General features: G+C 42.2%; 1 protein-coding gene across 1 annotated transcript; it reads right to left on the bottom strand.

Moving 5' to 3' along the window:
- Nucleotides 1-9,809: 9,809 nt before the first annotated feature.
- dclk3 (doublecortin-like kinase 3) lies at nucleotides 9,810-23,545 on the bottom strand. The gene is made up of 5 exons (XM_007904093.2): nucleotides 23,479-23,545; nucleotides 16,790-18,657; nucleotides 12,568-12,700; nucleotides 11,806-11,973; nucleotides 9,810-10,668 (listed from the first exon to the last, which is right to left on the bottom strand). The coding sequence occupies exons 1-5, from the start codon at nucleotides 23,543-23,545 to the stop codon at nucleotides 10,472-10,474; spliced, it is 2,433 nt and encodes an 810-aa protein (XP_007902284.2). The 3' UTR covers nucleotides 9,810-10,471.
- Nucleotides 23,546-60,948: the final 37,403 nt, after the last annotated feature.

Raw genomic sequence — 60,948 nt, 5'->3', positions numbered from 1 at the left:
GGAAAACTAATGCAGATTGATGTTTGAATAGGTTTCAGGAAAAGTGTCATGTGCCATTTACATCATTTTTGTCAGCAGAAAATTAAGGATTCAATTGAGTTGATGATTGCACTGAATTGAGTTGTAATAATTTAAACGCGCAGACTTATTAAGGAATTACTATGGAAATAATTTGTTTTTCAATCCATACACAGGCTGAGTGCAACATGGCAGGTGGAGAGTACTTAAATTTGAAATGCGGCACTCAAAGTAATTGCTGTGCTTTTGTAAATAAAAATAAAGATTATTTCTAGGCACAAACAGACAAATAGTTCCACTCATCAGGTGCTGACACAATTGTTGATCTTGTAAGCCTATAAGGCACCAATGTATTTAATGTTACCTTAATGAAGGCTGCACAGAGAACATTAATGACTTAAATGGAATGGCAAGACATTGGGGTCGAGAAGTTGAACAGGAAAGCCACAGAAAAAGTTCCTTCGGGATATAACATGCATCTTAGGCAAATAATTCAATGGAATCTCACATTAACCTACGGACATCTTCTCTGACCTGAGATCATCTATTATAATGGCACATAAGATGCTAAATGGGATTTACATAGAGTTACATAAACTGGTCAAGCACGGAAACAGGCCATTCAGACCAATTAGTTTGTGTTGATGTTTACACTCCACACAAGCCCCCTGCTCTCCTATTCCCCTCTCTTATATCTCTTTTTTTAAGTTTTCTCTTAATATGTTGATGCTTTAATACTTTAATACTTAATACGTTGATGCTTTTTAATTCAGCCACAGCTTCCAATGAACACATTCTCACCACTCTCTACATGAAGAAGTTCCTCCTAAACTCCCTATTTGATCTATGCTTAGGTACCATATATTTATACCCCATTGTATTCCCTTCTCCATCATGTATCAAAAGATAAAGATGGAGCCAGAGAAAGTTACCCTAGTTAGGTCAAGGCATCAGGACAAGAGGGCAAGGTTCACGGTAGTGAAGAGCAGTTCAAGAACAGAGATCAGGAAGTATTTCTTTACACAGAAGGTAACCAAGAAGGATAATTAAAAAAATCCTGGCATTTGATATATACCACTTTATCACATCTTTGAGACGTCTCAAAGCATTTACAGAATATACTGTAAAGTGAACTGACTATATATTTTGTGGCGAAACGTGGCAGCCAATTGCACACCGCTGCCTCGCAAGCGAGAGGAACTGGGTTCGATTCCCAGGCAGGGTGAAAAGTTGGGCAAGTTTCCTTAGTCCACATGATTCTGTTTACCTAGCAGTAAGTAGGAACCCGGTTGTTAATCGATTGGCGGATCCCTTCCAAACAAAAAAAAATTGGTCACCTACAACTGTTTGTTGGACACTGCTGTGCGCAATTCGCTGCCGCATTTCGCACACAAAATATAAAGTCAATTCACTTCATAGAATATTCTGTGAAATGCTTTGAGACGTCTCAAATACGTAATAAGGCACTATATCAAATGCAAGGATATTATTATTATAAATATCTGAAACATACAGACAGGGAAGACCCGAGGTTTGATCGGTGTTCTGATCTGAGTTAGCTGATCTCAGTTAGTGCACTTCCCTGGACTGGGGAGGGATTAATAATCAGACAAGCTTCTCATTCCTGATTGTCACTCAATCTGGATTGCCCCTGCTGGAAGATCCATCTGTGTGAATGTGGAGTGAGGAACAGATGTGGCAGTGATGCCCCCATGTGGTTGAATAGCCTGACACAACTCACCATCGAAGGTCACGCATGAATAATGGTCACCAGTGTATAATATGGTATGCAGCAGACAACCAACGCCCATGAAAATGTATACCCAGTAGAAGGAGAAAGATTGAAAACACCTTCAGTGAAAATTATCACATTGATTTAGAATCGTACACCACTTCATTTATTATTTCCACTCCCTGATGCTTTATTTGTGAGGTAACAAGTTTTGTGGAAATTTGATGACATTTTGATGAAAAAGTCAAGAAACTCTCTACACAACAAACAAGGGTTATGGAAAGGATTGTGAGAAGTCAGTCAAAAAACCTAGCATGAATATCACACAGAGAATTGATTCAAGTCAAATAACCTGCTCACAATTCAGAAGCCCTGCCTGTTGCTGATGAACAATGCAGAGGCGTTCATAAGAGAAATGATCAATGTGATAATGTTAGAGATGTTACGGTGGGGCAATCTTACTTTCTAATGTGTGCTATCCGGGTGCAAGTGTAAATGTGAGAAAAAAATCTGTGTTAATTATATACGGACCTGAAATATTCCAAGTTTTGTTAAGCTTTTTATTCAAGGATCAGAATCTATAAGACACCAGTGAGACAAAATAAGTGGCAAGACTTGAGAGCTAAATAGGTAGATTGAAGTCAAGTACAATAATTGATGGTTACTGGTCTTAATGTGCATTCAGTTAATAATAGCGTTTCTGTACATCAGGGGGAAACATATAAATGGTCACAGGAAGAATCTTAGTCTGTGAGCAGGAGTCAAAATAGCTCAGTGTTTGTTGCTTAGTTATTTTAATCGGGTGTGGATTGCTGGCAGTGTATTAGTAATCAGAAGATAAAGTGGGACACATTTTATAAATTCATGCTTGGTACAGAATTTCAATAGCGTAATGAACAGATGGAAGAAGTAACGCCAGATTTTACAGTGTAATGAGGTAGCCTTGTGCTAAACTGCAGCAAGGCCTGGATCACTGGGAAGCGGACAATATGATTCCTTCTTAACAAGATGTTCGAAACTTAAATGCTAAAATAACTCCTATGGTACTTTGCTTAAGTGGCCATTATTTCAGTTTTCTACTAGAGTATTAAAGGAAAAAATTAGAAAATTGCTGGCTTCCTTTTCTCATACATTCTTTCTACCAGCATCTATAATAATAATTCTTGTATTTGATATAGCACCGTATCACTTTGTTGAGACGTCTCAAAGCACTTCACAGAATATACTGTAAAGTAAATTGACTGGATATTTTGTGGGCGAAACGGGGCAGCCAATTGCATACAGCAGTGTCCCACAAATAGTCATGGATTGAGTGACCAAATAATAATTTTTAAAAACAAATAAATAAATAATATGGTATTATTATTATTAGCATCTGGCACATATACCAATCTCTCAGCTGGAGAGTGTCACCAAACAGCACGTTCCATCTAATGCACTGGAAACTATATTTTATAAAAGGTCTCATGAATCTGACTGAGGATTCTAGCATATTTGCAAGCACTGATTCAAATGCAACAACAATGATAATATTGTGGAGTCGTGTAGTGGTTACAGCACTTGCCTCCCAAGCTAGAAGACCCGGGTTCAATTCACAGGCAGGGTAAAACCTCTGTTTACCTAGCAGTAAATCGGAACCCAGTTAGTCGATTGGCAGTTTGCTTTCTGGGGTTAATAATCCTTCAAAAAAAAATTGGTCACTCAATCCATGACTATTTTTGGGACACTGCTTTGCTCAATTGGCTGCCTTATTTTGCCCACAAAATACACAGTCAATCCACTTTACAACATATTGTGTTATAAGGTATTTAAGGGTTAATCGAAATAGAGTAAATATTTGGGTCATGGAATTTTTAAAATGTTGGTTAAGTGTTTTCTATTCATGGCTTTTTGTTACATTTTGTGAGTTAATGCATCACCAACCGGCTCCTCCACTCACCCTCTCACGCCTCGCCCATTCTCTCCTCCAACACCAACTGCGAGAAAATGCTGGACTTCCTTGAAACCAAAGTTGAGGGGATCCGCTCAGCTGCCTCTGCCCTTCCATCTACCACCCCCTCCCCATCTCCACCTCACATCCCGGTCCCTACCCATCCCTCTCTCCACACCTTTGAACCTGTCTCCCCCTCCTCTCGCATTGCCACCATAAACCGACCACCACCATAATACCGACCACCTGATCCCTCGACCCCATCCCTACCCCTCTCCTTACCTCCAGGCTCCACCTCCTTGCCCCCCTACTCAGAGATATCATAAGCCTCTCCCTGTCCACTGGCACCATTCCCACATCTTCAAAAACAGCCATCATCACTCCTATCCTTAAAAAACCCTCCCTGGACACATCCCTGCTCTCAAATTACTGCCCCATCTGCAACATAAAGCCCTGGAATGGCTCTTTGCTTCCCAACTTCGCTCCTTCCTCTCCCGCCACTCCTTTCATGAACCCCTCCACTTGTGTCCCTGTGCCGCCCACAGCACAGAAACAGCTTTGATCAAAGTGATAAATGGCATTTTGTCCATCTGCGACCAGGGCTCCCTCTGCTTCCTCGTCTTCCTTGACCTATCTGCTGCCTTCAATGGCGTTCACCACTCTATCCCCCTCCACCTCCTCTCCTCTCACCTCAACCTTCACCTTGAATGGTTCAGATTGTACCTCTCACACCGTCTCCATTTCATCTCTACTAAAGGTTTCACTTCTAACCCCTGCACAGTCTTGTGTGGCATTCCTCAGGGCTCTGTCCTTGGCCCTCTCCTCTTCAATATCTATATGCTCCCTCTTAGTGACATCATCCGCAGACATGGGATCAACTTCCACATGTATGCGGATGACACCCAACTCTACCTCTCTGCCTCCACCCTCGACTCCAGGACCACTGCTGTCCTGACAGACTGCCTGTCAGACATCAAGTCCTGGATGAGAGATAACTTTCTACAGTTGAAAATCAACAAGACCAACGCACTCCTGATTGGCTCCCGTCAATACCTCCCCCACCAACACCTTCGGTTTATGGCTTTTTGGTGATGAGATTGTTGAACTCGTTCCCTGAAGCAATGGTTAATCAGAGAGTGTAGATGCATTGAAGAGGAAGCTAGACCTTCACATGAGGGAGAGGGAAATAGAAGAATACGGGAGTGAGTAAGAAATGGTTTGGGACGAATGGCCTGGTTCTATGCTGTACATTCTTTGATTATTGTACTACCCTGGGTTTATGGGTTTCACAAAATGAATGCACAAAGTGCAATTCACAATGAGTAGCACATAGCAGACGAGAGCGGGGAGTCTAAAATACCCACTGCTCACAGCTGAAGCATCTATGATGTTATTAAATTCAGTTAATTTCATTCTGAAACTTTCATTAAATACGTATCCTTCAAATAAATTTGCCACGGGATGCTTTTGAGACCTAGTTTAAATTAAATTGTTACATTTGAATAAAGGTTCTGCGGGTATGACTTTCTACAATTTAATTTTTGAGCATTTTTGAGCTCTTTTTCACTGAATTTAAAGAAATAAATGTAATTTATTGCAGAGAATTTATTTGTGTTTCAAAGCTAATGTAGATAGTTTCAGTGAGCTACAAGAACTATATATTTACTTGAGAAATTCTGCGTTGTCATTTCAGTGAATACAGTTGTTTATTTCTAACACTTTACTGAATTAATTTGATTTCTCAGTCACATTCCCTGAGACATCAGGCTGCCTGTCACAGAGAGGATCGACTTCAAGATCCTCACCCTTGTCTTCAAATCCTTCCACTCTTCTGCACCCCCCTACCTCTCTGACCTCTTCTCTCTTCAAAACAGTACCCGTTGTCTTCGTTTCACTGGGTCTTGCCTCCTCCTCGTCCCCCCAGATCCATTACTGTGAAGCGCTCTTAGAAGCCGTCCGGCATGGAGGGCGCTATATAAATCCAAGTTGTTGTTGTTGTTGTTGTATTGGTTTACACTTTAATAACATGCAGGTGGGATGCACATATGGAACTCTCAGTCTGGTTTGGGTTCTGTTAAGCATGGGTTAACATACTTAGTGGGTTTCCACATCTGCATCCATGTGTATTAGACACCCACCAGACAACAAAAGGAAATCAAGCACTATTCACTCAAAATAACAATTGTTTCATTACTCAATAATAATAATATTGCATAATCCCAATATAAACAAAGAAAAAAAATTACTGAGAAGTGGATTTGTGGGTGAATGCAGCAGCCAGTTTGTGTACAGCAATGTCACGCAAACAGCCATGAAGTGAATGACCAGTTTTTTATTTGAGGGATTGTTGGCCAAGACACTGGGAGAAACTCTCTTCCCTTTTTGAATAGTGACATAGGATCTTTAGACCGACAGATAGGACCTGGTTTAATATGTCTCATGTGAAGGACGGCACCTCTGACAATGCAACACACCCTCAGCGCTGCATTGGAGTGTCAGCTTAGTCTACGTGAGTCCAAGTCCCGACATGGAGCTTGAACTCACAATCTTTTGACTCAGAGGCGAGAGTTAGCCAGGCTGTACACCAATCTGAATCAGTAGTATCCCACAAACACCAATAATTTACAATACCTTACATATTTACATATATATAGTGCCTTTCATGTCAGGAGAAGGACTTCCCAAGGTGCTGAACAATCAAGGGTTTGCACCTGAGCTGGTGCTAGGGCCTGAGTGGGTGGGGGGAAGTGGGGTAGATAAGGGAAAGAGGCCAAAAATGCAGTCAAAGAAGAAGGTCTTGAGATGGACCTTGAAGGAGGTGAGGGAACGGTGGAGGTGAAGGGACTCCAGGATGGAGTTCAGCAAGTGGGTAGACAGCCATTGGTATGAAGAGTGGGGATGGGCATGAAGAAGGCTGATGCGTAATGAGCAAAGGGAGTGGCCGGGTTGGTAGGGTTTGAGGAGGTGCAGAGGTAGATGTAAGACTATGAAAGGATTTAAAAGTGAAGACAAGATTTTCAACTCAATCCTCTGGGGGATCGGGAGCACTGTAGCCGAGCGAGGATGGGCTTGATGGGCGTAGGAGAGGAAACAAGGTGCAGAGTTCTGGATAATCTGAATTTTGTGAAGGAAAGAGGTGGGTAATCCAGCCAACAGAGAGTTTGTGTAATCCAGCTTGGATGTGATGATTATGTGTGTGGATAAGGACTCAGTGGCCTTAGTGGAAATGTAGTGGCGGAGCCAGTCAATGGGGAAAAATTAGGCGGGTCAGAGCACAAACATGGGTTGTAAAGGACAGTTGAGAGTCAAACTAGTCACCAAGTTTCTACACTGGCTCCACAAATGTGGCATCCATTTAGATTGATGCCTAAGGTGAGAAGGCGCTGATGGGAACCAAGCAGGAGGATCTCTGTCTTTTTGACACTCAACTGGAGAAAGTTAACTCTCATGCAGGACTTGCCTGACGGGCAATCAGTCAGGACAGCAGTGGTCCTGGAATCAAGGATGGAGGTACAGAGATAAAGTTGGGTATCATCTGAATACATGTGGAAGTTAATCCAATGTCAGCAGATGATGTCACCAAGAGGGAGTATGTAGATATTGAGGAGGAGACGATAGAGCCCTGAGGACATTGGGGAGGGGGGCAGGAAGAGAAGCTGTTCAAAGGCACCAAGTGGAGATGTTGGGATAGGTAAGAATGAAACCAGGAAAGGACAGAACCATTGAAGGTGGAGCTGAAAGTGGAGAAGGATAGAGTGGTCAGTAGTATCAAAGGTGGCAGAGAGATCAAGTAGGACAATAAGGCAGAGAGAGCCCTGGTCACAGATAGAGAGAATGTCATTGATCACTTTCACCGGGGCAATCTTGGTGCTATGATCCAGTATCTATTAATGCAGTGATTTATTGTTTTCTTTTGGGAGCTTTGGATACAGGAGAAATATTGGCCAAGAAACTAGAGAATACACCTGTTCTTCTTTGAAATAATGAGAATGGGATATTTATTATCCCAATGTACCCCATCTCATTATAAATTCAAACAGATGCCATTTAAAATGTGCGTTTTGAGAGACAACAGCAGCAAAAAAGCATTACAGGTAAATTGGATTGCGTGATTTATCTATATTCTTGTTTTATTTAGAATGTCAAACGTCAGGCAACTAGAAATTTGAATTGTGATATCTATGGCAAATTCAGCATACCTTTGGCAAATTATCTATGGCAAATTATAACCTTTGCTCCCCTACTGCAAGTCTGAAGGTTGTTTTACAATCTTCTATAACAAGGTGAAAGCTGCTTCATAGTAAAACATGAAAGGTTTTGGTGTTCATTCTGTATTTATAATAACCCATGCTAGATATCAGAACTATGCATTTTGAAACTACATGACCTTTGAGCAAATCTGTCTTCTTTAACTTGTGTTGTAACAGTCTTGACTTACCAGTTACCATTCTTAATGTAACAACAGATAGTGAAGGAGGCATTTTATCTATGATAGCAGTTAACAAAACTCATGCCTAGATGTTTGTGGGTTTGTTCTTGATTTCATCCATGCGCTGATAACTACCTGCTTGTCAAGCAACTGTGAGAGCTACAAAATTGAATGTTAATTTTTGTACCAGGAGAGATTACCCACCTCCCCCTTCGGTAACAACAACAACTCGTATTATGCATTCATATATATTGTCCTTGGTCATCTCTAATGTTGTTGTAACAATCTCTGAGTCATTCTCTCTGAGTCATTCTTAATATAACAGATAGTGAAGAAGGCTTCTTAGATATCATTTGCCCATTAAAGATAGAGCAATAAAGTGGGAGCAAAATGGAAGGATAGCGGCAAGAAATTACAGAGGTTAGGGGCTGAAGGCACAGCCACAGCCCTGAGACACGGAGCCAGTGGAGATTGGTGAGGTTTGGGTGGATGGGTGTGTGGAATTTGATATGGGTGAGGATCTCGCTAGCGGAGTTTTGGATGAGCTGGATCTTGTGTATGGTGGAACTGGGGAGACCAGCGAGGAGTGTGTTTGAGAAGTTACCTCAAGGCGGTATGTGACAAAGCTGTGGATGAACCATCAGCAGGATTTGGTAGTTTAGCGTCAGTGGCGGGCAATGCAGTGGAGGAAAGCAGTACCCAATATGAAATAGGAACAATAGCTGGTGATCAAACCACACGCCAAGATTTCAGTGATTCCAGACTCACAGGCTCAGTGAGTTTGAGAGAGTAGCTGGGGGAGGTTGAGGAGGTCGCAAATGTAAATTTATATTGTATTATATCTTCAGGAATGTCAACAGTAATTGTGACGAACTCTGGGCTGGGCTCTGCTCAAGCATTACTAGTATTGATTGTGTAGTCTGTCCAATGGGACCTGTATTATCTTACAGAAGAGAAAAATGATTTGTTTCATTACTACTCCAATGTGTGAGAATTAATTATGATAGCAGAGCTTAGCAACAAAGCGCTGTTGTGTAGTGAAGGTGGCACAGACAGAGCAACCGGTTAAACATTTCAAGAGAAGAGCAGAACATTTCGAGAGGCTTCATCAAATCAGTTCAGTGACATTCAAATTAATAATGACTGCAAACAGCAATTAAATCTTTCCTGCTTATTCCATTTTATTTTATTCTGCTTCTGAAAAGACAGGTGAATTAGGTTCAACAATTCAACAAGTCTGATCACCGTCAGAGCTTTAAAATTAAACACTGAAGATACTGCTGAATACGTGCCCGACTGTATGCAGCAATCACACTCTGCCTCAGTTATAACAAACTGTAGGAGCTTCCATGTTAGTTTGCATTACAAATAAACAGCCCATGTGTATTTCAGAGTACCTTGTGTAGTCAGGCAAACCGCAACATCAAACAAACTCCAGCACACAAGAACAACAACATACATATTTACAAACTTCGACCAAGTTGCCTTTTGTCAGTATAGTTATATAAAAGTAGAAAAGTATATTTATGTATAAAAATGCAGAGCACTGCAGACATTAAGGACATGTTAGAGGGTCCAAATGTGATTTTCCATTGTAAGCACATGGTGTCAAAGTGGCTAAAGAGGAGAGGAAAGAGATATTTGATTTAAAGATCTGATATCAGAAGCTTCTGACTGTCCAGCGCCTTGGGAAATCCTCCCGACGTGAAAGGCGTTATACAAATGTAATTTTGTTGTGTCGTTGTTCTTATGGATGTTAGCAAGGTTAGAGAGTTACAATTTAAAAAAAATATAAATCATACAATTACTACAAACAATCATATCAAATATTACTTAGACACACACTTAACTGCTTCTAATGTTTCTTTCGCATTGGAGATATTCTATACTGGCAAATCTTGAATGGTTGGTTGCCACATATGTGTGCAGTTAGTGGTTCTAAATTGTCACTTTCTTCCTAATGTCTTTGTTTCCTTCATCTGTTTCCACTCACCCTCTTCCACTTTATAAAGATGTTGCAAATGAACCTTTAACACAACTATCTGTTAAAATGCTTAAATAGGCCTGTTGTGTACTTCCAGGATTTGCTGTTTTTAAACCTATCTATAAGAAGCAGGTCAGTTCACAGTTTCATGATTAAGGGCCAGTCAATGCTGAAACCTCTGGAATTGCCTTCCTCTACCACTCTGTCTCGCCCTCTCTCTTTCTGTCTCAGATCCTGCCTCATTGAACACACCTATAGTCATCTCCCCTTTTCTCCCTTCTCCCCTCTCCCTTGCTTACATCTCACTCTGTACTTATAAAACTCTCTAAGATGTTACCCTACATGAACGGCATTATAGCAATCAAGTTCTTGTTAAAATCATACTGCTGAATCCCTCATTTCCTGGCAATGATGACTCTTGAAATGTGCCTCTAAGTTTGTTGTCATTTCTCCCTTTAGGGTAGGGGTGTTCATCTTGCCCCCCAATTGGATCCAATGGTGCTGGAGTACGTGCTGGGCTGTGTAACGTTTTTTCGGATCCACCACCAGAAGTTTGCTGATGAGTCCCTTGACGCCTGAGGAAACCAAATCCAGAAACAAAGTCATTCAACTCATACCGCCTACTGGCTAACCACAAGCACAAGACCTTTAGCAGCTGAGGATTACTTCAAAATCATTTCCTATGACAGTGGGGGTCATGGCTTCTTAATATCTCAACCTGCCTATAACATGGGCGTGATAGCCAGTTTCACTGGCTCAGTTAGTAGCACTTGCACCTCTGAGTTAGAAGATTATTGGTTCAAGCCCCACGTTATGATTTTGAACTCATATAGTCTAGGCTGTTACTCCATGGCAGTGATGATGGGAGTGTGTGCTGCATTGTCTGGAGATGCCAACATTTGGATGAAATGTTAAACCAAGGTGCTGTCTGCCTATTCAGATGGGCATTAAAGATCCCATGGCACTGCTCAAAAAGAAAAGGGAGTTTCTCCTGGTGTCCAAGCCACCAATCCCCCAGATAAAATTGTTCATCCTTTTCATGGTTGTTTATAGGACATTGCTGTGGGTAAATTGGCTGCCGTGTTCATCTATAAATACACATCAGCACACTTTCCAGTATATCCTGTGAAGCATGTTGATATGTCTTGTTTCAGTGAAAGATGTTATGTCAAATAAAAGTATTCTTATTCTTATTACTAGAAACAATCCAGCACAATAACAAAGTGCATTATAAACCCTGGCAGACACTGACAATTGGCAGCCACTTAGCTAAGTGTCTACCTCACACACATGAAAATTCATTCTTTCTGCCAATTGGAGAGGAGGAAGGAAAGTTAAAACTGTCACTCAATTTTTGGACTGCAAAATAGTCTTATCAATGAGCCTGCCATATGGTTTTGGAGTTCTTAAGGTTGTAACCAGTTGAATTAGTGTAACAGCAATTCAATCCTGTTTGAGCAACGCCTTCAAAAGAAAACTGAACAAATTAGGCAGTGGAAGCCAATTCAAATAAAATCCAGCTGCAAACAGCAGGAGAGATACGAATCTTAAATATGGTATTTAAGATTTCAGGGGCCAAACATATTGAGGTTCCATATAGAGTAACTAGGTTCTGTCACCTTGTGGCAAGGCCAATATCAGCCAGTTTAATTGTCCTGTTTCCATTCGTTCTGCTGGTTACACAACCTAAATAATAGAGAAATAATACTTGCCATCAGAGATGTTGTCCCAATATGGAGAAAGGAATTCATATTCTCCAAGCTGGATGATTTCAAATAACTCCTCCTGATCTCGCTCCAGACTGCGAAACGGAGGAAAGCCACACAATAGGATATACAAGATCACTCCTGTGGCCCACATGTCCACCTCTAACCCGTAACCTAGCAAAAGAATAAAATCAGTGAAATGAATGATGTTTGTCTTCCAATAGATAAAAGTTGAGCTACTGCACAACAAGCAAATATTAACCACAGTTGAGAATTACAGCAGCAACGCATTGACCTGAAAATGACAGCAACACTATTCAGCATAAATTTGTAGCTCAAGGATATTGTTAAACTATATTCTTGGCCCAATAGCTCAATTCTGCAGCCTGACTCAATTGGCAGCACTTGCGGTTCTGAGTCAGAAGGATATGGGTTCAAAGTCTCAGGTCAAGACCTTTTGATCATAGTCCAGACTGGCACTCCAATGCAATGCTGGGGAAGCACTGCAATTTTGGAGGTGCCATTCTCCAGATTATAACTTTAAAGAGAGGACCTGCCCGCCTATTCAGATGGATGTTAAAGATCGCATGGAGCAATTTTAAAAGAGAAGGAAATTTCTCCCAGTGTCCTGCTCAAGAATCACCCAAAGTTGGTCATTGACTTCATGGCTGTTCGTGGGGAATTTCTGTATGCAAGTTAGCTGCCATGTTCACCTACAATTATATATGTGGATGCAACCATGGATCCATTTGACATTGCTCTAGGTACCTGTCTCAGATAGGATTTCAGGAGCCACATATGTCGGGGTTCCACATACAGTAAATATCGGTTCTGTCACCTTCACGGCAAGACCAAAGTCCGCCAGTTTCAGTGCTGTGTTTCCATCTGCATCGCACTGAACCTGTCAAGAACAACAACTTTCATTTATATAGTGTCCTTCACACCAGGTACCATTTCAGAGACCTGTCAAAAAGATAATACCACAAAAACATGAAAATCACAACAGCTTTCAGTTACACATTTACTTCTCATAAAAAAAACCATGAATAAGTTAAGAAAACAACAACAACAACAACAACTACAACTTACACTTATACAGCACCCTCCACGCAGGGTAGTGTCTCAGAGTGCTTAACAGTGGCGGAGCCTGACTCCGAGCCGGGGTGGTGGGAGAGGTGGCCGTAAGCACAGTCGAAGAGGAAAATTTTCAGGAAGGACTTGAAAAGGGGGAGAGAGGGGGCAAGGCAGAGGGACTGAGGGAGAGCATTACAGAGTTTCAGGGTGTAGTGGCTGAAAGCGGGACCTCCGATGGTGGGGCGGAGGGTGCAAGGGACAAGCAGGAGGCGAGTGCCAGTCGAGCGGAGGCACCAGGTAGTGGATTGGAGAATGAGGAGGTAGGGAGGTGCCAGGGCGTGAAGGGATTTGAGCACAAGTGTGAGGATCTATTTGGCCCTTGAACAAGACCAACTTGCACTTATATAGCACCCTCCACACAGGGTAGCGCCTCAGAGCGCTTCCCCTCCATAGCCCTCATCATTTATAATGATTTATAATTATATAATTATAATCATTTATAATTATAGTTGGGCTTTTCCAACTCCTCCCTCCACAGGCTACAGATCATCAAGAACTATGCAGCCTGTGTCCTCTCCCGCACTAGGCTCTGTGACCCTATCACCCCCATCCTTGCCCAACTCCACGGGCTTCCCATCACACAGAGGATACAGTTCAAGATCCTGGTCCTTACCTACAAAGCTCTCCACAGTCTTGCTCCCCCTACCTCTCCAACCTCCTAAACCCCTACCACCCTGATCACGCCCTCCACTCAGCGGGCTCTGTCCTGCTTCACGACCCCGCCTTGCTCGCCCCACTATGGCGGGCAGGCCTTCCGCCATTCTGCACCCACCCACTAGAACTCGATCCCGCAGTCCCTCCATCTCGTCCCCTCCCTTGCCACCTTCAAGACCCATCTCAAGATCCTACTTTTCGGCCGTGCCTTCGATCTCCCTGTTTCCCCCCCTGCCCCACCCTGACCTCCAGCTCAGTCTGTAGTCTATAACTCTGTCTGTCCAGCACCTTGGGACGTCCTCCCAACATGAAAGGCGCTATATAAATGTAATGTTGTTGTTGTTATAAGTTATCACTTTTATCTTTGACTGAGCGCAAAATTATAGTCCACAACTATTGTGAGGCGCATGTGCAAAAGCTCACAGTGGTGTGGATAAGCTTATGTGATTAAAGGTGGGAGATGCAGTTTGACTCAGAGAAATGTAAAGTTATAAAATTCATCAGAAGAATGAGCAATGTGGACCATGTACTGAAAGGAAATATACTTTTAATAACAATCGTTACTTTTAATACAGTGCCTTTCACATTGAGAGGATATCGCAAAATGCTTTAAAGGATTTAGTATAAAGTGTAGTAACTGGGTATTTTGTAGGCGAAAATCAGATATTGGAACAGAAGAATAAACTAGAAGTTCGGTCAGTTTGATCTGAAATTTGTTTGTGGAAACAATGATAGTTCAAATTCTTATTGTCCTCAGTTTATATATCTTCATAATAAATATACCATAGCAAAGCACTCCACATATCCACACATGCTATAAACTCAACAAATTCAAAAATATAACTATCATTTCTCAAACATGAAATCATCATCTTATCCATGATTTCTTTCAGTCATTTATACTGTTAGTACGTATGAGTATTTTTAATTAAAATTATTTTTTTCAATCCACTTCTTTCACCTCATTTTCTGATTCTTCAGGTTCATTCTGATATGGTTAATTCCTTGCAATATAACAATAATAATCCTTGCATTTGATATAGCGCTTTTTCACATCTTCTCGACATCTCAAAGCGCTTCACAGAATAGACTGTAAAGTGAATTGACCGTATATTTGTGGGCAAACGCGGCAGCCAATTGTGCACAGCAGTGTCCCACAAACCGTCGTGGATTGAAAATGACCAATGTATTATTGTTTTGTTTTTTGGAGGCATTATTATTAGGCGTGTGGAGTAAAGAAACTTGCCCAAGGTTTCAACCTGCCTGGAATTGAACCCAGGTGTCTCGCTTGCAAGGCGAGTGCTCTAACCACTGAGCTACAGGACTCCACTCCTTATATTTCCTTCTTTTACAAAAATCTGGCAGAAAATTGATATTTGCAAATCATTTTGAAACGTGTTGCAAATCCCAATATTTAGACTGCATAATAATATTGATGCATTTGATGTAGAGTCTTTCACTTTGGGAGAATATCTCAAATTGTTTTGCCAATGAACCGAAAGGTTGTGGGTTGAAGTCCCACGTCGGGACTTTGAATTCACAGTCTAGGTTAATTCTCCAGTACAGTGTTGTGTAGTGCCGCACTGTTGGAGGTGCTGTCCTTCAAATGAGGAATTAAATCAAGGTTCCATCTTCCCTGTTCAGGTAGACATTAAAGATTCCTTGTCAGTTTTCGAAAAAAACGTGAGAGTTTCTCCCAGTGTCCTGCCAACACTCCCCCAGATAAAATTTGTCATTCACTTCAGGGTTGTGTATGGGACATTGTTGTGTGCAAATTGGATGTCATGTTCGCTTACAAAATACAGTTACTACACTTTACAGTAAATCTCATGAGGTGCTTTGAGATGTCCTCCCAACATGAAAGGCACTATACCAAATACAAGGATTATCATTATTGTTACTTATTATTCCAATTTAAGAACAAATCTTATCTTCACAAAATAAGCTTGTAAACGATAGCTCTGTAATTTTACTTACTTCTGGTTTGGCCTTCCTCATTTTTTTGAATCTTGTTCATCTTCCACATACCAATGGATTGGCCCAGTTACCCACTGTGGGGAAATCACAGTGACAAAGTCCCTTTAAGACTTTAACATGATAGGCTTTGTAATTTACTATGTGAAAGAACCCAATGTTCTTTTAACTCCCATGACTTTTTGCTTCACTAAACAATATTCTATGAGATTCTGTGCTATTCTACACCATCACCCCATAGGAGCAATAATGAAGTATAGCAGCAGTGGAGGTCAAAGAACACAGAATGTAAACAAGAATGGATGGTGCCAGAGGAGCCAAATAAATCCGTGCATTCAAAGTTCTGGTAATTCACATGGTGTTAGCCTTAAGGCTGATAACCTAAAATTTAAGATGACATAGAATCTGGAAAATTCTTGAATTCAGACTCACTTTGGAAAAGAGTTTTTGTTATGTAATAAATGCAACTGTATAAAAGCAGCTTCCAAACTGAACTTTAACATTTTCCAAAATTCATCATGAGACGACAATTGTCTTCAAGCTAAGAGCATGGCAAATTTTAGGCTTCAGATGATTAACAATCCATTCAATATTTGCTCTTCATAATTTTCAAATCATCTGAACTCTTCATTCATTTCAAATATACGGTTAATTCTAATCAATTTTGCTAAAAATTTCCAAGCAATCCAAGCAATCAGAAAAATCAGCAGGAATCGAAGGCAATTGCCTGCTATGTAGAAGATAACTGTATTCAAAGAGTGAGGAAGACCAAATCTAACTAATGTAGGCAATGTAAATTTCTGCCTCATTTATTAACCCTTTAAGTATCAATGGACACTATCGCAGTAGTTCCCCGAAATTCTTCACTTTCCAACTCATTGGTATGTGAAAGATAAATGAATAAGGAAGAATGCCACATTGATAATGATAATAAAAATAATAACAATAATAATATTCAATTTCGATATATTCATGGGTCAGTGGATATTTGTCATTACAGTTCGTCTAGACCCGGGTGGTCCAACTGGGCTGCATCCAGCCGCGGGCCAATTTCATCTGGCCCACCTGTTCCCTCCATAACCCGTAAATAGTATGTTATGATTCTGGAATAGAATCACTGCTTATGTGGTCCCCAGATGTTTATCAAATAGGGCATCTGGCCCTCAGCAGCCAAAAGATTGGACCACCCTGTCCAAAAAACTAAAAGTTTAATTGACATGCTACTTACCAAAAGATTTTCTGGTTTCATATCTCTGTGTACGATGTTCTTACTGTGGATATATGCCAAGGCCTTGCAAAGATTGGTTATCATGAAGGCGGCACATTGTTCTGTAAACTTAACATTTTCTGTAATTGCGTCAAATAGGTCCCCTCCATGAACATACTCCATAATGATGTATATCTCAGTATCACTTTCAAACTCTTCAATAAACCTCACAATATTAGGATGTGAAATGCTCTTTACAATTGCAATCTCATTTTTAATCATATCTTCTTTTCCTTTTATCTTTGCTTTATCTATGATTTTCACTGCGTACCACTCTTCTGTATTCCTAAGCCTGCATTCCTTTACTAAAGCAAAGTTGCCATCCCCAATAGTACTGCCAATCTCATAATAACTCTCGATTTCTCTCTGAGGTATGGTTTGTTGTGGTTTTGATGTGAGCATATGTGTTTCCCTTGACTGAGTATCATTGTCTTTTCTGATTATAATTTTTTCTACAGCAAAAGTACTCGGAGGTTGGCTTTGAGCTTCTTTGCATCCCATATCTTTCCACCTTTGGTCTTCTTTATTCCTTAGCTTTTGTTGTCCACAATATTGTTTTCTTTCATCCTTTTGATTCTCCTGTTTTGCATTTTTATAGTTTTCATCTTCTTCATTCAGTAAGCCTTCTGGATGATTATATATTTCTTCCTCTTCATCATTATCTACCTGTTCATGGTATCGCAGTTTCCCATTTTGCCACCTTTCAGATTCCACTTTCACCAACCTGCTCCTGTCTTTCAGTTGCTTCTTTTCCTCTTTTATATTATTTAGCGGCTGTGCTCGCTCAGCATCCAACTTCTTCCCTCTGCTTTTCCTTGTGTATTCTCTTTCTTTCTCTTCAACCTCATAAAGCAAGTTTTGATCACTTCCCTTTTCCCTTTTCTCTTTTTCCCCTTCAAGTTCTGGGACCCAAAATCTCTTGATTTCATCTTTTGTTCTTCTGCACTCACTTCTGCATGTTCCTGTGTCATTCTTGATCTCTCGTTTCATCTCTTCTTGCTTTTGCTTCACCTCTCTTTTATTGATCTTACACTTTTCAATCTCTCTGTCAGCATTAAAGCTTGGGTTTTTTTTCTGTATCCTCTCTTTCTCTTTTTGTTTCTCGGACAGTTCTCTTTTCTCTCTCTCGCTTCTCTCTTGTTCCCATTTCCGAGCCTTTTCTCTTTCTTGTTTTCTGACTGTGGCTCTGACTTTCTCTATGTTTTTAGCTATTTGTCTTGCAGATTTAACACTGCCAATAGGTTTGGAAAGCTCAGGCTCATCTGCCTTTGATCCCTTCTTATCACTGCATTTGTTATAAGGTTTCTGAGACTGAAACCATTGTTGTTGAATCAGGCTCTGGGCACATGGACTGTCAGGATAAAGTTCTTCTAAAACGTCCTGTACATCTACCATAGTCAACTTCTCTCTCCCTGCAGCAATGAACATATCATCTCCTCTGAAGAAGTCAGAAACACTTCTTATTTCTTTCCCTTTCAAAGTGTACAGCGTTTTCACTGATTGACTTTTCCAGCAGGGATGACCCAAAGCTTCTGATATATCAGCAATAAGCTGTTCAAAGGTCTGCATACAGCGTCTATTCAAGAGAATTGTTATCTTCTTGTATGGTTGCCTGCCTGCCTTTACCACTGTCACTACCTTGGGTTTTGCAGGATTAATCTCTGAATGGATAGTGTGATTGTTGTGGACTGAAGTACTGTGACTAGTTGGTGCTAACAAAGATTTTCCACAAGTGCCACGTCCTCCTGGTGGATACGTGGCTCGTAAACTGTTTTCCTGAGACTCGCTGTTTAAGTCATTCAACAGGCCATCGAATGAGGCTTGTTTTTCTGTAGAAAGAGTAAAACAATTTAATCTGTTAAACAGTATTACACTGACTATTTAAGGAATTCACGAGATCAGTTTGGATAAAATAGATCCTTTCATCCCTCCAAAATATAGGCCCAGCCATCCTCTGATCCCAACATTTAACTGAGTTTTAAATGAGTCCACCACACTCCTGGAAACCTGTTTCATATCTTTGAGGTCCTGGGAAAGAAATACTTAGTTAGAGATTGTGCCAGGAGGAATACGATTTTGGGAAGAAAGAAAGATCCAATGATCATAAGAATATTGATAAAACAGAGTGAGAGTGGAGAGTGCCATTAAATGGCAAGAAAATGTACTGCCTACATATCTTTCATCTTTACTGTAGTGATTTGCACTCATGTCGGACACTGAAGCATCTGGCAATGGATCCTCGTTCAAGTCCTGCTACATCTTGTCTTGTCTTATTGATCAACTATTACCCTTTCTACTTGACATGGTTTCTTATTGCTATTCCTCTGAAATCCTATGCTAATGGATATGTCCATTCTAACGTGAAAGGCACTGAAAAATAATCCTTCCATTAAGAAAGCAACTTTAACAACAAATTACATTTGTATAGCACCTTTCACATCAGGAGAACTTTCCCAAGGCGCTGGACAGTCAGGGATACACACACAAGCTGGTGATTGGGATCAGGAGGGGTGGAGGGCGGGGAGGGTAGGGGTGTCTGAAGGCACAGTCGGAGAAGAGAGTTTTGAGACGGGTCTCCATTGAAGGAGGCAAGGGAGGGGGCGAGGTGGAGGGACTACAGGATGGAGTTCCAGAGTGTGGGGGGCAGAGAGGCTGAAGGCCTGCCCGTCAATGGTGGAGCGGCAAAGGTGGGGGACGTGAAGCAGGTCAGAGCCTGCTGAGGGGTGGGAGCAGACAGATTAGGAGGTCACAGAGATAGGGGGGAGCAAGCCCGTGGAGGGCTTTGAAGGTGAGGACCAGGATCTTGAACTGTATCCTCTGCGTGACGGGAAGCCAGTGGAGTTGGGTGAGGATGGGGGTGATAGGGTCGCGAAGCCTGGTGCAGGAGAGAACATGGGCTGCAGAGTTCTGGATGATCTGCTGCCTGTGGAGGGAGGAGTTAGGGAGGGCGACAAGTAGGGAGTTTGCGCAGTTGAGCCTGGATGTGATGAATGCGTGGATGAAGCAGCCCACAGAACTTTGCAGTTTTTAAAGAAATAATAATTTGTTCAATCCATGATTGTTTCTGGGACACTGCTGTGCGCAACTGGCTCCCAATTGGTTTTGCCCTACAAAATATGCAGTCATTTCACTTCACAATATATTCTGTGAAGCACTTTGAGACATCTTGAAGACATGATAAAGCACTATATCAAATGCATTATTATTATTATAATAGTGCCAAAATAATGTCACACAACCGACTCAGTCTTTCCTTTGAATCTTCCAGAGTTGAATAAAAATCTCTAAATATATTTTTCTAAACTCGTCTCCTACCACCCAGTACAAACAGCAGAAATCAACCTTCAAACCTTAAGACTCCCAACGTATCCCTTCAGAAAGAATTAATGAACTGCATCTCAGATGCACTAATTTGCAATGCAGAACAGTGAACAATGAGATACATGGAGGGAAAAATAAAGTCAGTAGTAATTCTCCAGTTTCGTCCAATAAATGCAATAAATAAAACACTTATGACTGAGATGTCTGCAATGATTATTGCTTTTAAAAGAATTACTTTCATCCATCAGAAAAGATAAAGTAATGTAGCAAAATAATAATAATCCTTGCATTTGATGTAGTGACTTATCACATCGTTGAGATGCCTCAAAGGGGTTGACACGATATACTGTAAAGTGGATTGACTGTATTTCGTAGGCGAATGCAGGAACAAATTTGCACACAGGAATGTCCCGCAAACAGCCATGGAGTGAGTGACCAATTTTATTTGGGGGATTATTGGTTAGGTCACCGGGAGAAACTCCCTCCTCTTTTTGAATATGTATCAACAAGTGAAGAATGCTCAGAATCAACACAACACACACTGAATACAGTGACTACTTTATCCTTCAAAGCATTGACATTCGCAACTACACAGGGAAAGGCTGCAGCAAGTCCTGTATCCACACGGTAACTCAGCCTTTGCAATGACGGTTCATGAAACATTCTTTTCACAATCGGTGTTTAAGCAAAGCAAGTCTGGAGACAAATTAAAAATTATTTTAGAAGCTAGACTGTTCACCTCAACTATCTGGGCCCTTCAAAATACTGCAGGTTTCTGTGTACTGTAAACTTTGCTGTTAAAAATTGACTTGTTCGGATTCTCCTAACTATTAGCTGTTAGCAGGCAACGAGTTGCAACTCTTGCAGGGCAACATGAGTAAGAAAGATAATCTTACTGATGTTATTGTGGGGGAAGATATTTTTTTTTTTAAAAATTGCCTGGGGAGGAGGATAGTTTCATTCTTTGAAATTACATACTTCACAATTTCAATCTTAGGATAGGATGATCTTAAGAAGAAAAAAATACACAGATTCTACAGTGAAGCTCTTTGAGATGTTCTTTCAACGTGAAAGGCCCTACATCAAATGCAAAGATTATTATTATTGTAGTTCTGTAAGTGAGTTATTTTTAAAGACAAGCGCTGAATAAGTCCAGCTTGTTTTCCACATGAAGGCCTTGTGGAGGCATTTTTTAAGAGATTACTATCTTACTACCTATTGTATTTGCTTCCTGTTGAACTATTTGCCACCTCAGCTGGATCCACCTTCTTTTGTGTCATTCCTCATCAGTGTGAACATGGGATTTTCTTCTACTGTAATTAGCAGCTACAGCTGAAAGCTCAGTGCATCTCTCACTTCATATGCAACCAGTTCACAAAATGTTAGAGCACACAATTTCACATTTCACAATTTCACATACCACATCTGTTCCTCACCCTTGTATTCAAGTCCCTGCACTCCTCTGCACCTCTCTACCTCTCTGACCTCCTCTCTCCTCAAAACAGTACCCGTTGCCTTCATTCCTCCGGGTCTGGCCTCCTCCTCGTCCCCCGAGTCCTCCGCTCCCCCCTCGGCAGCCGTGCCTTCAGCCACTATGCCCCGAGGCTCTGGAACTGCCTTCCTCACTCCCTTCGTCTTGCTCCCTCCCTTCCTACTTTCAGGTCTCTGCTGAAGACCTTTCTTTTCGACCGCACCTTTCGTCACCTTCCTCCCCCTCCCCCTGGCTCTGCTACTGTGAAGCACTCTGAGACGCCGTCCGGCGTGGAGGGCACTATATAAATCCAAATTGTTGTTGTTGTTGTTGATGATGACAGACCAGCCAGCCTGCCTCATTGGCAAGACTTGGAGAGACAGAACAGGTTAGGGATTCTTCCCATTTGGCTGCTGTTAATATTGCAAGTCAAAACACTAATAGATAGTTTGTTTACCCAGCAGTTAGTAGGAATCTGTAGTCAATTGGCAAATTGCTTTTCTGGGGGTAATAATTCCTTCACAAAAAAAATTGGTTACTTCAATCCACGAATGTTTGTGGGACACTACTATGTGCAATTGGCTGCCATGTTTCGCCCACAAATTATACAGTCAATTCACTTTACAGTATATTCTGTGAAGCGCTTTGAGATAAGTCGCTATATCAAATGCAAGGATTATTATTATTAGAGTGTCTTCCTAACTGGTCAAGCAGTGGGAAGCCTTGTCAGACAGTATTTTCGATAGCAAGCTATGCAGTTTTAGTTAATTAAACTCCAGTATTTTCAACACACATTCTGGGAGTCCCAAAGTCATGGATATCGTCAACCTATGCCTAATACTCTCCGGATTAGATAAGCAGGGTGTGTCCCTCCAGGGAGAGAGTGCACATTGCAGTCGAGACACCGGGAAATGTCCATGGGTAAGTGGCATAAATATGTGGAGCTCTCAGTCTGATTTGGATATACTTAAGCAGAGTGAAGGGTTTCTGCATAACCCAATGATCAAAAAATTAAGGTCTTGATAATGTAACTTTTATTGGAATTGTGTCATTAGCAAATCTAGCTCAGACACAAGTCATGTACACGGTACAAAAGTAAGTTAGTAAGTACCTTTACTAACATGGTCACATTATTCTTTGTATCAACAATTATAACTTTTCAGTACTTTCTAAATGTTTGCCTGATGATCTTTAAATGTATTTATCCTAACTTTTGTGCCATATCTATCAACCTTAAAACTTTGATCGAATGGGTTAAAGCATCTGCTTTCTACTGATGGCTGGAGACTAATAGAAAAATGGTTGGTTAAAAGGCTCTCTGAGCACTCATGTGAAATAGAAGAGATCAGCCTGGCTGTTCCGGCATATATAGTAACAACTCAGATCTGGTTAATTCAATACAGTTAACATAAGCCGGGAGTAGAATCCTTTTTCTCTGCATAAATGACACTACAGTGTATCAGCCTGTATTTGTTTTAACTTCAATTAAAACTTCTGTGTGAAGTACACAATACAAACACATTGTATTTTTCAAGTGCATTGTGACATTTCACTAAATACCAGATAAATGACACTAAAATAAATATTATAGTCCATTTTGACACTATTTTTGCCTCTAAAAAACAGCTCAAAAACATTACATTACACATTATTAAATTAAGCTAACATCAACTAATACAGTCATTCAGAAAGTACTGTTTTACATATTACTTTTACAGATTCATCAATAATACTTACAGGAGGTACTACGATGAATGCTTTGTACAGTATTAATAAGAATTAATATCAAAATAGTAAAGTAATCCCTTAGTAAGCAAAATGTAGACAATGATTTGAATTGAACTGCTATATAACTCACCAAAGCATTTCCAGAGATAGTGTGAGGTGGTGCTAGCAGGATATATGCCATCATGCACTACTGGCATTGGACAATGGTTATGAATCGCTGGTTTAATACTACTTCTAACTATTTACTGTCAGCCTTTCGCCACTGAAATGTTCTGTGATCTCCCCCACCGTTCACAACTGAAACCTCTTCAGAGTTAGCAAGACACTGAAGTCCACAGAGAGGAAAAACCCCACAAAGAGCACTCTTTGTTCCACTGTTGGAAGGTGGCTAAGGAAGCTGGAGGCGGAGTCTGGTATCCTGCTGGAATAAATTCAGAAAGTGCCAGGCAACAGAATTGCTGGCTTGGAACAATGCAGTACAAATCAGTCGACCACATTTATTTGCAAAGAGTTTAAAAGAGGGTTCAAAAGTAACCCGGCAACAGTAACAGCCTGGACACTTGCGACAACTGGGGATTTGACTTTTTGTCTGAAACAACACGTAGCAGCTTGTGAACGTGTTGGGAACGGGGAGAGGGTTTGCCGAGTGTAGAAATGGGAACTGGAGTAAATCCTGTTTTGAGATGTCAGAATCAGAACGTTTATACTTATGGGGAGAATTACAACACTCCCAAAAGGGGGGGAGATAAAAATAATAATAATATTATTAATAATCCTTGCATTTGATATAGCGCCGTATCACATCCTTGAGATGTCTCAAAGCACTTTGCAGAATATATTGTAAAGTGAATTGATTGTGTATTTTGTGGGCAAACCACGGCAGCCAATTGCGCACAGCAGTGCCCCACAAACAGTCGTGGATTGAGTGACACAATTTTTTTTGTAATTTACTTGGAACTCATTTAGTCACATTTAATCAAAACATATCCAATGTGGTTCAATCATTTGAGCACCACACCAAACAACAGAAGTGCTAGGTTCAAATCCCCTTTATTTAGCCCTTCACTCTTTCAAGTTTGATATAAAAAAAGTAATATGCTAACAGATAGGGTGGACAGCTGACATGCTTTGTTGCTACATGAAAACATTTTAATTATTTAAATAATATAAATATAATAATCCTTGCTCTTGACATAGTGCTATTCACATCTTCTAGACGTCTCAAAGCACTTCACAGAATATGCTGTAAAGTGAATTGACTGAACACTTGGAGCAAAACACGGCAGCCAATTGCGCACAGCAGTGTCCTACAAACAATCGTGGATTGAAGTGACCAATTTATTATTGTTTTTGTTGAGAGATTATTATTAGGCGTGCAGAGTGAGGAACCTTGCCCAAGGTTTTGCTCTGCCGGGAATCAAACCCAGGTCTCTCGTTTGCGAGGCGAGTGCTCTAACCACTGAGCTACAGGACTCCACTAAATGTTTTGTAAAAAAAATTCCTTTACTTATAGTAAATTAATGGGTTCACTCAGAAAAATATATATTTAACAATATAGGCTAAAAGTTTTACACAAAGCAAATCCTATAGCTGTCAGATTTGTTTCAAGCAAAGCTGCTGGAACTCCATCCTGGATACCCACCCCTCTCCACCCCAACCCACTCACCCACTCCCTTTCCACTTTCAAAGCCTGCCTTAAAACGTACCCATCTGACCATGATTTTGGTGAACTTTCCCCTCCCCATGCTCTTCAGCTCCCAGATACCAGCTTGGATGCCCAACCAGCAGTGTAAAGCACTTTGAGACATCTTCCTTTTTGACTTCCTTAAGCCTGATTGAGGTCAGGCTTTTTCAACACTGACGGTAACTTAGATTGAAAAATTACGGTAAATTGAATTGGTAAATGCCCCATCTTGCAGGTACCATCAAAGCTGTTGAGGCATTTACAACTCAATTTACCAATATCTAAATTACAATCAGTATTGAAAAAGGCTGATCCCTGTATTATAGCAATATTAAAAAAAATTGCATTTAATACAGTGCATTACCATGGGTCGAGACGTCTCAAAACTCTTCACAGGATATACTATAAAGCTGTGTATCTTGTGGGCAAACTTGGCAGCCATTTTGCACACAGCAATGTCCCACAAGCAGTTATAATAATCCTTGCATTTGGTATAGCGTCTTTTACATTGGAAGGATGTCCCAAACGGCTTCACAGGCTATACTGTGTGTTTTGTGGACAAACACCCAGACAATTATAAACAACAATGTCCCAAACACAGCCATGAAATGAATGAATAATTTAGTATGGGGACTGTTGGTCAGGAGACCGGGATAAAGTCCCTTCTCTTTTTGAATAGTATTCAGGTAGTCAGGTAGTCCAGGCTACCATCTCACCTGAAGGCGGCATCTCGAACAATGCAGCACACCCCAGAATTGCATTGGGGTGGCAGCTTAGACTACATGAATTCAATTCCCCAATGTGGGGCTTGATCCCACAACCTTCTGACTCAGGAGGCGAGAGTGCTACCAACTGAGCCATGCAGACACACAAATCATCATGAATCAACTTTATTGCATATTGTCAAGTCAAGCAAGCAAGAACTCTCCTCAGTAGGTACAATGGCTGGGTGGGTACCACAGTAGGGTAGATTTTACATGTTTTTGAGAAGGAATGTATTTGTTGAGCAGAGTAGCCCTTTCTTCCTTTGTAATTTAAAAAGTAGCTTAATGCTGTGATATAAGGGGACAGTAGGGTGGCTATTCTGAAAAGATGAGATGAGATGGGCCGAAGGGCTTTCTTCATCCAAACCAATCTTATGTTCTTAACGTCCAAAAAACTACCGGTCTGTAAGCATCTTGTCTTAACATCCAGGGTTCAGCAGACCGGCCCCCAACATATTCCCAGTTTTCCCTTCATTTTTCTATAAGATTGGTTATAGTGAGGACAAAACGTATAATGTAGTGGTCAGCACGTTCACCTCGCAAGCGAGCAGACCCAGGATTGATTCCCAGACAGGGCAAAACCTTAGGCAAGTTTCCTTACTCCACATGTCTCTGTTTTTCTAGCAGTAAATAGGAACCTGGTTGTTTAAATCAATTGGCGGATCATTTTCCAGGGGTAATAATCCCTAAAAAAAGGTTGGGTCACTCAATACATGATTGTTTGTGGGATATTGCTGTGTGCAATTGGCTGCCATGTTTCACCCACAAATACACAGTCAATTCACTTTACAATATATTCTGTGAAGCACTGTGAGAGCTATCAATGTTGTGATAAGGGGCTAAATGAAAAGCAAGAATTATTATTAAATGTGGCAATTCCAAAAGGTGGCTTTAGTCGTCAGCAAATGAGGCAATTTCATTCCTGACACTCTCCCAACATGGTGCACCAAGATACAACAACAACTTGCACTTAGATAGCGCCCTCCAGGCAGGGTAGCATCTCAGAGCGCTTAACAGCGATGGAGCCTGACTCTGAGCCGAGGGGGAGATGTGGCCATAGGCAAGGTCAAACAGGAAGGTTTTCAGGCAGGACTTGAGAAAGGGGAGAGAGGGGGCAAGGCAGAGGGATTGAGGGAGAGTGCTCCAGAGTTTCGGGGGGAAGTGGCTGAAAGTGCGACCTCCGATGGTGGGGTGGAGGGTGTAAGAGATGAGCAGGAGGCTGGTGCCAGTCGAGCAGAGGCACCAGGTGGTGGATTGGGGAATGAGGAAGTCAGAGAGGTAGGGAGGTGCTAAAGAGTGAAGGGATTTGAACACGAGTATGAGGAGCTTGAAGTTGATCCATTCGCTGATGAGAGCCAGTGGAGCCTGGCCAGGACTGGTGAGAAGTGAGTATGGAGTTTGGCTTGGGTCAGTATGTGATCCAAACCAGTATGGGCCAGTCGAGCGGAGGCACCAGGTGGATTGGGGAATGAGGAGGTCGGAGAGGTAAGGAGGTGCCAGGGAGTGAAGGGATTTGAACACAACTGTGCGGATCCATTTGGCTATTTGGCCCATCAACAAGAACAAGTTGCACTTATATAGCGCCCTCCACACAGGGTAGCGCCTCAGAGCGCTTCCTCTCCATAGCTCTCATCATTTATAATGATTTATAATTATATAATTATAATCATTTATAATTATAGTTAGGCCTTCCCAACTTCTCCCTCCATAGGCTACAGATGATCCAGAACTCTGCAGCCTGTGTCCTCTCCCGCACTAGGCACTGCGACCCTATCACCCCCATCCTTGCCCAACTCCACGGGCTTCCCGTCACACAGAGGATACAGTTCAAGATCCTGATCCTTACCTTCAAAGCCCTCCACGGTGTTGTTCCCCCTACCTCTCCAACCTCCTAACTCCCTACCACCCTGATCACTCCCTCCACTCAGCGGGTTCTGTCCTGCTTCACGTCCCCCGCCTTGCTCGCCCCACTATGGCAGGCAGGCCTTCCGCCATTCTGCACCCACCCACTAGAACTCGATCCCGCAGTCCCTCCATCTCGTCCCCTCCCTTGCCACCTTCAAGACCCATCTCAAGATCCTACTTTTCGGCCGTGCCTTCGATCTCCCTGCTTCCTCCCCTGCCCTCCACCCTCCCCCACCCTGACCTCCAGCTCAGTCTGTAGTCTATAACTCTGTCTGTCCAGCACCTTGGGACGTCCTCCCAACATGGAAGGCACTATATAAATGTAATTTTGTTGTTGTTGTTATAAGTTATCACTTTTATCTTTGATTGAGCTCAAAATTATAGTCCGCAACTATTGTGAGGCGCATGTGCGAAAGCTCACAGTGGTGAGGATAAGTTTATGTGATTAAAGGTGGGAGATGCAGTTTGACTCAGAGAAATGTAAAGTTACAACAACAACAACAACAAGATTCCATTTATAGAGCGCCTTTCACGTCAGGAGGACGTCCCAAGGCGCTGCACAGTTGGGTCATGACCCGAGCAGGGGGAAATGGTCAGGGTGAGGGGAGGGAAGGGAGGGAGAGAGGAGGGGGGAAATGGTCAGGGTGAGGGGAGGGAAGGGAGGGAGCGAGGAGGAGGAAGAGAGTCGAGAGGGGAGCTGAAGGCACGGTCAAAGAGAAAGGTTTTGAGACCGGCCTTGAAGGAGGAAAGGGAGGAAGCAAGGCGAAGGCACTGGGGGATGGAGTTCCAGAGCCTGGGGCTGAGAGGCTGAAGGCCCGACCACCGATGGTAGGGCGGTTGGGGCGGGGACGTGGAGCAGACCGGAGCCAGAGGAACGGAGGGTACGGGCAGGTAGGTAGGGGGATAGTAGGTTGGAGAGGTAGGAGGGAGCAAGGCCGTGAATGGCCTTGTAGGTGAGGATGAGGATCTTGAAATCAATCCTCTGGGGGATGGGGAGCCAGTGGAGGCGAGCGAGGGTGGGAGTGATGTGGTCGCGAAGCCTGGTGCGGGACAGTACACGAGCTGCAGAGTTCTGAATGACCTGCAGCTTGTGGAGGGAGGTGCCGGGAAGGCCGGCGAGGAGAGAGTTCCCATAGTCCAGCCTTGAGGTGACAAAGGCGTGAACCAGGGTTTCAGCAGCGTGAGGGGTGAGGTAGTGCCGTAATCTGGCGATATTCCGGAGGTGATGGAAGGCGGTGCCAGTTGTGGTGCGGATGTGAGGGAGAAAGGACAGCTCAGGGTCGAACAAAACGCCGAGGTTCCTGACTGGCTTTGAGAGGTGGAGAGTGCAGCCTTGGATGCTGATGGTGTCAGCGCCTGAGGTGCGGAGGCGCTGACGTGAGCCAATCAGGAGGGCCTCGGTTTTTCGCACGTTGAGCTGAAGAAAGTTGTCTCTCGTCCAGGACTCGATGTCGGACAGGCAGGCTGTCAGGACATCGGTGGTCGTGGAGTTGAGAGTAGAGGAGGAAAGGTAGAGTTGGGTGTCATCCGCATACATGTGGAAGTTAACCCCATGTTTGCGGATGATGTCACCAAGGGGGAGCATATAGAGGGTGAAGAGGAGGGGACCGAGGACAGAGCCCTGAGGGACACCACATGAGACAGTACGGGGGGTGGAGGAGAAGCCATTCGTTGAGACGAAGTGAAGACGGTGGGAAAGGTAAGAGCTAAACCATTCAAGGACAGTGCCTTGAAGGTTGAGGTGGGAGGACAAGCGGTGGAGTAGGATAGCGTGGTCGACCGTATCGAATGCTGCCGATAGGTCGAGGAGGACGAGGAGACAGAGGGAGCCCTGGTCACAGATGGTCAGGATATCATTGGTGACCTTGACCAGGGCAGTTTCTGTGCTATGAGCAGCACGGAAACCTGACTGAAGGGGTTCGAAAAGAGAATGGGTGGAGAGGAAAGAGCGCAGTTGGGAGGCGACAACTCTTTCCAAGACCTTGGAGAGAAAGGGGAGGTTGGAGATGGGCCGGTAGCTTGATAGCTGCGACGCATCAAGGGAGGGTTTTTTCAGGGTGGGCGTGATGATGGCAGTTTTTAATGGAATGGGGACAGAGCCAGAGGAGAGGGACAGGTTTATGATGTCAGTGATGTGTGGGGCAAGAAAATGGAGCTGGGAGATAAGGAGTGGAGTGGGGATGGGGTCAAGGGAGCAGGTGGTTGGTTTTAGGGATAGGATGAGTTCAGTGACAGAGGGTGGGGAAACGGGTACGAAGGTGTGTAGGGGAGGATGGGTAGGAGTCGGAGTGTGGGAGGGAAGGGGTGGGTGGTGGGTGGAAGTTATAAGATTCATCAGAAGAATGAACAATGTGGACCATGTACTGAAAGGAAATATACTTTTAATAACAATCGTTGCTTTTAATACAGTGCCTTTCACATTGAGTGGATGTCGCAAAGTGCTTTAAAGGATTTAGTATAAAGTGTAGTAACTGTAGCTCAGTGGTTAGAGCACTCGCTTTGCAAGCGAGAGACCTGAGTTCAATTCCAGGCAGAGGGCGAAACCTTGGGCAAGTTTCCTTACTCCACACAGAGCCTAATAATAATCCCTCCAAAACCAAAAACAATAATAAATTGATCATTTTTAATCTACGACTGTTTGTGGGACATTGCTGTGCGCAATTGGCTACCGCGTTTGCCCACAAATATACAGTCAATTCACTTTACAGTGTGTTCTGTGAAACGCTTTGGGACGTCCTCCCGACGTGAAAAGCGCTATATCAAATGCAAGGATTATTATTATTATTATTATAACTGGGTATTTTGTAGGCGAACATCAGATATTGGAACAGAAGAATAAACTAGAAGTTAGGTCAGTTCGATCTCAAATTTGTTTGTGGAGTGGAGTGGAGTGGAGCCTGGACAGAACTGGTGAGAAGTGAGTGTGGAGTTTGGCTTGGGTCAGTATGTGGGCGGCAGAGTTCTGAATGAGCTGGATCATTTGAACAGTGCAGCTGGGGAGACTGGCGAGGAGTGTGTTGGATTAATCGAAGCAGAAGGTGACAAACGCATGCACGAGGGTTTTGGCTGCATTTGAGGTAAGGTACAGTCGGAGACAGGCAATGTGGCGGAGGCGGAAGGAGTCAGTGCTGGTCGGGGACTGGATAAGGAGGAGCTGGGGGTCGAACCAGGCACTTAGATTGTGCACTGGTTCGGTGAGCATGAGGGGAGCCCATGGAGGTTGAGGAGTTCAGATCCTCAGAAGTGAAGACGTTGACGGGAGCCAAGGAGTATGGCTTTAGTCTTGGCCACATTCAGCTACAGGAAGTTTACACTCATCCAGGCCCTAATATCTGCCAGACAAGCTGATAGAATATTGGCGGAACTGGAGTTGGTACTGGAGGAGGCAAAGTAGATTTGTGCGTCATCTGCATACATGTGGAAGTTTATCCCATGTCTGCGGATGACATTGCCCAGAGGGAGCATATAGATAAGGAAAAGAAGAGGTACAAGGAGGGAGCTCTGGGACACCCTGCAGGTGACCGGGCAGGGCCAGGAGGAGAAACTATTTGCTGAGATGAAATGAAGGCATTTGGTTAAGTAGGATTCATTATTCACCCATTCATTATTCGAACCCCTTCAGTCGGGTTTCCGTGCTGCCCATAGCACAGAAACTGCTCTGATCAAGGTCACCAATGACATCCTGACCATCTGCGACCAGGGCTTCCTCTGCCTCCTCGACCTATCGGCAGCATTCGATACGGTCGACCACACTATCCTCCTCCACCGCTTGTCCTCCCACCTAAACCTTCAAGGCCCTGTCCTTGAGTGGTTTAGGTCGTACCTCTCCCACCATCTTTACTTTGTTTCCACGAACGGCTTTTCCTCCACCCCCCGCACTGTCTCGTGCGGTGTCCCTCAAGGCTCTGTCTTTGGTCCCCTCCTCTTCACCCTCTATATGCTCCCCCTGTGGTGACATCATCCGCAGACATGGGGTCAACTTCCACATGTATGCAGATGACACCCAACTCTACCTTTCCTCCTCTACCCTCAACTCACGACCACCGATGTCCTGACAGCTGCCTGTCCGACATCGAGTCCTGGACGAGAGACAACTTTCTTCAACTCAACGTGTGCAAAACTGAGGCCCTCCTGATTGGTTCACGTCAGCGCCTCCGCACCTCAGGCGCTGACACCATCAGCATCCAAGGCTGCACTCTCCACCTCTCAAAGCCGGTCAGGAACCTCGGGGTTCTGTTCAACCCTGAGCTGTCCTTTCTCCCTCATATCCGCACCACAACTGGCACCGCCTTCCATCACCTCCGGAACATCGCCAGACTACGGCACTACCTCACCCCTCACGCGGCTGAAATTCTGGTCCACGCCTTTATCACCTCAAGGCTGGACTATGGGAACTCTCTCCTCGCCGGCCTTCCCGGCACCTCCCTCCACAAGCTGCAGGTCATTTAGAACTCTACAGCTCGTGTACTGCCCCGCACCAGGCTTCGCGACCACATCACTCCCACCCTCGCTCGCCTCCACTGGCTCCCCATCCCCCAGAGGATCAAATTCAAGATCCTCATCCTCACCTACAAGGCCATTCACGGCCTTGCTCCCTCCTATCTCTCTGACCTACTATCCCCCTACTTACCTGCCCGTACCCTCCGTTCCTCTGGCTCCCATCTGCTCCACATCCCCCGCCCCAACCGCCCTACCATCGGTGGCCGGGCCTTCAGCCTCTCAGCCCCTAGGCTCTGGAACTTTATCCCCCAGTGCCTTCGCCGCCTCCTCCCTTTCCACCTTCAAGGCTGGTCTCAAGACCTTTCTCTTTGACCGAGCCTTCAGCTCCCCTCTCGACTCTCTACCCCATCCTCGCTCTCTCCCTTCCCTCCCCTCACCCTGACTATTTCCCCCTCCTCACTCCCTCCCTCCCCTCACCCTGACTATTTTCCCCCCTATGCTTGGGGTCCTGACCCAACTGTACAGCGCCTTGGGACGTCCTCCCGACGTGAAAGGCACTCTATAAATGGAATCTTGTTGTTGTTGTTGTTGTAGGACTCGAACCATGCAAGTTCGGTCCCATGAAGGTGGATGAGGTAGGAGAGGCAGTGGAGGATGATGGCGTGGTCGACTGTGTCGAACGCGGCAGAGAGATACAGGAGGACGAGGAGCCAGAAGGAACCCTGGTCATAGATAGAGAGAATGTCGTTTGTGACTTTGACAAGCGCTGTCTCTGTGCTGTGGGCAGAGCGAAAACCAGACTGCAGGGCCTCGAGGAGGAAGTGGAGGGAGAGGTGTGACCGAAGTTGATCTGCAACAATGCATTCCAGGACTTTGCCAGGGAAGGGTAGGTTGGAAATGGGAGGGTAGTGTGAGAGATTAGAGGGATTGAGGGTGGGTTTTTGAGGAGGGGTGTGATGACAGCAGTTAGCAGGGGAATGGAACAGAGCCTGAGAGAGAAACTGGTTGACCATGTCGGCCGGCAGGAGGGAGAGAAGGGGGAGTTGAGTGACCAGCAGCTGGGTGGGGAGGGGATTGAGAGAGCAGGTTGTGAACTTCATGCGGATAATTGTGGTTGAGAGGGAGGAGGGAGAAATGAGGGCAAAGGAGTATAAGGAGGGGGGAGTGGCAGGAGCCATGGCGGAGGGAGAACGTGGTGTGGATGGCCTGGGTTGGGTGGAAGGGGACATGGGAGGGGGTGAACGATGCAGCTAGGCGGATGTTTTCAATCTTTGAGGCGAAGAAGTCTAGGACAACTTTACACTTGGCATTTGACGTGAGGATAGAGGGAGCTTGAGGGGCTGCACAGAGGAGGTGAAAAACAGCATCTTTGGATTGTTGTTTGCCTCCAGGATGACTTTGGAGTAAAAGTCAGTTTTGGCCTGTGAAAGGGAGAAGCGGTGGTTGAGGAGGTGCTCGAGCCACAGCTGGCGGTGAATTATAAGGCCAGATTTCTGCCATCTGCGCTCGAGCATCCGGGTTTGTGATTTAAATGAGCGGAGATGAGTGTTGTCCCAGGGGGAGTGGGTGGGTTTGGAAACAATCCTGGATTTCAGGGGAGCCAGGAATTCAAGGCTGTGGAGAGACGGTCATTCAGCAGCTTGACGTCTGTATCAGGATTGCTGCGGATGGAGGGCCAGAGGGAGAGGAGGTCTGAGGAGAAGGCATTTGTAAGGGATTCAGAGAAGCTTTTTCCTGGGGCGGAAAAAAATGTTGGAGGACTTGGAAGAGGGGAGGGTGATGTGGGAGGAGAGGGAGATGAGGAAGTGGTCCGAGATGCCCTTGTCCGTGGTTGACAGGTCGGAAGTGTCAAGGCCATGCTTGATGACGAGTTCAAGGGAGTGGCCACGGTTGTGGGTCAGCGAGTTGATAACTTGGGTATGCGGTGAATGCAGCTTTCTTGCTGTATCCTAGGAACAGGAATAAAGCCTGCCTTTAATTAATTAATTAATTGACGCTGCAATACCATGAAGTTGGCTTCAGACTCCAAAACAGAGCAATCATAAATGCATAATATACTGTTAAATTAACATGAAAAATAATAGATCCCACTCATTAATCCATACATTGGAATCTATTGAGACATTTTCTCAATCTTCTCATTTCACCCACAAAGCATTATATACAGTCAATTCACTTTACAATATGTGAAGCGCTTTGAGACATCTCGAAGACATGATAAGGCGCTATATCAAATACAATGATTATTATTATTATATGCCCTTATATGACTTCTGTGAAATGCCAAATTCATAGGTTGTCCTTTCTCCCCATCCTGCCCCAAATTGGTTGGCAACCTACAACAACAACAACAACAAAATGACATTTGTGTAGCACCTTTCACATCATTTGCATGTGGTGGGTGAACAAATGAGGAGGAATGTTAAGAGCTGAATGATACCAGTCAAAGCTGTTTTTAACACAATAGCAGGTCACACAAAGATCCTGTCGATAGCAACTTCAATGCCATTGCTTTTTGTCAGAAAATGAATTTGTATTTCTGTTCGTCCGAAAAGGATATATTTACAGCGAATTTAACGTCAATCTCGTGCACAGTACTTCATTCAAAATAATACAAGAGCAACAGCAGATGAGTGAATGAATTGTACAAGACTGTAAAGTGGTTTGAAAGCCCATTAAAATAAGTTGATGTAAGAAATCCTTGAAAGAGCAGTCGTGTACAATTGAAAAGGTTAGATAATCATTAGATAACCAAATGAAGTTTCTTAAATTGCTGTCACCATGGAAACACTTGCTTCAGACTCTTTGCTTAGTAATAGAAATAGTAGCATTGATGTGCATCTTTGCTAAAAATAGGCACAATGTGATTCATCGATGTACTCAACTGTGAGCTGAGGATTTGATTCAGGCAAAACAATGTGGATCCAATTTAAATCCTGTTATCTACCCAATAACATTTTATGCCAAAAATATCTATTTGATGTTGTGTAAAGATGTGTTAACAATCCAAGCTCTGCTTTATGCTGCATGTATATTGAAATGCGTATTTCCACTTTATTCTTCTTCTGACAGGAATTGTAGTTGTTTGCTTTCCTCCTATCTTACTTTCAGGTCAATATCATCAAATAATGTGGGCACTCTTTACATTTAAACCTGAGGAATGTGGCATTCAGAAATAAACCTCAGCAGGTGACTGGGTTGAAATATACAGCAATATGGTACAATTTATATTTATATTCATATCACGTCTTTTGTGCTAGGAGGACTCCTCAAAGAGCTTGACAAACGTAGGTGGGCACTCGAGCTGAGGGTGGAAGCTGAGGGGCGTGGGGAGGGGAAAGAAGACTGAAAGCGTGATTAAAGAGGTATGTTTTGAGATGTGCCTTGAACAAGGTGAGAGCAGGAGTGAGGCGGAGGGATTCTGGGATGGAGTTTCAGAGAGTGTGGGCAGAATGGTTGAAAGCCTGCCTATCGATGGTGAGGTGGACAGGGCCAGGGGACATGAAGCAGGCATGGCTAGGGGATATTGCAGAGGTTGGGTGGGACAACACTATTGAGGGATTTGAATGTGAGAACGAGGATCTTCATTCAATCTGCTGTGCATGAATAATGCATATAAAAGAATAGTGGAGATGTCATTATCAGATTAGTCCAGGCTCCACTGGCTCCCAACGGATCGACTTCAAGATCCTCTCACTCATTTTCAAATCATGTCATTCCCTCGCAGCTCCCTACCAATCCAACCTCCTTATCCCCCACTCCACCACCCGCTGCCTCCACTCGGCTGGCTCTGGCCTCCCGTTTATCCTCATGCCCTCCATTCCACCATCAGAGGCCGTGCCTTCAATCACCATGTCCCAAAACTCTGGAATCCTCTCCCTCGATCCCTCCTAAAGACCTTCCTTTTTGATCGTGCTTATGGTCACCGACCCCTCCCTCTCCTCTTGGCTCGGTGTAGGACTCTGCTGCAGTAAAGCACTCCGGGACACTACCCCGCGTGAAAGGCGCTATATAATAATAATAATAATAATAATAATTGCAAGTTGTTGTTGTTGTTGATGTGAGGCTGTGTCAATTGATTGATTGATTATCTATGGGACTCACAAAACATCCACCAATAATTTTCCTCCGAAGAGAATGGATGGGCAAAATAAATGACAAGATTTCTTTTTAAGAAGTGGCAGGAATGATGATCCCAATACCTTTTATTTCCATTCTATACTTCATCATTTTAATTTCAACTTAAGAGGAAAGGGAATGATAAATCCAAATCACACTCAAAAGTAAACCTGAAAATTGAACAGCTGTGATGTGATGCTGAAATTTGGATCACTCTTAAAAGCTTTTTAAAAGTGGATTCATTCAGAGATTATTTGCTTCACAAGTTAACATAAGGCATTGATGCATTTACATTTAAAACATTTAATTGTCTGATTGTATCAGTTGTTCATTTTACAGGATAACCCTATGTGACTAAAGATCAAACCCATTTGGGGTTGTTCTGCTGTAATTCTCGTGAAATTACTGAACTTTTGGATGAGAAGAACAACACATTACATTTTTACAGCATCTTTTACATCAGGAAATCGTCACAGGTTCAAGGAGAAGGCCAGAATTCTACCATTCAGAAAAGAAACACAATTGTTCTTTCCACAACTAAACATTCAGTTTGTGGTATGGCTGAGTTCAGACCTGCTCAGTACAGATCTGGCGTCCTCGTATTTTACAGCACTTGCAAACTCCGTTGCTGTTTTGGTTTGTAACATCGGTAGTGGGGTGTTAAGTGAAAAGCGTAGATTTGAATAGATCTTTTGTTGCAACACGCTGAGCCAGATTTAGAGAATGAAAACAAGTACATTTCAGATTACCTTCAGCATGTAACTATTTCAGCAATATTTATACAATATTCAACAATATTTGTACAAGCGAAAGGACCTGGGTTTGATTCCCAGCAGGGCGAAACGTTGGGTTAGATGCTTTACTCTACATGCTTCTGTTTACCTAGCAGTAAGTAGGAATCTAATTATTAGTCAATTTGCAGATAGCTTTTCCGGAAATAATAACTCCTTAAACAAATAATAATTTTGATACTTAATCCATGACTGTTTGCGGGACACTGCTGCCACATTTTTCCAACAAAACATAGTCAATTCACTTTACAGTATATTCTGTGAAGCGCTTTAAACATCTAGAAGACGTGATAAGGTGCTATATCAAATGAAAGGATTATTATTATTAAATGAAAGGATGCTTTAAATTGCCAACTGATGCAGTGATCACTTCATTTAATCCCAGTTCAATTAACCAATGTCAGAGTCTTCATGAATGTTAGATAGATTTAATTGTATGTGGAGAAATGGCCACATCATTGCATCTGATATAATGCATCGTGATTTTCTGATCAATCATGCGATAGAAAATGTTTTCAAATGAAATGGTCAAACAAAAATAAATTGTGCTACATTCTGACAAAACATTGCAAAGTGTAAAGCTGGAGAGAAAGCCCATGCACATGGCAAAACTCACCAGATTACTTTTACTTTTGAATTTTCTCATGCGCACAGCTTGATTCTACGAAGAACTGTACATCTTGTTTCATTTTAATTTCACCTTTATTATTCCAACTAGGACATACAAAATTTAGAATGGCAGGACCCAGGCAAACTAATCTCATTGTTTTTCAGAGTAATTTACGCAGGAGTCTGAGGGGTTTGATGAAACTTCCTCAGACACAGATGGCAACCTATTTAGTAACTGGGAAGCTTGGTTTCCCAGGGAGCTAGAGAAGTCAATGTGAGGAATGTGTTCAATGAGGAGCTAAGTCATATTTATCCTGACAATGCTGCTCAATGGAATGCAGTTCCTGTTTCCACACTGCATCGCCTTCCCCCTTAAGACTACAATTAGCTTGCAGAAAAGCACAAATATTTTTTCTTTGACTATTCAAGCCGAAATGTAAACGTTGCTGAAATTAAGTCAGGTTCTGAGAACAACCTTCATTCTAATCTTAAAGGCACGGAAAGCTTTACACTGTATCTGATTTCAATATTGGTTACAACACATCAGAACTCTGAGAGAAGATCTGCTTTCTTCATTATTTATATAGACCTGCACCTGCTCACTTATTAAGGATCAGTCTACGGTGGAGATATAAGCTTGTGCACTGACAAGGGACATGTGATGTTCTGGATTTAGAAATGCGATCAATCCCTTCTCCATACTCAGGTCAACTGAATGGACTAATTTTAAAAAAAGTTTTCTTCAAATTGGCTCTGAAATATTAGCATTTCGTGCCTCAATGCTGACATGGAAATACCATAAAGAAGATTACATTCTCACAGAGGCACGTTTTTGTTCCTGTGCTGAACTGTAGGCGTTCAACAGCACTTTATATCAGGATGGTTAAGCTTTGGATTTGATAGATTGAGTCATATTTTATTAAACTGAATCAGACAATTACTATTAGATTCATTGCTCATCCTTGCCATAATAATTAACGTCACATTCTTAGTATTGTGGCTCTCTGCATCGTGTAATCCTCATACGTGTCATTTTGTTTAAATCTGAGTTCTCCTTTAAGCTTTCCATCAATCCTTAACCATATCCGCTTTCCTCCATCTCTCCAACATTGCTCACCTCCATCTTTATCTCACTCCCAAAGTATCCAAAACCCTTCTCCACACCTTTGTCACCTCCAGGTTTTACTTCTATAATGCTCTCTTCACCAGCCATCCTTGTTTAACCCTGCACAAGCTCCAGCTTACCTAGAACTCAGCAGTTTATCCTTTCCACATTGGCTTCACAAGCCTATCACCTGCTCCCTATTTCCCACAAATGGAATTCAGTATCCATAATCTAACTTTCAAATGCTTCCACGCCCGTTCCCCATCCTACCCATACAACCAAAGAATTTTACAGCACAGAAGAAGGCCATTTGGTCTATGCGCTGGCTGTTAGAAAGAGCAATTCATTTAGTGACATTTACTTGCCTTTTCCCCATACCCCTGCAAATTACTCTTTTTAGAATATCTTGTTCCCACTTTAAATCTACCCCGCGCTCTCCCCACAGCCCTGCAAACTTGTCCTCCCCAAATATCTATGTACTTCTCTCTTGAAAGTTGTTATTGAATCGGCTTCTACCACCCTTTCAGGCAATGCATTCCAGATCCGAACAAATCGCTGTGTGAAAAAAATTCTCCTCCCCTCTGGTTTATTTGGTAACTATTTTAAATCTGTATCCTCTGGTTACCACCCACACGCCAGTGGAAACAGTTTCTCACTGTTCACCCTATCGAATCCCCTCATAATTCTGAACACCTCTATTAAATCTCCTGTTAACCTTCTCTGCTCCAAGGAGAATAATCCTAGCTTCTCTAGCCTTTCCTCATAACTAAAGTCCCTCATTCCTGGTATCATCCTGGTAAATCTCCTTTGCATCCTCTCCAAGCCTTGACATCCTTCCAAAGGTGGTGCCCAGAACTGAACACAGTCTGTAGTTGAGGCTTAACCAGTGTTTTATAAAGGTTGATTATAACCTCCTTACTTTTGTATTCTCTGCCCCTATTTATAAAGCAGAGTAAGTGGAGTCCTGTAGCTCAGTGGTTAGAGCACTCACTTTGCAAGCGAGAGACCTGAGTTCAATTCCAGGCAGGGCGAAACCTTGGGCAAGTTTCCTTACTCCACACGCCTAATAATAATCCCTCCAAAAACCAAAAACAATAATAAATTGGTCATTTTCAATCTACGACTGTTTGTGGGACATTGCTGTGCGCAATTGGCTGCCGCGTTCGCCCACAAATATACAGTCAATTCACTTTACAATGTGTTCTGTGAAGCGCTTTGGGACGTCCTCCCGACGTGAAAAGCGCTATATCAAATGCAAGGATTATCAAATGCATGGAAAACTCTTTCCCTAAACTCTCTGCCTCACATCCACCCCTTCGTCTCACAAAACCTTCATACTCCACTCTGTGAGACGTGATCCTACGTGAAAGGCATTGTACAAGTGCAAGTTACTGTTGCAACATTACAATCCAAGTTGAGAGCTTCTATTTCACTGCTGACTAATCTGTGGTCTCAAGAGCCAGTACAACATTGTGTGGTGTTTATCTTTATCTGTGGAACCTTCAATTCTGTTCTTCACCAGATACTGTATCTTTCCAGCTCATTCTCAAAGTACTGCAATTACATTGGTTCTGAGCCAGGGAACTTCTTTTCAATGCACAGACCCATCAGCACAGTCAATGTGTTTCATGGAATATTTAATCATTTGTGTCAACTCTTACAATTGGTCGTTATTCAAATGTCCACTGTGTTTGGGGGAGGGAAAAACCTAATATTTGTTCATCTGAGTTATTGTCATGGTAACTATTACCATGAGTTCTCTGATTTACAGCTAACAGCAAATCCCTGTGTCTCTTCAAAATCCCAATGTGTCGACTGAACAAGATCGAGGGCATCAAAGAAATATTCCTGGAATTATGTGTGAAGCAAGATATTGGTGGACATAGGTTTGTGTCTCACAGACGTCCCTCCACTCCACCATTGGAAATCGCGCTTTCAGCCCCGAAATTTTGAAAAACTCTCTCTCAATCTTGCCTTGCCCCCTCTCTCCTCTTTTTCAAGTCCCACCTTAAAACTTTCCTTTTCAACCGTGCTTATGGACACCTCCCCTCTCCCCCACCTTTCCCTCCCCCCCCCCCCCGCCCACCCTGGAGTTAGGCTCCACCATTGTTAAGCGCTCTGAGACGCTACCTTTACCGCAATATACGTGCAAGTTGTTGTTGTTGTGAGTACAAATTGGACTGGAGTAAAAGTCAAACTGTTGCTCCAGTCAATCCCCTGCATTGATAATGATTAAAATGGAGAAAAATCTGCCTCCTACAATATCATTAATTCCTCGCACTGTTCATAAGACCCACTGGTACTGCCCGTTCTTTCTATTTGCCCGCTGGCTTTATTGTAGGCAGGCTTCATAGCAAAAATGGGCCAAAAGAAATGGAACCCATTATGCACAGAGCCAAGTACATGATTATAAAATTGTATGCTGTAATCACTTAGTGAGGCTAGGATTTGCATTGCATAATGGACACCATCTGGTCCGATTTGTATAACTGAATTGCTAGTGAAGGTAAATATTACCAAATTTTACTTAAGCATGTTTTAGAGCTCTCGGGAAAAAAATGGCAGATTGTTTCTAGGCAGGTGAATAACAGGTATAAAATGTGCTGCTTGGTTGATTGAAGGTGAGCACTGTGCTCTGAATGGCCTTTTCTCATTGTCTGCTGTGTTATGTTCAGCTAGACCAACTTTTCCAGTGTTGAAATACTAACAATCACTCATTTAAAATTTGATGTTTTAATATTTCAGACACAATAAAAAATTAATTGCACAATTGTCTAACAAATGAATTTTTAATATAGTAAAACTTCATGCAAAATAAGAAAACAAATAGAGAGGCCAAATGATTTTCACTGTGTGTCAGAAAGACTAAAAGAAACGTGAAACTGAAGGTTTGATGATACTGTTGGCACAACTTTCATGCTACTGACTCATGCAAGTGTCTAATCAGAGAAAGTGGAGCTGTGCTCACCAGCCTCCAACTAGCTCATCAGCTCGACTCTAACTTTAAGAATTACCCTTTAACATTAAAAATTCAGCTTTTACTTGGTTTCAATGATGTCAAAGTGGAAGATCACCTTATCCAGATGCTCTTATACTACCAGACAAACATTGCACAATGTGCAATTTGGTAAGTACACTGTATAATGTCTCACTTGATGAGTACTCTCCCTCCATAACACTGCATTTGAAGCCTCAAATTTACCTGACCTCAGCTGTGAGACCATTCAATCTTAAAATTTAAGAATGCACGGAATTGTGGAAAATTCTTAAATCCTGTTGTAGCTGCCTCTTTTAAACAGAACCAGCAGAAAACCCGCTTCCAAATTAAGATTGAATGTGAGGATCCTCCCCAATTCTGGGTGATCTAAACACTTTAAAATGAACTAGTCTTACAGGAAAAAAACGGGCATTTGGCGAGCAATGATCAATGATATCTTGCCCCATAAGAACCGTATGACGGGCTATTAATACTCCATGCCAAGTCATTCTTAATCACAGCTTCACGTCTGTCAATACATTTGCAGCCTGTATCACTCCTTCCGATCATAAACTATTTCCCATTACTGATGGGCTTTTCCACCTTTTCCTCAAGAATTCTACCGGTTCTCTGTTGGATCGGACTGTCCTGTTTTGAATTTACCTTCAAAAAAATTCTAAAACATAAACTGAACACCAAGTTTTTTTTCTTAAAACTGTTCTTCTTAGGTCTGTGTCATATTGCGGATGCACCAACAACTAGTTTATTAAGGTACGTTTTAATCCAAGGAATTCCATTCAGTCTTATCTCCCATCACACCAGCCCTTGCAATTTCCGAACGGATCGACTTCAAGATCCTCTCACTCGTTTTCAAATCCCTTCATGCCCTCGCACCTCCCTAACTTTCCGATTTGCTTACCCCCCACTCCACCACCCGCTGCCTCCGCTTGACTGACTCCGGCCTCCTGTTTGTCTCTTCCCCCAACTGCTCCATCATTGGCACCAATGCTTTCAGCCCCTACTCCCCGAAGCTCTGGAACTCTCTCCCACAATGCCTCTTCCTTGCCCTCACCCCAGTTTCAAATCCCACCTAAAGACCTTTCTTTTTGATCGTGCTTATGGTCACCTCCCCCCTCCCTCTTCCCCTGGCTCGGGGTCAGACTCCGCCACTGTTAAATGCTCTGGGATGCTACCCTGTGTGAAGGACACTATAGAAATGCAAGTTGTTGTTTCCCGTGAGAAAATTTGGTCTTACAAGTTAACATCCCTCAGAACTGTGAAAAATTCTTGAATTCATTCTCCATGTGGAAGACGTTTTTCTACATTTCTTAAAAAGAAGCATCTTTCAAATTCAATTTAAAGATTGTCACAATCTTGCATACTCTAAAAATTTTAAGACAAAATGATCGGGGTGGGGAGAGGGGTCGGGGGAGGGAGAGGGGATAGGGGAGATGGGGATTTGGGGTGGGGGAGATGAATTTTAGGCTTTGTAAACATCACAACTCAAACCTTGATGCCATCTCTTTGGTTTTAAACTTGGTGAAAGGAATGCGATTTTTTTTTAAATGGAGCGTGGCCTATTATTTTCTGCTAATTGGCAGATGCCATTCTGCTCATGGTCTCACCTCCTCTTACACTTACCCGTGATCCAAGACGCTACCCTGCCTGAAGGGTGTTATATAGATGCAAGTTGTTATTATTACTGTGATGTGGTTCCATGGGCATATGTTGCCCTCTGGAACCCTGCTCAAGTGACCACTTCTCACGTGTGAGCCTTAGCTTGGAATGTCAACTATACAGACTGTCACAGCCCAAACTGCCCTCATCTTCCCATACTTATCTATACCCTTATTTAAAAACTCTTATTCATATCGCTGGAAGCAATGCAGCTTCCATTTAGAGATTTCTGGAGTCCTGCAGCTCAGTGGTTAGAGCACTCGCTTTGCAAGCGAGAGACCTGAGTTCAATTCCAGGCAGGTCAGGGCGAAACCTTGGGCAAGTTTGCTTACTCCACACGCCTAATAATAATCCCTCCAAAAAAAANCAATAATAAATTGACATTTTCAATCTACGACTGTTTGTGGGACATTGCTGTGCGCAATTGGCTGCCGCGTTCGCCCACAAATATGCAGTCAATTCACTTTACAGTATACTCTGTGAAGTACTTTGGGACGTCTAGAAGACGTGAGAAGCTCTATATCAAATACAAGGATTAGTATTATTATATTATTAGTATTGCAGTGAGCAGACAGACCAGAATTACACCATTCACCAAACAGCTTGAAATATATACTAATAATAATAATAATAAACTTTGCATTTGATATAGTGTATTATCACATTGTTGAGACATCTCCATGTCTCCAAGTACCCTACAGAATATATTGTAAAGTGGATTGACTGTGTATTTTGCGGGTGAAAGATATTGTTACACAAATGACCCAAACACTGAGAAAAAAATGTGTATTTTGAAATACTGTAATATTTCTGTAGCCTTTTGATGTAAGTAGATAGGGGTCAGCAGTGAACAAATGGCCACAAAGATCGTGAAAAGACTTATTAAGGGACCCAAGGAGCATTTTCAAGGTAGGGAGCACAATTTTTCATTTTTTATTCATTGCGTATATGGGGCCAAGTCAACTCTGGGGACCGGAGGTTTTGACTGGATTCAGAGCACTAGCATTTCAATCGACACAGAATGAATCACTTTTCTTCCTAACACAATATGTCCGAGGTGCTTTATGCCAGCCACCCCTTCCCCCACCCAAAATAAAACACGAATTGCTTTGTGATCGTGTGCTGTGAATCACACACTGAAGGGTTTACAGTGTATTTTCAGCACTGAATTGACTTAACTTGCAACACAGCATCAATGGGACATTGGTAGTCAGCGCATATCTAGCAGTGTCAGGCAGAAGAGAGCTTGGTTGTCAAAGCTGATGGTGTGTGTGTGTTTGTTCTGGCTATCAGGACCCAACTCAAAGGTTGCCTTTTTTTGGTTCTGACACAATTTAGACAGTGGTTGTTCGTCCGAGGAGATTTAGAGTTGAGGATGTTTTTTTTCTCTCTCCTGGGTGGGTCATCTGTGCAACAAACGGCAAGTTAGTTTTTGGGCTACTGATATCTTAAGAACACTAGGTCGAAGGGAGGAGATGGAGTTCCCATGGTTACAAGCTGGTATCTATTGATGGCTGGAGAAATTGTAAATCTGTAGGATTGATTTATTAAGTAGACGGTGGCTGATCACAAATGGCTGGCTTCTTAAAAATCCTACTCCACATATATGAGCTCACTCATGAAGTTGTTAGGGTGTGCAATTCATCGTAATAATATAATAATTATATTAACAAATGACCAGCCAGCCATTTAATATCTGAAATGGAAAGATAAGTTAATGTTTAAGTCCTGTCTTTTCTCTATAAATGTTGATGAAGCTGCTGTGTTTAGCTACCATTTTGTCTCTAGTTCATGTGTCACCTAGTGTCCAGGTTATATCAAATGAGCTGCACATATTATCCAGCTCTGTTTATCTTTCTCGGCTGTCTCTCCTCTCCCACTCTCAAATCCATCACATTTTACAGAGCTCTTGATACGAATAGACGGACCTGTAATCACAGGCTGAGCTCTTTGATGCCATTACAGCACCGATATATCAATCTGTCAGTCATATAAGGCACCACAATATCTTCCAACTCACAAGAAGTCAAATGGGCATCAACAAATTGGATATGGAGGTTGGGGAGCATTATAAAAAAAAGAAATTACTTGCATCCCTGCTACTAGATCTGGCTCATGTTATCTTGCCCACACCACTTCACAGGTTATTTTCCCAAATCCACCACTAATACCACTTCCCATTGTATATTAAGGGGACATCATTATGGTGTGGGGACACCCATCACGAATTGCATTTATAAAGCACTCTTCACGCGGAGTAGCTCCTGGGAGTGCCAAACAGTGGCAGAACTTGTTGAGCTGGCGGAGTGGGGAGGTCACCGTAGGCACAGTCAAAGAGGAAGATCTTCAGGTGTGATCTGAAGATGGGCGAGGAGACAAGGTGGAGGGATTTAGCGAAGGAGTTCTCTCATTACGGGAGCAGTGGCTGAAAGCACAGCTGCCAATATTGGAGCAGTGGGGACAAGGGACATGCAGCAGGACAGAGCCAGCCGAGCATAGGCTAGTGGAGTGGGAGTAAGGCAGTCAGAGATGTCAGGAGGTGCCAAGGCTTGAAGTGATGGGAAGGAAGTGTTGATTACCGAGTTCTGGATGAGCCAAATATTTTGATTTTGACAATAATCAGCCTCCAGTACTCACAGAAATAATTGCACAATATTCCATCCATAAGAGGAGCCAGGTGTCACCAGTTTGGTGGCACACTTGAATTTGAAGGTTGTGGGTTCAAACTCCACATCAGGCCTATTCTAGGCTGACACTTCAGTGCAATGATGGGGTAGCACTGCAGTGTCAAAAGTTCCGTCTTTTGTGGATGAAGCGTTAAACCAAGTTCCTGTCAGGTGGATGTTAAAGATCCCATGATCCTATTGAAAAAGAGAAGGAAATTTCTCCTGATCCCCCAGATAAAATTTGCTTCCTCGCTCTTTGTGGGTACTTTTGTGTGCAAATTGGATGCCATGTTTGTCTACAAATAGACAGTCACTACACTTTACACTAATTTCTGTGAATCGCTTTGAGATGTTTCAATGACGTGATAAGGCACTGTATCAAATGTAAGTTACTAATATCATTTCTATCCTGACAATATTATCACAAATGATCTTTTGACATTTCTGCAAAAATGAATAACAATGTGACATTAAGAGAAGCCAGATATTGTCCCAACAACAGTAAAAGTAACTATGCCCCTTTAAAAAACAAACTTCTTCTTTGAAATATTACCTGGATTTGTCTTCTGTGACCTGAATTTCTGTTTGTCTCTTTGTGACTTATTAAGATGGACAACAATAAGAGTAGGATCATATATCAGAGCTCAAAAATATGTCTCCTCATTTTATGGGTGTCATGTTGTGCAATTGTTTCTGTGAGGTTTAGCAGCTGACAACAGTCAAAACCAAACCCTGGGAAAACTAGAAATTTGAAATCCAGAGCGTGTGGTACTAAAATAAATAAGTGCTGTTCTTACATTACTATTCAATTTGAGTTGTACCCAGGCATTTCAGAGGTAGCCATTTCAGAAAGTTTGTTTTGGCCCAAAGACAATGGTAGTACACGTTTTGATACCCATTTGTATCCTGAGCCTGCAGCGAGGAGCAGCTCACTTAAGGATTCAATTTTAAAGTTTCTTGCATCAATTACTATTCTCACTGCTGAATAATTTGCATTCCATTTGAGTATTTTCAAATCGGAGGCGGCCAAATTAACCCTCCCCTGACCCTTCTTGGCAGTAAGTTAATTTCTACTGCTATTGTCTCTGCCTGTGTGCACCTCTGCCCTCCACCCTCTCCGATCCCGACCCTCAACTCGGGTCCGAAACACTGATTGTCTAGCACCTTGTGACATCCTCCCGACATGAAAGGCGCTATACAAATGTAATTTTGTTGTTAATTATTAATAATACAAATCCTTGCATTTGATATAGCACCATTCGCATCAGCAGGATGCGGCAAAGTGCTTCACTGGATTTTACTGTGAAGTGTCGTGACTGTGTATTTGTAGGGGAGCAGGGCAGCTAATTTGTGCATAGCAATGTTCCACAAAAAAGGACCGTTCTACAGCAGATTCTGGGAAATCAAGTAAGTTTCAATTAATCGATAAAAAGAGCTCTTCTAGCAGAGTACCTCTGATAAACTTGAACCATTTAGCATTTGTTTTTGCCTCGGATGCTGGAAAGAACAGTGATATGGTTTGTCCCTACACTTGCTCATAAACAAACATTTGTGGACTCCCATTCCGATAGTACATCACTCTACAGAGGAAGCCTTTATATACATTTTATCTGACTCTCTATTTTAAACTAGGGCTCTAGCATTGTATTTATGGGTAAGCTTAAGATCATCTGGGTTAGCAGTGGCCTGCTTAATAGACAAACACCAGGCTTTAAGGGAGTGATTTCAATTTTCCACTGAGCACTGCAATGTAATTCCAAAACCACTCTCCAAAGAGTAAAATCATCTTTTCTCTGTAAACGTGAAACAGCAACTACTTCTTCAGTAACATGCTGAAGATTTATAAATAATGAGCATGTAATCCTCCACTGACTCAATCAAGCAAATTGCTGTCCCACGACAATATGAGGAGCTTTGCATTGCAGAGGAAGAAACTTCCAGGCTGAGTGCAGCCACCGATGCAATGCCTCACACCCAGGGTTTAGAACACTTGTAAAGGGTGGCAGCCGTCAAAAGAAAAATCCACATTGCCACAGGTGTCCGCACACTATCAGAAATGTTTTATGATCCTCACTGGAACCCTTCTTGGAAAAGTTATTTGTATCAAATAACAACCCAAATCAGTTATTGTGATGGAGGTTTGTAATGTACCCACAGTAGACACTCACCCACGAGATTCACAAAAGGCTTTGTAAATAGCGAATCATGAATGTGAAAGAGCCAGCTCTCCAGAACTTTGCTCGGAATTCAATCAGTTTCTACTTCTGCAAGCTGGTGCCTGAGTGGAAATTCCAGGGAACGACAACACATCCTGCATTTGCCACTAAAATCCATTTCACAATTCCTGCAGCTCAGAATCCAATGCCTCCCATCCCAGGATAGGCTTCAGCTTTATAGCCAAGCCAGGTGGAGGTCAACATTTTCTGTGGAAACCGTGCATTAGTAGTGGGTACGTGCTTATTATCATCTCCACCCCCCCCCCCCCCCCCCCCACCCTGCTCGGCATCATGCTTCTCCACTGTCAAAGGTTCTGGGATGCTACCAGCGTAAGGGGTGCTATATAAATGCAAGTTTTTGTTGTTGTTCAGGAACGGATCATTAAACTCTACATATATGCAGGCTCCAAGTGGTGTGACAAGAAAATTCATCCCTAACAAAACAATGACAGTATGCAGTAATAATCCAGTCCATATTTTCGAATTTCATATTTTCATATTTTCACAGTCCCCAAGGTTTTGGAACTCTCTCCCCCAATCCTTCTGTCTTGCCCCCTCCTTCCCCTCCTTTAGATCGCAACTGAAGACCTTCCTCTTCGACCATGCTGTCACCTCCACTCTCTTCCCGGCTAGGGGTCAGGCTCCGTCACAACTATACTGCTCTGTGTGAAGGGTGCTACATAAATGCAAGTTGTTGTTGTCATCAATACCTGAACATAGCTCTCCTGCAGCACAACTTCTAAATGCAGTAAACTGATTGACTGGTCCACTCCTAATGAATGTGACGGGGTAGAATTATCAATGATGTATTAATTAATACATCACATATTCAGCCCGTTATTTTTACCCATTGTGTTATTTTATCTTTTGTTCTCTATTCTCCTTCCAAGTGTAGGATTTCTGTAATTAATATGTTAAATAATATCTCAAATTATATTTGCGATGTTTATATATTTGAGACATATGATCAACCTCATGTGAGGGGAATTGGTTGTGACTAGCTTCAAAGAAGATCTTTGCTCAAATAGGAGAAACAAAAGGCTATTTATAAACAAACTGTTTTCATTCCTTATCAGTCATTTTCTCATGAAAACCCATTTTGCAAAAAACAATAAGTGAAAGGTCACCTAATCAATGGTATAAACGGAGATAGATTCGAAAGAGAAGGAAGAACTTAGAACTTGGAGTTGCGAACCATATTCCAGCTTTCAAAGGGGGAAGATCAAGACTATGAGATAACCAACTCTAAATGTACAATCATACCTGGATACTTTTGGGTGATATCGAACTGGAAGCAGCATAACAATACTAATATTTTTTGAAGACTTATATTTGCATTCAAATGGGACATTAAATTGGACATTGCTCCTCTATCTCTCCCGTGGCATTTGGTTTGGTCAACTTAAATCGTTGTGAACTACAGTATCCATGGATATGTAAGCATAATTGAATGTATTCTTTTAATTCATTATAACTATTATTAATCTGAATTAATAAACATTGATTAATTGTACAACATTTGTGTCAGTCCTTACTTCACCACAGGGTCATGAAAATAAATTAACTCTTACATTGTTGAAGTGGGATAAATACAAATGTTTAATATCATTTAGAAAGTAAGTATTGGTGTAATTTGATAAGTTATGTTTATTAAGTTGGAGTTTGATTGTTGGTGTATGCTGATGGGGTGGAGTTAATTGTACGGAGATTAAATTAAACGGCCAGCCACTATTATGTCCTGTATAATTGGATATATTATCAGATATTGTCTGATCCCATTTTGTGGCTAATGTTCATAGGGACCTTCATTTACTGGCTAGAGAGGTAGAAGTCAAAGTGAGAATTGTGGTAAAATGGGACATATGACAAAATATTGTAGACATGAAGAGAAAAGTGCTGGTTTAGATCTAAAAGACATGGTTGCCGAAGGTCGGAAAGCTGCGAGCTGAAATGAAAGCTTTTCATAGACAGCCAAGTGCAGTACCTGGTGTTCCTCCGATGTATAACATACAAGGAGGAGATAGAGTCCATGGGGGCATTGATTGACAAATAGAGGCTTCAACTGAGATAATGTGCCCAGTAGAAATTGATAATCATGGAAGACCATGTATTAATGTTGCGATAGGAGGCCATCGGAACCTATTGTTATGGGGTACTGGTGCCTCTCAAACTGTTATATATGAAAAAGACCCACAAAATTCACATCTGAAACAGTTACTCAATTAGGTGGGTTTACAGGCAATTGTCAATATGGGGTGGAGTCAATTCCAATTCCTCTTCAAATTGGATATTTAGAAATTAAATGGCCATGTATTTTGATGAACACGCCAGCCAATTTAAACATTATTGGTGCAGATCTGATGAATAAATATAATTTGATAATTGACTTTGCAAACAAACTACTATGGCAAGTTAAAAGTGCCAAACCTGACACATATATTTGAAATAAAATAACAGATCATGGAGCTGTTTATGCAATAAAGGGTTTGATTTAAAGAAAGTGTTGACACATGACAATGTTAACATTACTAACATACTAACCACTAATAATGTTGTTTTCGCAAATCACAAACACGTTTGTGGAAAGTTAGCAGGACATGTTAACATCATTGGAAAAGATTCCCCACATCAGCAGGAGCAATATTCCTATCCTTGGGAAGTTGATGCACCTGTGCAAGCCACTATAATCTCATTATTGAAACAGGTATTTTAAGAAGGATTGCAACCTCTAATAATTCTCCCATTTGGCCAGTTAGAAAACCAGATGGTTCATGGCGACTCATAATAGATCAGAGGAGATTAAATCAATACACGCAATGTTGTTCTCGACATTGGTGTCTGCACCAGATGTGCTCAAGAGAACTACACCTCAGTCAAAAGTATTTTCTGCACTTGACATATCAAATGGGTTCTGGTCTGTTCCGTTTCATCATGATTGTCAGTACAAATTTGCTTTTACTTTTCACAACCAATACACATGGACATGTTTACCCCAGGGATTTCACAACTTTCCGTCAAATTTCATCAAAGAATGGCTCAAGTGATAGCACGCCTTAGCCAACCTACTGCAATCATTCACTATGTTGATGATTTATTATTACACGCCTGCCTGACATGGAGACTCATGAACAATTGTTGACAAAGCTGTTACAATTGATCTGTACATCAGGATTAAAAGTAAATCCTAAGAAAGCATAGATTTCTGAGCAGACTGTATCATTTTTAGGAATCCAAATTGGTAAAGGTGGTCACAATCCTGATGAATATAAAATACAGATTATTAAGCACTTACCCTGGCCAACTTCTGTCACAGCATTGAGATGCTTTTTAGGATTGGTAGGGGATGCAGGGATTTTATTGAAGATTTTGCTACTCTAAGTGCTCCCCTTTATGCTTTGTTACGAAAACATGCTGAATGGAATTGGACGCCAGCCTGTACTGAAGCAGTACAAAAATTAAAACAAGCTTTAGCGTAAACGTCTACTTTGCAAGCTCCAGAAAGGGAAGCACCTTTTATTTAGAAGTAGCAGACACAGATTTCGCTATTTCAGCAGTTGCATTACAGCACAAGCATAATAAACTATGTCCAATAGCATCCAGAGTATTGACTCCTGTAGGATTAAATTTTTAAAAATGTGAAAAACATTTTAGCCACTTTTTGGACTGTGCAACATTTTGAATAAATTGTTAGTTTATCACCTATGGTTTTGTTAACCAATTACACCCCAACAGAATTACTTTTAGATGGTCGATTAAAAGATGGATCCGTATCAAATGTCCGTCTGGCTTGATGAACTTTGTTGTTTCAAGGACGAAACAACATTCCATGTCTCTGTGATTTTTAGCTAACAATTTACTGTATGACGGAGATACTCATTGCTGTGATATAACATCAACAGCAATAGATCAGGGAGGAATGATATTTCAGTTAAGAAGTAGAACGAGGGAAAAAACTGAAGAACAGAAGACATGTTTGGGATGTGATCAACATCCCAGTAAGAGAAAGAAGGACACAAGGACGCAAAGGTTCATTATAAAAATCAATAAATAATAGATTCCTGAAATCACCCCAAATAAAACAGGGAGGATAATTTAACTTTTCTTTTTATGTTACAGAGGAAAAAGCTTGGAAAAAAAAAGATGGAAGAGATGATTGAAAACGAAATTAAGTTTGATAAAAGAATTTTTAATAATTATAATACTTGCATTTGATATAGCGCTTTTCACGTCTTCTAGACGTCTCAAAGCGCTTCACAGAATATGGCGTAAAGTCAATTGACCGTATATTTGTGGGCGAAACAAGGCAGCCAATTGCGCACAGCAGTGTCCCACAGTCGTGGATTGAAAATGACCAATTTATTATTAAAAGTAATAATCAAGAGTTTTTTTGAAAATTTGTAGAATACAAACAGCAATCAGGGGCATTTACATTTTATATATGTAATATATATATATATCACCTGGCTATCAAAGAGCCAAAGAGCAAGCCAAATTTAAACAAGATTAAACTGATCAAAAAACACAAATTGATCTCTAAATTCATATGACAGGCATGATGAGTTTCTAAGGTCTCTATGGGGTATATTGTGACCCTTCAAATTAATATTTGGGGAGGGCCAACAGCAACAGCATGAGTTTGAAGTCTATTATAGGTCTATTATTATTGCATAGAATTGGTCGACTCAGGGCCCTCCCTAACTATTTGTTGAAAAGAGCAATCTGAATTCCTAAATAAAATATTTTCCCCACAGGACGTTGTGACTGAACGATCCATGAGAATACCTGAGCATAAGGTATTACCCTTTTTGTTAAATTGTGAAAAAGACAATCAACAACTTCTACTTATATAGTGCCCTCCACTCAGGGTAGCGTCTCAGAGCGCTGAACAGTGACGAAGCCTGACTCTGAGTCGGGTGGAGGGGGGAGGTGGCCATAAGCATGGTCGTAGAGGAAAGTTTTCAGTGGGGATTTGAAAGAGGGGAGAGAGGGGGCAAGGTGGAGGGATTGAGGGAGAGTGTTCCAGAGTTTTGGGGCGTAGTGGCTGAAAGCACGACTTCCGATGGTGGGGCGGAGGGTGCGAGGAACGAGCAGGAGGCCGGCGCCAGTCGAGCGGAGGCGCCTGGTGGTGGATTGGGGAGTGACAAGGTCGGAGATGTAGGGAGGATCGTGGAGTCCTGTAGGTTAGAGCACTCGCTTTGCAAGCAAGAGACCTGAGTTCAATTCCAGGCAGGGCGAAACCTTGGGCAAGTTTCCTTACTCCACACGCCTAATAATAATCCCTCCAAAACCAAAAACAATAATAAATTGGTCATTTTCAATCTACGACTGTTTGTGGGATATTGCTGTGTGCAATTGGCTGCCGCGTTCGCCCACAAATATACAGTCAATTCACTTTACAGTGTGTTCTGTGAAGCGCTTTGGGACGTCCTCCCGACGTGAAAAGCGCTATATCAAATGCAAGGATTATTATTATTATTATTAAGTCGATCCGTTCGGTGCCAGTGAGGCCCGGCCAGAACTGGTGAGATGTGGGTATGGAAAACACAAAATACTGCAGATGCTGGAAACCTGAAACAAAAACAGAAGTCACTGGGAACACTCAGCGGGTCAGGCAGCAACTATTGAGAGAGAAAAGTGAGTCAACTTTTCGGGTCCATGACCTTTTGTCAGAACTGGGGCATGTTGGGAGGGAGAGGCTTCTAAGGACTAACAGAGAGGGGGGAGACAGGGCAAGGAAGACAAAGGAGAAATGAGGTAGAGGACAGGGGATGATGGGTTAAGAAGGTGTTAATGATGCAAAACAAAGGGAAGGATTGCAACAAAACAGGGGTTAATACTGCAGAACAAAGGGGAGGAAAGATTGCAACAAAATAGGCAGACCAGAGAGAAAAGGTGTGTCTGGGACCAAGATGATGTGGTAAAATGTGGATACGGAGTTTGGTCCGGGTCAATAGGAGGGGTGTGAAGACAGCGGTTATCAGGGGGAGTGGAACAGAGCCTGAGGAGAGAGACTGGTTGACTGTGTCGGCCAACAAGGGGGAGAGAAGGGCGAGTTGAGTGACCAGCAGCTGGGTGGGGAGGGGTAGAGGCAGCAGGTGGTGAACTTCATCCGGGTGATTGTAGTTGAGAGGGAGGAGGGAGAAATGGAGGCAAAGGAGTGTAAGGAGAGGGGAATGGCAGGAGCCGTTGCGGAGGGAGAAGGCAGTGTGGATGATCTGGAAGGGGGCATGGGGGGGAGGACGATGCAGCCATTTGAGGTAAAGAAGTCTAGGACCTCTTCGCACTTGGCATTTGACGTGAGGATAGAGGGAGCTTGAGGGACTGCACGGAGGAGGTGATGGACAGTGAAAAACAGCATCTTTGAATTCTTGTTTGCCTCCAGGATGACTTTGGAGTAAAAGTCAGTTTTGGCCTTTGAAAGGGAGAGGCGGTGGGTGAGGAGGTGCTCGAGCCACAGCTGGCGGTGAATCATGAGGTCAAATTTCTGCCATCTGCGCTCAAGCATCCGGGTTTGTGGTTTGAGTGAGCAGAGATGAGTGTTGTACCAGGGGGAGCGGGTGGGTTTGGAAACAATCCTGGATTTCAGGGGAGCTGGGAATTGAAGGTTGTGGAGAGACGGTCATCAGCAGCTTGACGGCTGTATCAGGATCACTGTGGTTGGAGGGCCAGAGGGAGAGGAGATCTGAGGAGGAGAGGGCATTTTTAAGGGACTCAGAGAAGCTTTTTCCTGGGGGGGAAAAAAATGGTGGAGGGTTTGGAAGAGGGGAGGGGGATGCAGGAGGAGAGGGAGATGAGGAAGTGGTCCGAGATGGCTTTGTCCGTGATTGACAAGTCAGAAATGTCAAGACCACGTGTGATGACGAGGTTGAGGGAGTGGCCACGGTTGTGGGTTGGCGAGTTGATGTGGAGGGAGTTTAGGGAGGAGAGGAGGGCAGTGAAATCCGAGGAGGTGTTGCAAGGGGAGCTTAGGTGGAGCACAAAATCACCCATTATGAGCAGGTGTTCAGTGCAGAGGGATAAGGATGAAAGGTGAGAGGAAATATCAGTGAGGAAGGAGCCAGGAGGTTTCTGGTCGGTCGGTAAACTAGGAGGATTTTGAGGGAGAGAGAGGAGGGATGGTAGGAGGAGAAACAGCCAAAGGAATAGGGGGATAGACCAAAGGAAGTTTGGGAGATGAGGGCCACCCCGCATCTCCCAAGACGTAAGACGTTAGTATAGGATTTAGCATAAGCTAGTAGCAATTAAAATTTACAAAAGCAAGTAAACAAAGTGAAGGCTGTCTTTATATGTTTATGTCATTTATATGTTAAAAAAGAGGACCGTGGTGGAGTATAAGCCAGATCACATCCATGTTCCATATGTACGTAATAATAGCAAGGTAAAAGATAAACAAAGTGAGCAATAGTTAGAGAATATGGGGGTCTGCATAAAATTACAGATAAGACCATATAATTTGGGACACGTGACTTGAGCGCAAAACAACAGGGTAAACATTGATAGGTATGAGAGAAAAGTACACTAATCATTAATGTCAAACACATTCAGATTATAGTAGTTTTTAATTGTTATAAATGTTATTGTGTCAAACATCTTAATATTACTTCAGTTATTCTAATTTCTGTTATGTATCATTTATTTTATGTATTCCAGTATTTAATCAAAGTGATGTTGGTATAAATTAAAATTAAATATGGTTACATTTATTGGGAATTTTATAAGATAGATATTTTCCCTAAAAAAAGGGAACACCCACTGAAGTAATATTTTATAATTTTTAGTGGTAATACAAGTATAACCTTGCTAATTTATTTGTATTTATAGAGTTATTAATAATGATTTACTGTAATTATTGGATATGTGTCAGATAAAAAAAAGATGTAAAATGTTTTATGAACAATTAAGAATCATAAAAATGTTAATATAGGTTGGAGATCGAATGCGGTGAAAGAGATAGAGGAGAACGGTACAAATTTTACACTAATTACAGTAATAAAAGTAGATTTACGTTTATAACCTTAACCCACTTCAGGGTGACTGTAGGATGTCATGTCTGTAATTAATGTGTTAAATAATATCTCAAATTATATTTGTATGTATATCACCTGGAGAAACAAAAGAAAATACAAAATACTGCAGATGCTGGAAATCTGAAAACAAAAACAGAAATCGCTGGAAACACTCAGCGGGTCAGGCAGCATCTATGGAGAAAGGAAAGTGAGTCAACGTTTAACAAAAGACTGTTTTAAGCAACAAACTGTTTTCATTCCTTATCAGTCATTTTCTCATGGAAAAATGGTCTGCAGCTGGAGAGAACTGTGTTGCATTTGGTTTTTACAAAGGAACCATCTTGAAAAAGACGAAAGGTCACCTAATCAACGTTATAAACGGAGATCAATTCGAAAGAGGAAGAAGAAATTGGAACCTGGAGCCACAAACCATATTCCAGCTTCCAAAGATGGAAGTTCAAGACTATGAGTTAAACAGCTCTAAACGTACAATAATACCTGGATACTTTTGGGTGGTATCGAACTGGGAACCGCACAACATTACTTGAAATTTTTTTTGAGGATTTACATTGCTTCCCTATCTCTCCCACAGTATTTGGTTGGTCAACTCAAATCATTGTGAACTCTAGTATACGTGGATACATAAGCAGAATTAGATGTATTTTCTAAATTATTTATAACCATTATTAATCTGAATTAATAAATCTTGATTAATTGTTCAACATTTGTGTCAGTCCTTACTTCACTGCAGGGTCATGAAAATAAATTAACTCTTACACCAAGGCAACCTGTTTTTCAATCTTACTTTATATATAGCAAATTTTACCCTCTTGAGAGCAATTGTTTGGAATGGGAATGTACACAATGCTTTACAAGCCCAGCTCAGAGCTGACTTTCCATAAAAATGTCACCAAACAAAAATAATTTACTTCTCCACCGCTTCCTTTCCCTCTCAATTGTTGATGGGGGTACTTAAAGAATAGTCAAACACGGGTATTAGAGGGGTACAGGGAAAGAGAAGGAGATTGAGATTAGGATGGATGGCCCTCGGAAGAGCAAACATGACTGGAAAAAATGGGCCGAATGGCAATGCTGTTCCTATGGATATAAATGTTGGGATGTGCTGTTAAACTGCCTCAGGAAATATGACTGTGCATTTTGCAATTAAACTCTTTGTCATCATAAACTTGGTTAACCGGGATACTGAGCCATTGAAGGTGCACTGCTAAACATTTTTGATTGGGTTTAAAAATATTTTTGTGAGTTCAACTGGTTCAGGACCTGACAGTTTTCTCAGAAAGCTCAAGTCCGTTCTGTAGCCTCGGCAGTACTTAATGAGATCCCTAATATCTAGTGTTAGAGCTCCCCCTGTCAGGTAGGAACTATATTACAACAACAACTTGCATTTATGTAGAGCACTTCATGCGGAGTAGTGTCCCAGAGCACTTGAGAGTGGTGGAATCTGACTCCGAGCCAGGGGGAGAAGGAGTGGGGGAGGTGACCGTAAGCACAATCTAAAAGGAAGGTCTTTAGGCGGGATTTGAAACTGGGGAGGGAGGGGGCAAGGCAGAGGGATTGAGGAAGAGAGTTCGAGTTTCGGGGTGTAGTGGCTGAAGGCACGGCCAACGATGGTGGAACTGAGGGCACGAGGGACAAACAGGAGGCCAGAGCCAGCCGTGCAGAGGCAGCGGGTGGTGGAGTGACTCGAAAGCCTATCGGATAGGTAGGGAGGTGCAAGGGCATGACAGGACAGCATCAAGAGTCCAATTGCAGGTTTCCTTGTAACACAAATTGCATTTTCAGAGAGTCTCATCAAGATATCTCTACACACTTCACAGGTGATTACTGACAATTGTAATTACTAGTTTTAGCCAGCAAGATCCAGTGAGAGAAACTTCCTTCTCTTTTCAAATAGGGTCGTGAAATATTCAATGTCTGCCTGGACATGCAGATAGTATCTTGGTTTAACATCTCAACTTAAAAATAGAACCTTTTAGAATGCCACTTGGCCCGTTCTGCACTTGACTCAAAAACCTAAACTATGAACTGAAGTCCAAACACAAGTAGAACCCACAAACTTCTGACCTAGAGATTAGAGCGTTATTTAATGAGCCAATCTAACACTAATTTCTCAGTGGCTAACTAGTGTAATTTAACCTCTTTTCAACAAAAACATTAAGTTTAGGAATTGCTAACCTTAAAGATTAAGCAGTTCATTCTGTGATAACTCCTCTGACAAGAGCAGGGTAAATACCTGGTTAAACAGGGTGGAGCTTACTGGAATGGGTAATAAGACTGAGATGATAAATATTTTACTGGACCCAATGACTTTTTTTTCCTGTAAAGTGGGAGCCATCAAATCTGCAGTAGGGGCAGAAGGCAGGTCAAGGTTGGTTAGAGATTCAAAATAAATGAACACTCTGGAGTGTACCCTCTATTTTGAAAATCAGAGAGTAATTTTGTAGATTTATGGGGTAATAATTGCCAAATTACAACCGTTTGTGGGACATTGCTGTGCGCAATTGGCTGCCGCGTTTCGCCCACAAATATAGTCAATTCACTTTACAGTATGTTCTGTGAAGCGCTTTGCGACGTCTAGAAGACGTTGTGGGAATGTAAAAGGACTAAAACACGTAAAGTACAGAGTGTCTCGACAACGATAAGATTAGAGTTGTTTTTGAGCAATAGCTGTAGATAATTAGAGCAGAACCAGTGTCCTTGTACTGTCTGCAAATGTATAATGGAGCTTGTGATGATTGAATGCTTGTCAATCAACAGCAAGAATTGTTTGAGACACGAGTTAAGCATGAGGTGATTGCAAATAATCATGTATATAAACTAATGGGACTACCCCATTGGTAGAGGGAGAGTACCGACTCTTCTGAGAGACGTGCTACTGTATTACCTCTCGCTTTCCCTCTCCTTGCTGCAAGTATTTGAATAAACTATATTTCTGAGTTAACGGTTTCTGAGTGTTCGTTTAATCCTAGCTATGGCGACTACATCCTGGGGTCGACAACGTGAAAAGCGTTATATCAAAATGCAAGGATTATTATTATTAGTATTATTATTATTTTCACAAGTGGAGCCATAACTATTCCATAAACAGAAGTGCGTGCCATCAAGCCTATAGGAACTCCACTACAACTTACCTGATCTACCACCCGTAGATGGTAGAGCTCCTAGGGGACATTCACAACACATCTGGTTGTTAGCAGGATTCAATATTTGTGAATTCCATTTGAGTTATACTCTTTTCTATGGTGGGATAGAGTTTTCTTTCATTCTGAACACACACCAGGATGGAATATTTTATAGTATGATGACAGAAGTTTAGGAAATGAACACCAATATCAGCCTCCACGTGGAAGCTAAACATTTATGCTTTAGTAGCACCCACTAGCCAACAGGAAAGTAAAATGTTGATCCGTATCAGTTCACATTGTATCACACGCGTAAATCTAGCTCAGCTGGTTAGCATCTCGTCTGAATCAGAAGGTGGTGCGTTCAAGCCCTACGTTGGAACTTGGAACTCATAGGCTATGCTGACACTTCATTGCTGTGCTGAAGTGTGCTGCATTGTTACAGCAGATGAGATGTAATGTCCCTGTCCCATCATTCAGTCCGTGTTCCTTTGGTTTGACACCAATGTGTCTGCATTAACTTGTGATGATTTTTGCACATTTTACAATGGATATCAGCAAGATTAAGGAATTTTAATAGAGTAAATAAGGAGAAACTGTTTCCACTGGCAGGTGAGTCGGTAACCAGAGGACACAGATTTAAGATAATCGGCAAAAGAACCAGAGGCGAGATGGGAGAATTTTTTTGTTTGTTTATTTTTTTTAAACACAGAGAGGTGTTACGATCTGGAATGCACTGCCTGAAAGGGGGGTGGAAGCAGATACAATAATAACTTTCAAAAGGGAATTGGATATTTACTTGAAAAGGAAAAAATCGCAGGGCTATAGGGAAAGAGTGGGGGAGTGGGACTAATTGGATAGCTCTTTCAAAGAGCCAGTAGAGGCACTAAAGGGTTGAATTTGCCTCCTTCTGTGCAATAGGATTCTATGATTTTACAATTAAAGAATATCCAAAGAGAAAACATGCATACACAAGTATTTTGAGAGAAAAAATTTATTCATATAAACATTCTACAATACAAAATACAGAAATCTTTAAAAACAATTACACTTGAGAAAATTCTGTTACTTCAGATAAATGGATTCTGAACAATGTAAACATAATCCTAGTTTACTCTCCTTTCTAATAATGCATCTAATCACACATCAAACATTATTCAAAATACTCAATGCAAGACTGGAAAGAATGGAAAAAACAGAATGCGATTTTAACAATTGAATTTAATTTCATATTTTTGCAGGGATGAAGGCTTGAATCCTTGGAGGGCAGAGTAAAAGGTTATTTGATATACAGACTGGTCCTCATTGTGAGCCAAGGCTTCAGTAAAATAAAAATACTGAAATCAAAAAGGGAAATTCCGCTTGCTACTAAGTGCAGGAACTTGACAATGTACATTTGTAATAGGAAAATCCCATTATTGTCAGTTGCCAAACCCAGTGGCAAGAGAAACAGATTGGTCAATTTAGTCATTTATAACTTTAATACAATAGAAAATAT

This window comes from Callorhinchus milii, unplaced genomic scaffold, assembly GCF_018977255.1.
Source record: "Callorhinchus milii isolate IMCB2004 unplaced genomic scaffold, IMCB_Cmil_1.0 Scaffold2, whole genome shotgun sequence".
Lineage (NCBI taxonomy): Eukaryota > Metazoa > Chordata > Chondrichthyes > Chimaeriformes > Callorhinchidae > Callorhinchus > Callorhinchus milii.
Note: the sequence above shows the minus strand (reverse complement) of the source record. Positions and strands in the feature narration are given on the sequence as shown.

Excerpts from the sequence above, each read along its gene's own strand:
- dclk3 (XM_007904093.2), bottom strand. The coding sequence starts at position 23,545 with ATGCCAGTAGTGCATGATGGCATATATCCTGCTAGCACCACCTCACAC. Across the intron at positions 11,974-12,567 it reads TGAAATCCTATCTGAGACAG|GTTACGGGTTAGAGGTGGAC; the intron begins GTACCTAGAGCA and ends TTCTTTTGCTAG. Across the intron at positions 10,669-11,805 it reads TTGGGACAACATCTCTGATG|GCGTCAAGGGACTCATCAGC; the intron begins GCAAGTATTATT and ends TGGTTTCCTCAG.